This window comes from Carya illinoinensis, chromosome 5 (assembly GCF_018687715.1).
Source record: "Carya illinoinensis cultivar Pawnee chromosome 5, C.illinoinensisPawnee_v1, whole genome shotgun sequence".
Classification (NCBI taxonomy): Eukaryota; Viridiplantae; Streptophyta; class Magnoliopsida; order Fagales; family Juglandaceae; genus Carya; species Carya illinoinensis.
Window position 1 is genome coordinate 20,980,032 of NC_056756.1, and position 72,089 is coordinate 21,052,120.

Sequence of the window (72,089 nt, forward strand, 5' to 3'; positions counted from 1 at the left end):
ACCCACGGCCACAGTGATTTTTCACTGTAACGTTGCTTTTTCTCCTCCGTTTGCAACGCCGAGTGTTTTCTAAAATTATCGTATAGCGCTGTAAGTATTTTCCAAACCCTATTTTCAGATTTAAATATATATTGCTCAACCCACGGAGTCGGTGAGTAGAGCGATGCCCAGACTCGCGCCCCGCTCCCGTCGTCGCCGAGCGACAACTCAGGCGACGTCACTCAGTTTATTTCACTCTCGAGTGACCAGAGGAGCTCCACCGAGATAATACCCCATCCCGGCTTGGGGTCGTGATACACACGCACCCGAAAATCCACTTACGCCAATAAAACAGGCTTTTCTCAAATTAAATAAAATGCACGCACATGCACCATGTAAATGCGATTTCAATGCACAAAACGATCAACCAACCATAAATAAAATAAACAAGCAACTCCGTCCTCCATCCATCCGACCCCCGAACTCCTCGGACTCAGTCCGGAATCAGCCAACCAACAGATAAATAATTATTGAATGAGCAAAATATATTTAAATCTGAAAGTAGGGTTTGGAAAATACTTACAGCGCTATATGGTATTTTTAGAAAACACTTGGCGTTGCAAACGGCGGAAGGAAAGCAACCTAACAGTGCAAATTCATTGTGGTCGTGGGTTGTAAAATACCCACTTTTGAATGGGGACAAACCAAGGCTCGGGATTGATAGAGAATGGCCTTGAGATATTTATGAAGCTAAGGGAAATGAGTTTTGGCCGTGGGTGGTGGTGAAAATGGCGGTCGAAGGCCAAAAAGGGGCTGAACGGAGTTGAGCTCGTGGGAGCTGCTCCGGCAACAGATCGAGGCCGGAAATGGGTGGTTTAGGTCGGCAAGAGGTAGGGGAAGAAGCTGTGAAAAGATGGTGGCCGGAGGTGGTGCGACGGCGCCGGAAACGGTGAAAAACCGTATGGCTTGGAGGAGCTCATGGCGGCTAACAGTGGCTCGGATGGAGGTGAAACTTGGTGGGGATGTTCACCGGTGAGAGGGGAAGAAAACTGGGTGGGTGGTGTAGGCCACGCCACCGGCGAGTGACGGTTCTGGGCTGCGAAAGCAACCGGCGACAGGGGCAAAAACAGAGCAGGTGCAGCGACTTCCGGTGGCTCTCGAAAGCTAACGGCTGGTCCGATGGCTCTAAAAATTGGTAGGGATGATCTCTGGTGGAAGGGGAAGAGAATGGTAGTGGCGGTGCACTAAACGGTGGCCGGACGGCAGAGAAATGGGCGGTCAAAGTAGAGGCGACGGGAAGGAGAAAAGAGAGGAGCTGCGCACGGGGAGAGGGGGAAAACGGGAAGAAAAAGAAGAAAAAAAGAAGAAAAGAAAGAAAAGAAGAAAAGAAAAGGAAAAAGGGAAAAAGAAAAAGAAAAGAAAAGAAAAGAAATGAGGTCCAATCCTCACCTCTGGAGTCCAACAACTGATCCAACGAAAATAAGTCTAAAAGAAATAAAACTAAGAAAATATTTTAAACACAACGTAAAGCTAAAATATAATAATTAACTAGTAAAAACAAACTATTTAATTTTAAATCCAAAGACAACCTAAAATAAATTAAACAGCAATTTAAATTCAACAGCAATTAAAATCCAATAATTTAAAATAAAAGAAATATTATATTAATTAAATTAAAATATTCCTTCAGTGAAAATACACATAAAAACGGGGTGTCACAATTTCCAAACTTTCAAAAAAATAATCTTGTGAGAGGTTTACCAAAGGTAAATTCTCTTAAAGACAAAATGTGTGATGAATGTCAATTTGGTAAACAAACAAAAATTTATTTTAAAATCAAAAAACATATTTCCACTACTAGACCACTGCAACTAATACACATGGATCTTTTTGGACCAAATAGAGTTACAGATCTAAAAGAAAAATATTATACATTTGTTATTGTTAATGATTTCTCCAGATATACTTGAGTCATTTTCTTACTCATAAAGATGAGGTACATAATGCCTTTACTGATATGCAGAAGAATTCAAAATGAAAATGGCTATACTATCTCAAGTATCCGAAATGATAGGAAAAAAGAGTTTGTTAATAAAAATATTGAAACTTTTTTAGATAAGAATGGTTTTGTAGATAATTTTTCTACTCCTCGAACTCCTCAACAAAATGGGTAGTAGATAGGAAAAATAGATCTCTTTAAGAGATGGTAAGAACAATGCTCAATCAGAACAACTTGCCTAGTTATTTTTGGGTCGAAGCGGTAAGTACTGCATGTTATGTTATAAATAGAGTTATGCTAAGATCTAAATTAGATAAAATCTCCTATAAAATTTGGAATGAGAAAAAGCCCAACATTAGTTACTTTCATGTATTTAGATGCAAATGTTTTATTTTGAATAACATGGATAATTTAGACATGTTTGATGCAAAATCTGATGAAGGTATCTTTCTCAGGTATCCTACTAATAGTAAAACTTATAGATTATTCAATAAAAAAACATTGATTGTACAAGAATCTATGCATGTAGTATTTGATGAATCTAATTCTCTACTCTCTAAGAAATATATTGATGAATAAACATGAGGTATAAATAACACGAAAAGTCTCATTCTCAATAAAGAGAACACAATAGAGGAAGTACAACATTGAGACATCAGGAAAGATCATCAAAATTTAATACAAGATGTAACCAAACAGAGAAATTTTTTTAAAGATCATCCAGTGGAACAAATTCTGGGAGAACCTTCACGAGGTGTAAGCACTCGATCATCTTTTAGAAATATTTGCAATCATACTGCTTTTATATTTCAGATTGAACCCAAAAATATTAATGAAATACTTCTTGATGAATTTTGGATTCTAGCTATGCAAGAAGAGTTAAATCAATTTGAAAGAAATGATGTTTTGACACTTGTTCCTAGACCCAAAAATCATACTATTATTGGAACAAAATAAGTTTTTAGAAACAAAAAAAATTGAGTCATGAGTCATTACTAGAAATAAGGCTCGACTTGTAGCCCAAGTTTTCAATCAAGAATAAGGAATTGATTATGATGAGACATATACACCAATCACAATATTAGAAACTATTTGAATGCTACTTGCATATGCTTGTTATAAAAATTTCAAACTTTTTCAAATGGATGTTAAAAATACTTTCTTAAATGCTTTTATAAATGAAGAGGTATATGTTGAGCAACCTCCAGGTTTTGAAAATCAAATTTCGCCAAATCATGTTTTCAAACTCACAAAAGCATTATATGGACTTAAAAAAGCTCCTAGACCTTGGTACGAGAGACTCAGTGGTTTCTTGATTGAAAAAGGTTTTTCAAGAGAAAAAATCGACACAACTCTTTTCATTAAACACGAAAATGATGATATTCTTTTTATTCAAATTTAAAATATTTGATGATATAATATTTGTTGCTACTAATGAAAATATGTGCCAAGTTTTTGCTAAGATTATGCAGGAAGAATTTGAAATGAGCATTATGGGAGAACTTACATTCTTTCTCAGATTGCAAATCAAGTAAGGAAAAAGTAGAACATTCATCAATCAGTCAAAATATATTAAGGAATTACTCAAGAAGTTTGGGATGGAAGATGCTAAAGAAATTGGAACACCAATAAGCCCATCTACTAAACTTGATAACGATGAAACCGATAAACCAGTTGACTCAAAGGTATATCGAGGTATGATTGGTAGCTTATTATATTTGACAGCCAGTAGACTAGATATTATGTTCAGTATGTGCTTATGTGCACGCTTTCAATCATCTCCAAAAGAATCTCATTTGATTGTCGTTAAGCGCATTCTTAGATATCTTAGTGGTACAATTAACCTAGAGTTATGGTACTCTAAGCACACATCTTTCGATCTAATCAGTTACAGAGATGCAGATTATGTTGGTTGCAACATTGATTGAAAAAACACTAGTAAAGGATGTCATTTCTTAGGTCATGCACTAGTTTCCTGGTTTAGTAGAAAGCAAAATTTTATTATATTATCAACTGCTGAGACAGAATATATTGCTATAGGTAGTTGTTGTGTTCAAGTTCTTTACATGAAGCAACAACTTAAAAATTTTAAACTCATGTATAATCACATTTCAATCAAATGTGATAATACAAGTGCTATAAATCTTTCAAAAAACCCAATACAACATTCTAGAACTAAGCATATTGAAATAAGATATCATTTTCTTTGAAATCATGTACAAAAAGGCGATATAGTACTAGAGTTCACAAACACACATAATCAGTTAGCAGATATTTTCACAAAAACATTTCCAGAAGATAGATTATGTATGATTAGAAGAGAAATATGTATGATGCATGCTATGAATATCTCTTAAAAGATAGACCAGAGTCAATAAAAATAGAGAGAGAATTTTTATAAATACTTTTACATAAATTTGAGGTTCTTAGCCTCATGTTTGAGGTGCTCATTCTCTTAATACAATATCATGTCATCCCTATCTATGGGAACTAGCAAGCGAAATGAAGAATCTAATAGAGATTTCAACTGTTTATTCTTCTGCCAAAGAATTCCTTCCCTTATGTGAGACTTTTGAACGATTCGCCGCTGTACAACAATTTGTTCTTTAAGCTTTTCAACCCCATGGTTTCTGACTTGTAGCCACTGGAAAAAAGCAATAATAGAGGATGAGTAGCGAGCCCCGAGACTCACCAAGTCGTAGATAGCATTGGAGTCTGATTTATTAGTCAAATTATTATTTTCTTACTACAACATAGCATCAATGGCAGCTGCAAAAATGACAGGAGGTTGAGTTGTAGAATACCTCATGGATGGATCTAGAGAAATGTTAGAAAAATGAGCCATTGAGAAAAGGATGATACCGAAAGGGGGAGAAGTTTTAGACTAGAACATTGACATTATTTGAATTGCTAAACTTGTTATATATGCTTGGAATTATATTTATAATTTTGCTTGAAAAACTAACGCACATTCTCATGGGGAGATTAAGTATTAATACAGGTTTCAGATTCTATCAAATATTTGTCATCATTAAAAATGGGGAGATTGTTGAACCCAAAGTTTCAAGTTTCGTATAATTATATATCTACACATGGATTTTGATGATAACAAATGAATTCAAAGAATAAAGAAGTCTCAAGCTCAAGTTATCTACACAATGAAGTCAAGCACATCAAGGAATCAAGCATGAGCAAAAAAGGAACAATTTCACATTAAAACTCATAGAATAATGTTCTAAATCTTTTAAAAATTTGAAATTAGGAATAAGGTTCAAAATTAATATTTTATCATAAAGCATTAAAATACATTTTTCACATGTGCATGAATATTTTAAAACTTAAATTTGAAAATTTTGAAAGATGATTGATTGTCATCTTTCACATGCGCATGACATGATTAAAGGTTTGAATTTTGAAAAGATTGAAGATGATTGATTGTCATCTTTCAATGTGCATGATTTATTTGAATATTTTTAAAAGTGATTGATGCTCTTTTTAACTTATGCAATAGGTAGATGATTTTGTTTGCAAAACTTGAAAAGTAAATAGCACTCCTTTTGGCATACGCGAAACGTAAAAAGATTAGGTTTGAAATTTTAAAAAAATAAACGATTTTGTCTTTGACAAATGAAAATGAAGAAACTTTTATTTGAATTTTTTGAAAAATAAATGATGTTGTCTTTGATAATTGAAAAAGAAGAAGCTTTTATTTGAATTTTTTGAAAAAGTGAATGATATTGTCTTTGACATACGAATCTTTTTCAATTTGAATATGAAGTCTCATATGCCTATAAATAGATCATTTGAGAGTTTCAAATTTACAACACCAAGAGTATACAACATTCATTCAAAACTTTCATTCTCTCTTCTCTAAGCATTGAGCCTTAATCCTTGTTCATTTTGAGAGAGATATAGTATGCGCTGTATTGTTCTTATTTTACTCATTGAGGATTGTTCTTTGATAACCTACCCATTATCAGCTCTCGTATTAGTAAAATGGTGTGTAACCCTTGTTTGTGTAGAAAGTGTTCTACATAGAAAATAGTTGAATCACCACGTGTAAGGTGATTACAACTGTAGAGGGTGTTCTACACAGATCCTTTGTAGCGGTATTGTTTAAAATTGTAATAGGTTTCTATCTCCACCTGAAGGAGGTTGAATAGTGAATTTGGAGATCCTCAAGGGGTAGCTTGAAGCGAGGAAGTAGGCAGTGGGGCCAAACTTCGTTAACATACTGAGTTTACTTCTCTCTTACCTTTACTCTTTATATTTTTTGCTGCTTCATATTTTCTTTATATTTTATATTGTATATTTGATTTATAATTGTTAATTTTTAAATATAACTTAATTCACTTCCATCTTGTGTTAGTCATCTGGGCAACAATATGGGTACTTATAAGGCCTTACGCAAGTAGGTTTAGAATCTTGTTGTAAAATAATCTTGTGATCATGACTCTGAGGTGGAGGTAGACCACTTGGCTAATCAAATACTCCCTTAAATTTATCAATGATACCTTGCACAGCTACTGGAACAAGTTCTTGAGGGTCTATGTTAGCTCCCTCCAAAAACTGAAGCCACACCCCTTTAGCAGAATTTTTCTTTAAGTTTTGCACATATTCTGGCTCCCCTACTACACGGCTTGGTAATTATATTTCTCTTAATGTAACAACAACATTCTCAACATTAAAAGACATGATTAAATCTGAAAAGCTCCATACTACAGTGCCCAATTCTTTTAACCAGTCCATACCTAAAACTATATCACATCCTCCCAAAATCAATACATATAGATCAGATGTAGTGTGCAAACCTTGTAATAGGACTGGGACAGCCTTGCATAAACCAAGGAAAGGAAGGTTGGCTCCATTAGCTAATTGGATTGACAGTTGGCTTTCCCCCACTGGCAGTCGAGCTCTCCTTGTTACATTTGGATCAATAAAACTATGCGTACTTCTTCCTGTGTCAATAAGAATTATCACACTGGTTTTATTTATGACCCCTATTAATCTCATTATTTTAGGAGTCAATGCACCTACCATATCATGCAATGAAATCCCTAAAAGTTCTCCTTCTTCCACTTCTCCCTTCTTTTCCTTTGCTAGTTGTACTAGAGCTAATGTTCCATCTGTTTCTTCTTTCACTTCTTCCACTCCTATTGATATGAACCTATGGAATTGGAATCCCTTGATGTGACACCCCCAAATCCCCACGCACGGACACGGGGAAATCGAGACGTCTGGATGGTGACAACCCGGGTCACCACCCTATCGACGAGTGCCAAGTGTGTGCAAAAGCAACAAATGTGCACGAAGGAACACGCAGCGGATAACGAAAGTCATTTAACTAAGTACCAGAATTTTTCTTTGCATAAAACAAACTGTTTAAAACATACATAAATAAAATATTACAAAAACACAAATATAGTTTTAAACCAAACTATAAAGCATAACTTCGACTCAAAACTCCGGCGGAGCCGCATCCTTGGGCTCAGCCTCCTCCTCCTCCTCGAATCCTGCACCAAAATCTACGGAACCAAAAATGGTACCGTAGGTAAGTAAAATCCAAACACCACTAGATAAAAGCATATAGAACTCAATAATATGCATGAAGTGATGCCAATGTGCAAACCCATAAAAACATATTTTTCCACGCACGTCAAAAATCCCATTTGGCCCAAAAACATATCCTTTCCAAATATCACGCCAAAAGTCACATTTGGCCCATATCCATCTTAAACCATTATCCAGTTTATCCGTATGCACCATGACCTCCCCTAGGGGTCATCCACACACCCTGGCTCCAGTGCTACACCGCAGAGTACCACCACGCATGTGACACCTAACGAGCGATGCCCAGTTCCGCGCCCCACACGTTCGTAGCCAAGCATCCTCTAGCCCTCGCCAGCGAAGGGCCACGGAGTCGGTGCGTAGAGCGATGCCCGGTTCCGCGCCCGGCGCGTTCGTAGCCAAGCATCCCCTAGCCCCCGCTCCCGTCGTCGTCCAGCGACAACCCAGGGGACATCACTCAGTTTATTCCGCTCCCGAGTGACCAGAGGAGCTCCACCGAGATAATACCCCATCCCGGCTTTGGGTCGTGATACACACGCACCCGTAAGTCCACTTACGCCAATAAAACAGGCTTTTCTCAATTAAATAAAAATGCACGTGCATGCACCATGTAAATGCCATATCAATGCACAAAAATAATCAACCAACATATATCAATAAAACAAACAACTCCGTCCTCCATCCATCCGACCCCCGAACTCCTCGGACTCAATCCGGAATCAACCAACCAGCAGATAAATTATTGAAAGAGCAATATATATTTAAATATGAAAATAGGGTTTGGAAAAATACTTACAACGCTATATGGTATTTTTAGAAAGCTTGCGGCGTTGCAAACAGCGGAGAAAAAGCAACGTAACAGTGAAAATTCACTGTGGCCATGGGTTTTAAAATACCCACTTTTGAACGGGGACAAACCAGGGCTTGGGATTGATAGGGAATGGTCTAAGGATGATTATGAAGCTATTGGAAGTGGTGGTTGGCCATGGGTGGCGGCGAAAACGGTGGAGGGAGGCCGGATTTCTCAAAATGGAAAGCTAGCGGGTGGGTTAGGACGGCAAGGGACCGGTGATGAAGTGGTAGCCGGAGGTGGAGTGACGGCGGCGGATCGGGGCAAAAACCGTGGGAGCTTCAAGGGCGTTTTCCTGCCAAACGGCTGGCCGGATGGGGCTGGGATTTGGTGGGGAGGTGCGCCGGAGGGAGGGGCTTCGACCGGTGGGGGCAGTGTGCCACACAGCGGCCAGACGGCGGTGGGTCAAGGGGTTGAGTTGTTTAAGGCGTGGGAGAGGAGAGAGAGAGAGGGTCGACGGACGCACGGGGAAGAGGAAGGAAGAAGAAAAAGAAAAGAAAGAAAAAAAGAAAAGGAAAGAAGAAAAAAAAGAAAAGAGAAAAAGGAAAAAGGAAAAAACAGGGAAAAAGGAAGAAAAAGAGATGTAGGAAGAAATGAGGTCCAAACCTCACTCCGGACAACAAAACAAAACCGCCGAGAAAGAGATTAAAAAAAATCGTAAAACAAATAAATAAATAAAACACAACATCCAATAAATTAAAACCAATTTTAAAACGCAATAAATTAAAATAAATAAATTATTATATTAATTAAAATAAAAACAACCCTTCAGTGAAAATACACGCAAAAGCGGGTCATCACACTTGAACCCACAATCAATTTGAAAAACTTACCCAAGAAAGCCAAATCAAGTCAATGGATAGAGAATATAAACCCATTGAAAACTCGTTTCAAGAACCTAGATTATATTAAAATCTAAATCCATTAAACAACCCATCTAAAAAACCCAGATTAAAAAAGTGGAACGCCACAAAAATTATGATTTATCTTTGATAATTTCAAAATTTCAAGAAGAACAATAGGAGATAACTCAACTCACAATGAAAATTCAATATTGTCTGCTTTCTCAAATGAGGCTACAAGTGGTTTAAATAAATAATCCCCTAAAATCTTAAGTGAATAGTATCACGGGTACTGTAGCATGAACAGTGCCACTCTACAGTAACTTCTAAAACCCTTATTCAAATAATATAATAACTTTCCAAATAAGCCATTGGCCAAAATACAAGGCCTTCCTAAAAACCCTAGTTCATAAGAAATAAGACATGTGGGCAAAGCATCCTCAAGCCCACTTATTCTAAACTAATAATAAAAATCCTTTAAACAAATTGAAAGCATTAACAACAACTAGTTCTCCTTATTTCAAGCCCATTTTGAGTGTTGGGCTCTTGCTAGTTTCATCACAATTGGATTGCACCAATCATTGCATTGCTTTCTTGATCTTCTTAGCTCTTGATCTTGTAATTAATCCTTAAGACTTAGTACGCCTTGGGGCCCATCACCTTCCAACAAGAAAAGTTTGGGCCGATTACATCTATGACCTAGTTGGAATCTTTCATCACAATAGTAACAAAGCCCATTTTCCCTCCGTTCTTGCATTTGAGCAAGTGATATTCTTTTTATCAATAGGGTTGGTCTTCTGTTGGGATTTTGGAATCTGTTATTGGTATTTGGGAAGGTTGGATTGGGTTTGGTAGGTGGAGGTGGAAGTCTTAAGATAAGGGAAGGGGCTGGTAGTTTGGGAATATGGTTTGGTTGAGTGGGAAAGTTTGGGTACCTTGACCTTGGGCTCTTCTTATGATCTCCTCCTCTTACAATCTGGCTAACCCAAAGGCAGCCGACAATGTAGAAGGTTTGAACATAGTTACAATGATTCTAAGGTCATCTCTCAATCCACTTAAGAAAGTGCTTATACGAAACTCCTCAATTATCCCTTTTATCTTATTAGATAACTCTTCAAAATGGGTCTGATATTCTTCAACTGTACTAGTTTGTTTTAACTTAGTAAACTGTCCCACCGGATCCTCATAGGGTGAGGGTCCAAACCTGACCCTTAATGCAATAACAAACTCTTCCCAAGTAGAAATTGGACTTGAGTCCATGAGTGAAGAATACCATGAGAGGGCTTTACCCTCCATGTGAAAGAAGGCTATTTGAAGCCTTTGGTCTTCTCGGGTGTCATAATAGGCAAAAAATTGGTTTGCCTTTAGAATCCATTCTGCTGGATCAGCCCCATTAAACCTAGGGGATTACAACATAAGAGACCTAGCTTGAATACCCTTATTTCCCTCAAATAAAGGATTGTTACTAACTTTTGAGTTTAGATTAAAAGATCCTTCACCTGAGTTGTGCATCACAACTAGTTGCTCATATGCGGAAGCCAAATTGTTTAGCTACTATAAGATTACCTCTAACATCCCTTTTTGTCTCTTATGTTCATCTCGCAGGTGCACATTCTCCCCCTTTAATGCCAAGATGGCCTCCACCAGTTGGGCATGCCTAGTCCCTTCCGCCATGTAGAAGGAATGCGGCTCTAAGACCACTGTTAAGTGAAGCCCAGAACATGTAAATAAAAGAAAATAAACTCTCTAGTTATCTGAGGACCAGAACCTCCATAATCACTACTATTTGTACACAGACTCTATAACAGAAATACTAACAAAATGACCCATTATATAAACGTGGCCCAACATGCCACTAAACAGAATGGATGAACTGCTTGACTAAGTCTGGGATAATTGACCAGCCCATGATTCATGCAAGAATTACTAAAATGCCCTTAAACAATAACATAATGACCCTAATACTTATAATCGCATACGAAGACAAGAAACCCTAAAGGCTCTTCAGACCAGCCTGTCGAGCTTCTTTTTGTGTCGCACCTAACAAGAAGAGGCCGAGCCGTTTGTGCTACCATATCAACAATGTTGCGTTGTCTTCCTGCCACCATCGAAAGGCCCTTAGGGCCCTCGATGCCAGAATTGAATATTTTAGTATAAGCACATTTCGATGTACTGTTTCAGAATCGTCATTACATTGATAAATTATATATATGTGTATGTATATAATTATATATACATAACTATATTCCAAATCTTAAAAATATCACTACAACACTTAAAAATATAATATAAAATGAAAAGAGAGAGAGAGAGTACTCAAAGTGGTTTAAAAAATAATATAAAAATATTTTCTTACATTTTCCTAAAACTCAATAAAATATCTTAATTTAAACTATTTCATTAATATTCATATATATTCTAAAATAGTTTTAGTTTCCTAACAAGCTAATAGAAGATTTTATTCCTTTTGTATGTAATTCTTGTTTGTTTAGATGGAATAAGTTTCTAAATTTTATATTTTAATGGATTTGAGTCATGTCTTTGTATGACAATCTGTTGCCTTATAATGCATTTCCTATGTGGAGTTGTCAAATTTCTTTTCAAAGATTCCAAGTTTCGACTCCAATGGTCAAATGTCACTATTTTATAAAGAGGACTTCTAGAGGCACACAAGGATCCCACAAAGAGATTCTACAACTGCCAATATAGTTTTGTTTTTCCTCTCCATTCCAAGCGTCATCTCCCTACACCCCCGCAACATCCCCCTACATTATTGTGCCCTTTCATCAGTGCTTAAGGTATTTCTTCCTTCTTTTGATTTTTTTCTCCATTTTCCGTTGTCCTTGCTAAGTTTTCCTCAACGTTCTAACCATCATCTGAAGACATATAGATAGATATGAAACAACTAGATCTCAAAAAGTATCCAACTCAAATTCACGGGAGGATTAAAATGGTAATATTCTTCTAAACTCAGGTTACCTTCTCCAATCAATTTGACATTGTTTTTCATGTAAAATTGATTTTTTCTTTTCTTTTAATCTCAACACTAACTCCTCAATAAATCCGTGGGTACCAAGCAATGAAGCTAAGATGGATATATTGATTTACAGACAAAAAAAAAAAAAAAAAAAAATAGATCTTAACTTGATAAATCCGTGGGTACCAACTCACTCCATTGATATTGCTCATGTGGGTGAGTTTGAACGGGAAGTAGCGAGAGACAGAAAAATTTAAAATTTATGCTAATAATGGATCTAGAGAGCGTGGTCTCAAGGGTAGAGGGAGGGGGAGGGGCGCGGGGAAAGGGAATGGATAAAAATAAAAAAGAAGAAATTAACTCGGACTGATGTGGTAACATGCTACATCAGTTTGTGGGATCCTTTTGTATATCTAGTAATTTTATTTTCTAAAAGATAAATTCTAAACAAAAGTCTTATATCAAATGATTTTGTCACTTTTATTATTTTATTTTAATATATAAATATATATTTACATAAAATATATTATATAGTTGTAAGGGGATTTTCTCACGCCTATGGCCAAGAGTGCAAGCCCATATACAGGGAGCCCAAGCTAGTCAGATCACCCATCGACCCATTAAGGGCCCCTGACCACGATCGCATTGGAAGTTGCTAAAGACAGGAAAGCAAGGGACACGTCACTCCAGCCTTCCCTTGTGGTGCCTAGCCTCAAAGAGCCTGTGTAGGTAGGCAAGCAATAAAGAGGGGGAGTGAACCAGGTATATAAGGCAATCCCTATGTATGAAGAAGTCTCTCTAAACTCCTTATTCTCTCACACTAAATACTAAGATGATACTAACTTTAGCATCAGAGACTTCCTGGCCACCACCGCAGCCCCCGTCGCCTGGTGATTTCCTCATATTCGCAAGCCCAAGACTAAAGACTCGAGTTATTGAGAGCCCAACCCAAAGGTGTATGAAACATGATGTTAACAGTGGCGCTGTCTGTGGGATCCTCATAGACTTCACGTCCTTCGTATGCATGAGAGAACCTGTTCTCAAATGGCTTGGGGATACGAGGAAGCAACGTTAGTGAACATGGAAGCTAGATTAGCAGCAATGGAACAGCTAGTGGGAAAATTGATTGCAGAGGTGGATACCCTACAAAAAGAGAACGAGTTGCTCAAGGGAACCACCAATGAGCCAGGGAATGACGTGAAACCCAGCAATAGTGAGCATGTTGTGTCCATAAACATCAGAGGGGAAGGCGACATAGAGGAGACGAGGAAAAACATGTAGAACGAGTTGTGTAAGCTCAAGGGAAAATACGATAGGAGATGGCAAGAAATCGGTGGACTAACTACTCACCAGCATGAGCCTGCCCTATAGTAAGGAAGTGATGGCGATGCCCTTATCACCAAATTCTGGGTCCCCCTCACGGAAATGTATAACAGGACCAAGGAATCACTCGAGCACCTGGAAACCTTCAGAGCACACATGACCCTACATGGTTTCCTAAGGTAGGTGGCCTGTAGAGCCTTCCCACTGACTTTGAAAGGACCAGTGAGAGTGTGGTTTGGGTCGTTGGTGCCCAGGTCCATAAACAGTTTCGGGGAGCTAACCCTAATATTCCTTACGTAGTTAATGGAGAGCAAGAGAATAAGGCACCTTATGGCGTACCTCCTTACCATCAAACAAGGGGAGGATGAGAGCCTGAAGGCATACTTGTCTATGTTAAAAAAAAAAGAAGCATGATGACGGATGACCAGGACAAGAAGATAAGCCTGGTAGTGCTCCTAAGAGGAGTATGGCCCTGATCTCAGTTAATCGCAGAGCTAGCAAGAAGGACCCCTTCACACTACGAGAGTTCGTGGATCAGGCCGACAACCTCATCAACGCTGAGGACATGCTCCCCACTATGACCGAGCTGACGAGGAAAGAATTGGAGTGAGCAGACAAGAAAGGGAATGCTCAAGCCAAGGGCCAAGCACACAAGAAGGCGAAAAGAAGGCCACGTGACGAAAGGATGGAATAAGCCCCCACAAAGGGCTTGGGATTTTAGCTTGCCCGGCTAATGCTCACCATCCAAAAAGATGACCACTGACCCACCCAAGATGATGACCAGCCAACCTACCTTTATTGTACCTATCACCAATCCACCACCCACAATATAGGAAACTGACACTCCTTGAGAGGAGGAAAGGACTAGGAGGATCAGCCAGCATAGAGGTATACTCCCGGCTCACCGACCAGAGCAAGTGTGGAGGAGAAGGTCCCAGGAGAGAAACGCCTAAAGGGCAGTAGGCAAAGGAGAGTAGAAAGCCTTACGTAAAGGGAAGCTATGTAAAGACCTCCACATGGCCACCCCCAGTGACTGCGTTAGGAGGGACCCCCATTAGGGTAGATCAAGACCATCGCAAGGGGGTTCGCCAGTGAATGTGCCACCTTATCTAGGAGAAAGGCATATGCCCAAGAGGCTCAATACTAAGAAGTGTACTTGGCCGAAGTTGAGTACCGTCCAGCCAAGTACAGAAGAAGCTAGCCAGCCCCCATAACCTCCTTCGGAGAAAGTGACGAGGAATTAGTCCATTATCCACATGAAAATGCCCTTATGATGACCAAGTTAGTCACCAACTTCACTATGAGGAGGATCCTCATCGACAACAACAATAGCTTAACAAACATCCTCTTCTAGGAAGGAGTCACCCAGATGGGGATAGACACCACCTGACTCCAATCGGCTTCAATGCCACTCAAGGGCTTCTCTGGGGAGATAGTTCAACTAGTAGGGACCATCACACTGTCTGTCTTGGCAGGCAGTGCTTCCTATACGACCTCTGCCATGGTCGACTTCTTGGTGGTGAGGGCCCCATCGTTTTACAACACCATAATTTGCCGACCAACCCTCAATAGCCTGAAGGCGATCACCTCCACTAACCACCTGAAGATAAAGTTTCCAACCTCTCAGGGAGTAGCAGAGATAATGGGAGAACAAGTTCTAGCATAGGAGTGCTACTTGCAAGAGCTGAAGCCCAGAGCTGGCAAGGTACACATGACGCGCCCCCCTGTCCTTTGAGAAGATGAAGCCTCGTATGATGATGTTAGCAGAAGAAGTTAGGTATGCGCACCTCACATGAAGCCACAACCACTCTTCGTCGACAACTTTCCCTGACGTGTTGTAGGAGGAGTGGGGGGCACATATCATGTTGAGCAAGAAGAGCTAACCGCCTCACTTCCAGAAGCCTTTTAATTTGTAGTTTATGTTTCTATCTATTGTATAAACCTTATTAATGAAGGCACGAATTTTCAGGAATAGAATGTGTAAAATCGATATCTCCAGGTATTTCTCCATTAACGTATATCCTGTCAACGTAAATCTTCATCAACAGAGTCTCCAACGATAACTTATCTTCTCGTGGGGCACCAAGGAGATAGATCACGGCTGAGTGCTACTCTATCCTTCTCATGGAGGAGTGCAAGCTAGTCTTCAACTACCTAAAAACTTACCTTATTCATAAGCATTAATGGGCAGGAGCAGGTCCATTCTTAAACTGTCCTATACCTCCCCATGGGGCACTAAAGGGAAAGAAGAGCCTTAAAGCTGTCTTCTCCCTTTCGCAAGGGAGAGCGAGTTAGGCCTTTTAGCCACCCAACAACTTATCCTAACGTCCATTGTGACAAAGAGTGGAATCAGCACCAACCTATCCCTCATTTACCTTCCATTTGATGCCAACGGATGAGAGTGGGTACTCACAAACTGTCTGAACAACCTACCTCTCTGTGAGGGGTCAACAAGAGGGTCCAACCCTCTTCAATCAGCTGCTCAGTTGTTCGACATTTACCATTCACATGGGATACCAAATGGATAGGCGTAATGAATGCATAAGGCTGCTTGATCCCTCCAATGGTGAAGTATAGGCTGCCTGACAAACCTTTCTCGTGAGCATCAATAAGTGGGAATGGATCCAGTCCCAAACTGCCTGGTAACTTACATCCCTGTGGGGTTCTGAATGGTGAGATGAACCTTAAGGCCATCTTTTCCCTCCTGTAGGGGAGAGCTGGTATGGCACTTAGGTTGCCCGACAACTTACCACGACCTCTACCATGGCGAAGAGTGGGATCAACACTAGCCTGACCCTCACTTACCTTCCCTGCAATGCCAATGGATGGGGGCATGTCTAGTCACAAACTTCCCGAACAACCTACTTCCTCGTGAGGGTCAATAGGTAGGACCAGCCCCTTAGGCAGCTTGATCTCCCCATGGAGGAGAGCGGGTCCAGCCTCTCAGATGCCTGAATAGCTTACCTTGTCCCCATCACGGTAAAGTGTGGACCAGCTTCTCAACCCGCACTCCCTCGACATAGTGCGGGTTAACGAGGGAGTGCGGGTTAGTCCTTCGACTACCCGACATAAAGGAACACTATCTCCCACAACATAACACCTTCGATCTTCGCCACTCCTCAGTAAAAGAGCTTAGGTTTGCAAAATTGTAGAAGTTATTTACACGAACTAGGTTGATTCTTGTAGTTTGAACACATAACTCCTACCTACCTTCCCATTGAGGATCAACAAGCCAATCCAGCCTCAGGGTGGCTTGACTTACCTCATGGCGAAGTGCAGGCTCAGTCTCTCAATGGCCCGACATAACCCAAGGTGAGTTGAGCCTTAACTAGCTGCTCAGTCGACTAGGGAGACCGAAGAGGAAGGGATGGCTCAAGGCATTCTAGCCTCTCTCCCCGAAGAGTAGGGTTGTAGTAGAACCAGGTCAATTCGGTTCGGTCTGGTCTGGGGATACTGAAGAGGAAGGGATTTTTTTTCCCGATCCGGTTCAAAACCCAAAAATCAGGGTCAATTCGGGCGGTTATTTGCCCAAATTGAACCTAGACAGGTAGAAAAATTTTATACCCATCCGAATCTCATTTTTAAACTGGTTATCCATAACCATTTTCCTTTTTAAAAAACAAAGTTAATGATACAAAACGGCATCATTTTACTAATAGAAAACGATGTTGTTTTGTACCTCACAGGATTTCATTCGGGGTTCTTTAGTTTTCATCTCATTCTCTCTCTCACTCTCATTCTCGAGTCTCAATGGCCCCATTTTTCTCTGCTAAGAAAACCCTAGACAGTGTCTCTATGTGCCCAATATCATCTGGGTCCTTTCATTCCATTGCCGTCGTTTGCCCCATCTCTCTCTCGACTCCAAAACTATTGGTATGTTCCTCTCTCTCTCTCTCTCTCTCTCTCTCTCTCTCTCTCTCTCTCTCTCTCTCTCTCTCTCTCTCTCTCTCTCTCTCTCTCTCTCTCTCCAATTAAAGATTAACGTACATTGTTGTCTTTTTCCTAAGTTTTATTTTATTTTTTTATTTTTTAGTTACCAAGATCCATATTATTAATCTTTAAAAAGGTACGCGTGTTTTTTTGACAAAATAAATGATTTGGCCAAACTAATTTATATGTGGGATCATGCATGCATAAATAAATCTCAATTTGTATAGAGATTTTTGTGTTTGTGTTTAAAATGGGGGGCACTTTGGATTTGAGGAAGTGGGTTTCTTTATTTTGTCTAGATTTAAGGAAGTGGGATAAACCGCATGAATTTCGCATTCATAATTTTTTTTTTTTTTTGTTCATTTTTATTATTTTTTTTAAGAGTTGTGTTCAACTTTAACAAAGCCTTGCTAGGTAGACAATGTTGATAATATCATCACCCTGATTCTCTATCTCGTTAGCTCACTAACTGGCGAAAGATGCTTTAAGTCTATCTGGGCTTATTATGCATATAGAAGAGTATCCTTTATGTATGTTATTCAATCCATTGTTGAATATTAGATGTATTGTTGTTAACCAATGAAAGTGATGTGGTAAATTCTAAAAGTTTTTTATTTGCTATTTTAGACTACTTCTTACAGAGATCTACTTGTATTTTTTATATATATTTGTTTTGCTGTTGATTTGATTTTTATTATATTTCTTTTTCTATTGTTTTATGTTTAAAACAGATGGAATGTAGTTTTAGTTGTAGTGTTTATGATTCACCTCATATTTCATTAGACATGGAGGAAAATACTTATAATCATTTAGTACCTTCCTCTTTGAATACCCAAAACCCCACACGATCCCTCCCCCCGAAGGCAAAAAGAGCTAAGAAGGCTACCAACCAATCTATTGTATGGGATCATTTTACAAGGATTGAGCCTATTGATCCCATTAAACCTAAAGCCCAATGCAAATATTGCTTGACACTTTATAGAAATTATAAAAATGGCACTTCATCAATATCACACCACCTAAGATTTGCTTGTCAGGACTCACCCATTAGACAGAAAAAAATCTTGGGAAGGATAAATCACCATTACAGTCTGGAGTTAGGATGGATGGTGAAGGATCTTGTCCTCAAGGGTTAGGAAAATGTGATCCTAGAAAATTAAGGGTGATAATTGCCAATTTTTTTTATCCAGTGTGAATTTTCATTTAAGGTTATAGAGCATCAAACATTTGTTAAACTCTTGAATTATTTAGATCCTAGACACATCTTGCCATCCCGAACCATCTTTCAAAAAGAATGTATTAGTTTATACAATGAAGAAAAGCAAAAGTTGAAGGCTTTATTGAGTGGTCAAAGTGTTTGTTTGACCAACGATATATGGACATCGGTGCAAAACAAAAATTATATGTGTGTAATGTGTTTCTTGTCATTATTTTGATTGAAGATGGGTATTGAACGAAAAAATCATAATGTTTTGCTATATTTCTAATCATAGGGGTTCTTCCATTGCTTGGATGTTAGATTCCTGCATACTAGATTGGGAGATTGACCACCTTTGTACGATCACTGTAGATAATGCCTCCTCTAATGATGTTGTTATTGATCATGTGAGGAAGAGCATAAAAGATAAGGATTGATAGGTGAGTTTATACATGTGCGATGTGCTACACCTATTTTCAACCTCATTGTATGTGATGGTTTAAAAAATATACATAATGCAATAAATACTATTAGAGAGGCAATATGACTTGTTAGGTTTTCACTGACAAGATTTGATATGTTTAAAATATGTGCAAACAACTTGAACATTAAGTGTGAAAAAATGGTGTGTCAAAATGTTCCTACCAGATGGAACTCTACATATTTAATGTTGAGTGTTGCTAAAAAATACGAAAAAGTTTTTGTACTAATGGGAATGAGAGATGCATAGCTTTTGGCACCTCCGTATGAGGATTGGCATATGACTCAGGTTTTTATTAAGTTTCTAAATTTTTTTTATGATACCACCTTAAAAATATCTGGCTCATTGTACGTGACCTTGAATATACCATTTCAGCAACTTTGTACAATTTTGTACACTTTAAACAAAATGTGTCTAAGTGAGGATGATGTGTTGATGAGAATGACATCTAATATGAAGCTTAAGTTTGATCAATATTGGGGGAACATGGATAGAATAAACATGATTTTCTATATAGCTTTTGTCCTTGACCCTGGATATAAGATTACAGCCTTGGCATATTGGTTGAAAATGTGCAAATGGGATGAATGGGAAGATAGAATTGAGGCCAAAGTGAGATTGCTCTTGAATAATTTGATTAAGCAATACAACAAGTTTCATGGACTAGGTGGTGGAAGATCAAATGTGGCCCATAAAAGTTCCTCAAGTATTATTGGTGATGACCTAAATTGTGAAGACTTTGATACAACTCTAGAGCAATATCTTGAGGAGCAAAATAGTTTAGTATTTAGCCCGGAGGTGGATAGGTATTTGTCATATGTGATTGAACCAAAAACACCTGAGTTTGAGATTTTGACTTTGTGGAAGATGAACTTCTTTAGATATCTTATCTTTGCGGAAATCACACATGATATATTTGTCATCCCTATTCCCACCGTTGCATCTGAGTCCGCATTTGGCACCGGTGGACATGTATTGGACCTCTTTTGAAGTTCATTGGCACTGGAGATTGTCCAAGCATTAATCTGCACGTAAAATTGGTTGGGTTGTAATCTAATTAATTCTTGGGAGGTGAAGGAGCACGTTTGAAGGTGTTGACATTAAAGGTAAATATTTGTATTTTTTATTTTTTATTACTAATTTACCCATTTTAACTTAATTTCTACATTTTTTTCCTCCTTAAGATAACCCTCCTCCTTCAACTTAAGCATTCTTTGTTTGTGATAAGGACCGGGTTGTGGCTATTATGTTTTTTATATTGTGATCGTCAGGTATGATTTTATAAGAAGATTTTCCGTTATTATAATTTCTATGAACTTTTCTTACTTTTAATGTAATAATATTTACAGAAAAATATTATCCAATCCCTGTGCATTCCATTTTTCCCCGTTTCATCCACCCAAGCGTCAATCTCTATAACATCTCCCCTGTTACATCACAAATTTCCTGTGACCTGCGCATATGGTATATATTTCTTTTGACTTCGTTCATTTCCGTATTTATGGTATATAACTCTGTAATCCTCTAGTTTTGTTTGTTTGCATATTCTTTTGTTGAAAACATTTGGGAGGCTAGAGAAAGAGAAAACAAAAAGAAAATGAGAAAGATATAGTACCTAATTCAATTGGCCTGGGTGACTAATTGGCCGAAAGATCCCGTTATGCAGTTTTGAACAACATTAAATAGTTTTATGCATATGTGGTTTATATATATGTGGTTTGCTGAGTTGGTTTTATGCCTAAAATCCAGTTGGGTTCGCTGTATTTGTATTATATCCAGTTGGATCCTACTGTCAAGAAGTCAAGAAAAGTTCAAAGAATCTCTATCACTCTGAGCATTAGGCATTTGCATCGACAATTGAGAATAAAAAATTCAGCATGAATGTTTTGTCAAACAAAATAGCTAATATATATATATATATATATATATTGCAGTTATTTTTGCATTAGTATTAATTAAGAATTCTCAAGATTTGGTTAGAATGAATTTTATTTTTTGTATAGAATGGTAATCAAATTTTCTATGGGAGAAGGGGATGGATGAACACAGTATTATTCTTCTATTCTTTCCTCTCTTTTTTTTTTTTTTTTTTTTTTTTTAGGATGAACTGTAATATTAAAGCATCTGGACATGATTCTCTGGACATTCAATATTAAAGCATATTGAATGTAATTGCTTTATTAGCCCAATTGGAAGCAGTTGATCTGGACATCAGGTTTAAGAATCTCTGGCCTCATGAGCAATGAGCCATTACCTGTGTTTGTAACTCTGAGATCTAATATGCAGGATTCAAGTTTTTAACAAGTGAAGATTATGTACCATCAAGATTTCCAGGTTTTATTTCAATAACATTATCTTTTTCAGAAAATTTCCATTTACCGTAGGTTTTGAGATTTCTTTTTCTTCATTATGTCAGCAAGTTCTTGTGAACTTATATTTTTCTTCATTACTTATCTTTTGGTTCTAAACACAACTAAATTTTGTGAAGGAATTTGTGAAGTAGACTCTAAAGTCTATTGATATGATGATTTGTACATGCTTGTTGAAAATAGAAGGGAAGTGGTAAGTCTAGCCTCGAAATTTTGAATTGAAAACTATGAGGTGTTTAAAAATATAAGATCTGTCCATGTTTTTCATATCACTAAGCTTTATTGTTCTTATATATGTTAGCTTTAAGTAGCAAGTTCTTGACAATTACTTGACTTGACTTCATTGGTTGTGCATTATTAGGAGAATGAGATTATGGCAGTGGGCAGGAGAGGAGAGAAGCTAAAGAAAGAGTTGCTTTCAAAACAAGATCAGTACATATGTAATATGTGCTATTATGCATTGTATTAATCTAATCAGTTGTGATGTATTATTATTTATTTTGTTCTTTGTAAATTGATATTTTGCTTTGTGATGTAAACAACAATGTAATATGCAATATGCATGTATTGGGTGTGTGTGCTAATGTATTATTATTTATTTTGTATAAAATAATAGTAAATATAAAGGCCTAAAAAAAAGCCTTTTGAATTGTTAAATAGATTTTAAAAAAATAAAACCTTTTAAAAAGTGTTTAAAATATTTTTCATAAACATTTTGAATTACAAACCCTTTTTTTTTAGTTTTATATTTTTGTTATGAGATACATATTTAAAAGTTTTAAAAAGTCCTTTTCTTTTCTTTTCTTTTCTTTTAAAAAAAAAAGATTTAATTAAACTCGGATATGGATATCCGGTCACAACCTGGATATCCGAGCTCATACCCAAAAATCCGGGTTTACATCCGGTTACCGTCCGGATTCCTTCTAGATTTATCCAAGCGGATAACCGCCCAGTTTTTATAACCCGAATACAGATCTGGCTTTGGCTAGTTATCTGAATCCATATATGATTGATCACCCCTACCGCAGAGTGGAAACTCAATCTCCCCTTGGCGCGACTTAACCTATTGAGGTTGGGGTTATTTGACTACAAAAAGAAAAAGAGGGGGTCAAGCCTGTCGGCAAGTAACCCATGGTGCCGACAACAAAATATCTTGTTGCCCCCCCCCCCCCACCACGGGGGGAGCATGCAGGATATATATGCAAGGTACAAGCAGAAGAAAACGAATGAAAATAGCTTATAAAGAGGCTGGCAAGGACAAGTGAAGGCTATTAATAAAATTGAGAGTGGGTAACTCATGGGCATGGTGGGGGGGGGGGGGGGGGGGGGGGGGGAGAGGCAAGTACCGTGCCCCCATATAGACACTCTTAGATGGTTCTTTCACAACAGTCGGCATGGAATATCATCAAACAAAATCGTCTAGAATTTGTTTGGGCTAAATACATATATGGAACCCTTTGTTACCTCTGAAACCTAATTGTTTATATGGAAGTTGTGACAAGGTAGAGGGGTATCAGACTTGAAAATATAAAGTTAGGGCATTTCTTTAGTATCTTAGTGTGGCTATTGTTAAAAAGATACTGAAAGCAAATCACATCTATTTTACTCTTATCCTCTAGCTACTGAAGTTTGGGCTTATTTCTCTAACTATTTTGGAATCTCCTCCCTTTGATCTAATTCATGGAAACAAAAATATTCATGCTAGTGGTCTTTTTTTAGGGGATAAAATTAGGTTCATCATTGCTTCTTTTGTTCACTCTTATACTAACTGTTGCACAACTATGCAAGAGGATTAAAATGAAGAATGATGCAAAAATGGAGAACGGTTCTAAGGGTGTAACAGGTTCAGTTTTGTACAACTTTTTAGAACCAAACCAATATATACCGATTTGATAATTTATAAACAGATATTGGACCGATTCACTACCAAAATGTATGTTAGTAATAATATGATTGATGCCCAGATGACTAACACAAGAGGGGAGTGAAAACAAACAAAGCTTTGCATACATAATTTGATTGAGCTTGGTAGGTCTTTAGGGCTAATTTGTGTATTTATTCTACGATTCTACATACGTTGTTTTCAGAATTATGATTATGTCATAATCATAAATATGATATGATCTTCTGCTTTCTAATCCAAAATTCTAATATTTACAGAAATCCCCCCATTTTTTATTTTTTATTTTTTTAAATCAACTTTACTGTGATTCTTAGCTAACATGAGTGGCTGAAGTATGGAATTCTGTTGATATTACTCGTGATTTCTTATCATTTACCCAACTTCTAATTCGATGAATAAATAAGCTCAATTGGAACCTGCTGATCTATGCACTCATCGAATGCGAGCAATAGGCAAGGAATTGGGAACGAGCAAGACAATTTAGAATCTTGGATTAAGATATTGAACATAAAGGAGAGTAGTATAATATAGAGAATAGAGAACTGAGAAGGGAGAATTTCTCACAGCGAAATGAGTTTGTTATTGAAAGGAAAATCAGGTTCAAAAAGAGAAGGGGGGTTACCACAACTTTAGCTCCACTTACAATAGCAAAAACCAACATGTTGGTCCCACTACAGCTCAATCAAAAGCTTCTTTTCCTCTTTAGTTAATTCCCCCTTAATCCGCTTCTGAATTTATTTAAGATCACAATACCCTTTTGGTCCTCATGCTGCTAATGTTGTATATTTCAATTTCAGTCTCAAAATATTATCAAATTGAACCATTAATATTTTGAAGTATTCAATCTTACCCTTATTTAGTCTTGCTGTTGCACAAAAGATTAATTACTTGTATGGGGACACTGTTTTTTCCCCAACATTCTTGTTATTTATGTATAGACCATAGTAAATTATCACCACCAACTATAAGTAAAGGCACTTTCTTGTTATCTCATCTTTTCTGGTTTTGTGTGCTCTGCTAAAATACAAGGACGGATTTAAAAAAGAAAATAATTATCATTCATATGATGTCATTTTAAGGAAATTAAGCTCATGGATTTAGTTTATTTTTTATGAATCTGCGAAGTTATATATGTTAAAAAAATAATAAAATAATAATTAAAAAAAAACATTAGTTCATTCTTATCATTTTATTCTGTCTTTGAGCAGCTCTTTGAAAAACTCCAAAGTGAAACCTGTACCTAGCTGGGATTGTCATGAGCTACATATTGTGTTGAAAGGCAAGTCTCGAAGAGAGAGCTTCATAAATATTCACCATAAAGTCTTGCTTGGTGATTTACACAAATGAGACTCCCTCTATTTATATGGACTCTTGATACAAAGAATGGTTAGGATTGTGACACTTGTTACCAATCCAAGGGTAAAGAACTTTCTAGATCACTACTCTAGAATTGTCTATAAGGCCCTTCCCTAAGAGGTTCTACACCATTCTAGAATACTCCATACAATTCTACAACATTCTACAAGATTCAAGAGTAATCTACAAAGGACTAGGAGACTCTAGACGGTTATGGAATTCTCCAAAAAAATCTAGGTGGTGACATTCTCCCCCACCTAGCTTCGCAACGTCCTCGACACGGTGTCTTCATGGAACCTTCGGATGTGATCTTCAAACTACCACAATGACTCCTTTGGTTCCCAAGTTGTCTCACTTTCGGGCAATCCCTTCCACTTGATCAAGTATTCTTGGTGTGGCTTATGACTCTTTCGCTTGATGACACGTTCCGCCAAGATTTCTTTTACTTCTTTGTCAAAAGTGGTAGTTATGCCCAAGGGTGCGCACTTAGACTCTCCTCGTGTTGGCTCCTCTTCATCACCATGGTAAGGCTTCAAACAGCTGACATGGAAGACTGGATGAAGCTTGAACTTGGAGGGTAAGTCTAGCTTGTAGGAGACCTTGCTTATTTTCTTGATGATTGGGAATAGTCCCTCGTAACTTCATACAAGCCCCTTGTGTAGCTTCCTTGTAAACTTGTGTTGGCTTGACAAGATCTTTACTAACACCAAGTCGCCTATACGATATTCCACGTGTCTCCTTTTCTAATCAACCCACTTCTTCATTTCTTGCTTGCTTTGTCTAAGTAGGAGCGGGTCACATCCAATTGTTCGTTCCAAGATTTAGCAATCTTGTAGGCTGTTGGACAATTCCCCACATAACTTGTCTCCAATGACTGGGAAGTGAGTGGTTGTTGCCCCATTACAATCTCAAATGGGCTTTTGTTTGTGGATTCACTCCTTTGTAAATTATAGGAGAATTTAGCTACATCCAATAACTTAGCCCAATCGGATTGGTTGGCACTTACAAAGTGCCTCAAGTATAACTCCAACAAAGCATTCACCCTCTCAGTTTGCCCATCTAACTGAGGATGAAAGCTGGTAGAGAAATGTAGGGCAGATCCCATAAGTTTGAATAGTCTTGACCAGAACTTTCCTGTGAAGCGAGGGTCCCGATCACTAATGATGCTTTGTGGTAAGCCCTAATACTTCACCACATGCTTGAAGAATAATTTTACAGTTTCTTCAGCTGAGCAATCCTTAGGGGCCGCTATGAAGGTGGCATACTGGGAGAATCGGTCTACCACCACAATGATAGTACCACAACCCTCGGATTTAGGTAGAGCCACTATAAAATCTATGCTCACGCTTTCCCATGGATGAGAGGGAATGGGTAGTGGTTCTAATAATCCTGCAGGACTCTGATTCTCCACCTTATCTTGTTGACACACAAGACAAGTCTTCACATAGAGTTCCACCTCATCTCTCAATTGAGGCCAATAGTAGGAAGCTTCCAGCAAAGCTCGAGTACGTCGTTGGCCCGGATGTCCAGCCCACAAGGAATCATGGCACTTCTTGATAAGGTTCCTCCATAGGTTTCTCCATTTTGGAACATAGATTCGCCACCTTATGGTGTAGAGAAGACCGTCCTCTACCCAAAATCTCTTAGTTTTCCCTTCCTTAGCCATGTTTACCAAATTCTTGGCTAAGAGATCATGCTCCATGCCTTCACGGATTATATCAAGTAGCTCCCCTTGAGCTTGAGTGATAGCAGAAAGTTCGCCCTTCCTACTTAGTGCGTCAGCAACAAGATTGGCCTTCCCAGGTTTATACTCCAAGACAAAGTCAAATTCTGCCAAGAAGTCTTGCCACCTAGCTTGTTTCGGACTCAATTTCTTCTGACTTTGAAAGTAACTAGTGGCAATATTATCTGTCTTGACCACAAAACGGGAGCTAAGCAAATAGTGTCGCCAAACTCTAAGGCAGTGAATGATGGTCGTCATCTCCTTCTCTTGCACGGTGTATCGCCTTTCAGTCTCATTGAGTTTGCGACTCTCATATGCAATGGGATGTCCCTCTTGCATGAGAACTCCCCCTATGGCAAAATCTGATGCATCTGATTGTATCTCAAAAGGCTTGGTACAATCTGGTAGGGCCAAGACCGGTTCCTCCGTGACGGCTGTCTTCAGATCATCAAAGGCTTCCTGACAAGCCCAAGGAAGGATCGTAGCTCGGTAACCTTAGTGGGAGGATCCCACTTCTTAATGGCCTCAACTTTTCCCTCTTCCATGCTGAGTTTTCCACCTTGAATCTTATGGCCAAGGAAATGGACTTCGGTTAGTGCAAATGAGCACTTCTCCTTCTTGACATAGAGTTGGTTTTCCCTTAAGACACGGAAAACAACCCTTAAATGCTTCACATGTTCCTCAAGGGTAGAACTATAGATGACGATATCATCTAGATAGACCACCACAAATTGGTGAAGATTGGGGTGGAAGATCTTGTTCATGAGTGTGCAGAAGGTGGCTGGAGCATTTGTGAGGCCAAATGGCATCACTAGGAACTCGTATGCCCCATAGCGAGTTACACAAGTTGTCTTTGGTTCATCTCCTTCCGCAATCCTCACTTGATAATACCCCGATCTTAAATCAAGCTTAGAGAAGTACTTCGCATGGCCCAATTGATCAAACAAATCAGTAATCAAAGGAATGGGGTACTTGTTTTTTATGGTTACCTTATTTAGAGCCCGATAGTCGATGCACAGCCGCAAAGACCCATCATGTTTCTTTTGGAACAACACGGGTGCCCCATATGGTGCCTTAGAGGGTTGGATGAATCTGGCATCAAGTAGCTCCTTAAGTTGCCTCCTTAGTTCTTCAAGCTCTGGAGGTATGCGATAAGGTGCTTTGGCGGGTGGTTTGGCACCAAGTTCTAACTCGATCTGATGGTACACCTCTCTCCTAGGTGGTAGTTGCTTGGGCAACTCTGGAGGCCTGACATCCCATAGTCCCTAAGGACCTTTTGGATTTCCTTGGGTGGAGGGGAGGAAATCTTTGCTTGATCTTCCTCCATATAAGCCAAGTAAGACAGCTCGCCCTCCTTTCATCCTTTCTTGAATTGCATGGCAGATAGAAGCTGGGTGGTGTTTGGCTTGGACACGGTGGGTATCATGCATGGACCATCCTCTAAGATATACACTGAGTTGTAGTGGGGAAGAGACACTACATTGAACTATCTCAAGAATTCCATCCCCAACACGATGTTGAAGTCATCCATAGGAGCGATTGAGAAATCCACCGTACCTTTCCAAGTGCCAAGTTGTAGCTCCACCCCGTGAGCTACACTATCAAGGGGTTTGGCTTCGGAATTTACGATCTTCAACCATCCTTGACCCTTCTTGAGAGGAATCCCTAGCCGTGCGGCCTCTTCCTTCTTGATGAAGTTGTGAGAAGCTCCTGAGTCGACCATGGCATGACTCTTCTTCCCATTGATGAGTACTTCTACAAACATCAAAGATCCATCCTTAGTGGTTGGCTTCGTGCTTGCCTTGATTGAGTTGAGAAGTTGTAGACACCCCAGGTGTGACTTTTCTTGAACTTCCTTTTCTTCCAACATGGCGTTGAGGGCCTTCCTCTTAGGACAATCTCTAGCCCAATGTGGTCCGTCACAAAGGAAGTAAGCATCATTTGGCTTCTTATCTTTGGAGTGGTCTTTCTTGCCCTCCTTTGATGTTGAAGGCTTTTCTCCTCGGTCTTTGTACTGTGGGGGCTTGAACCCCTTCGCTCCCTCACCTTTACTGTGATTATCCTTTGAAGACTTGGGCTTTGAAGAGTTGTTACTCTTATGATACTCAAATTCTTCTAAGGTTTCTGCCACTGTCAGGGTGGTGGAGATGCCGTTGACCCCACGACGCTTGAGTTCTTGAGCTACCCAAGACTTGAGACCATCGATGAAGTTGAAGAGGAGATCTTCTTCACTCATGTTTGTGATTTGAAGCATGAGGGCAGAGAATTCCTCGACATAGTTGTAGATAGAAGAGGTGTGCTTCAACTCCTTCATTCTCTTCCGTGCATTGATAGCCACATTCTCAAGATAGAATTGCCTCTTGAGTTCACGCTTGAACTCTTCTCAAGAGTCAATGGTGCAAATATCCTTCTTTATCTCACTATGCTTACGACGCCACCAAGTACCAGCAAGATTAGTAAGGTAAAGAGAGGCAGTACGTACCTTGACATGCTCATCTTGCATGTTCAAAGCTTCAAAGTAGCGCTCCATGTGCCACATGTAGTTGTCTAGTTCTTTCGCATCCCGCTTGCCGTCGAACTCTTTTGATTTTGGGGTATTCGCCATCATTCCAGCTCCAATGGCGCCTCCGTTGGCCACTGCCCGCTTGCACATGGCCCAATCCGCATTGGTCTTCTCCAGACTGACGCGGTATTCCTCCATTTGCTCTTGGAGTTTTGTTAGCTCCCTCAAGACCCGGTCTTGGAATGCAACATTCTCAACATGTTGTGCCTTGATGGTGGGGTTGATGACACTGAGAATAGACTTTTTGAGCGATTCAGATTTTCCCTCCAATCCAAGCTCTTCCAAACTTTGCTACACGATGTCAAATCGATCCTTGACATCTGTTACCGCCACCTTCATCCTCGTCACAGTGTTGTCAAGGGTGCTCACCTCCTTGTGAGACTGATCCCATTCTTCAATCTTGGCCAATATCTTGGTCATGACCTTCTCTATGCCATCAAGACGAGACTCCATGATGAGATTGAATCCTTCGACCTCTTGCTCTTTCGTGGCTCCTGGTGTTCCATAGTGATCTCACTTGGATCCGCCATCCTAACCTGGCAGCTTTGATACCAACTGTCACAAACTTAGAATTTCTTCACTCGTCCCGTGCGGCCTTAGGAGGTTTTGTCCCCACAAAACTCCTAAGTAAGCCTTCCAAATGACTTAAGACAAAAGAGAACAAATCTAGAGTGAGAAAGTAGAGAGAGAAGATCTAGAGAACTTGTTTACTCTTATTGCTTGGTGATTTACGCAAATGAGACTCCCTCTATTTATAGGGACTCTTGGTACAAAGAATGGTTAGGATTGTGACACTTGTCACCAATCCAAGGGTAAAGAACTTTCTAGATCACTACTCTAGAATTATCTATAAGGCCCTTCCCTAATAGGTTCTACACCATTCTAGAATACTCCATACAATTTTACAACATTTTACAAGATTCAAGAGTAATCTACAAAGGACTAGGAGACTCTAGACAGTTATGGAATTCTCTAGAAAAATCTAGGTGGTGACATTTTAATCTTGCAAGTGAGTAGCTAGGTTGATGTCTTTTATTTTTTAATAAAATTTGTTTGACGTATTCATGGATCTAACTAATTGCATAATTGTAGCATCTTTTTAATATTGATAATTGAGTTAAAATATTGTATATTTTATACATTTAGAATCAATATATTTTATTTATTTTATTACATTATTATCAATTTTATATAAAAAAAAATATTAAGATAAATAAATCTAAGTTATAATTTAAATTGGTTAATAGCATGGTTTATACTTAATTTTTAAATTTATGATTTAATTGAGCAAATTTTCTTTACATGCACAATACTTTTTTTAATATAATTTATTTTTTTTATTTTATTTTATTTATCTTTATGTGTAGTGGTCAAAAGAAATAGAAGTTAGTGTTAATAAAAGTGACACGCCGCACGGACCTAAATGGGAAAATAGAGACTTGCTTTTTGGTCTTCACACACGGCACAGATAGGAAGGCTTCTTTTCGTACAATTTCACACACAGCACAAAACATGAATTGGAAAGAATGGCTTTTTGGGCTTTTGCATGCCGCAGCTTGAAAGAAGGATTTTATTGGTATTGGACTTTGACTTGGGATTACACGGCAACATTTTATTTTATTAGGCATTTTCATGCCGCAGGAGGAGATTGATTTGCTTCTGTTCATATTGAGCTAGCGCCACAGGCATATATACTCTAGGATTGATACATGCCGCACAAAACAGAAATTAAAAACAAGGGTTTTTCGTTTTCCAATTCATTCACGCCGCATAGCAATTGGACGGATACATTTTATTCTCTGGGCATTTTCAGCACAGTACTTTTATTTCTATGGGGCATTTTTCAACGCCGGACACACAATTTCTCTTGGGCATTCATGTAGTGCCGTTGAAGAGCTTCTTAAGAGGTCTAATTGCTGCTACAGTTCAATCTCCTCTACTTTTTTCAATCTCCAGCTCCATTCATTTAACTTGCTCTTTTCATTTCTTACTTTTTATTTAATTTCAATTTGAAATTTATGGTGTATTCTTGATATTTTTGGCTTAAAAGTTTGGGCATTTTATTTGCTATTTATTTTATTTTATGTTAGTTATTTTTCTTGTTTCTTTAAGCTTCCATTAAATATGCATTGCAATTACATTTTATATTGATTAAAAGTTAATTAGGATTTAAATAAATTCAGTTTTATTATTTAATTTTCAGATTAATTAAAATTGTTTAGCGTAGTTGAGTTCTTTAATTGTTAATTTCAATTTGTTAGTTTTTGACATTCCATTTCAACACTAAAAAAATCTAAAAATATAAATTTAGTTTATGACTAGTGCCCTTTTTATTTCTGTTGCACTCTTCCATTCATTATACATACCATCACTTTTGTTTGTAAAACGTTTCACCATTTTATACGAGTTTGAATTTAAACTGTAACACCTGGGTCCAGTACCCAACCTTTTTCTAAAAATATTTTTGGCTTTATATGAATGAAAACCCCACTTGAGATTTGCGAGTATTGTTGAATTAGATTGCAAGCCAAATTTTTATTTCGACGGATATCGAATAAATTTTTTTGGACTTGTCGAGTAGATTTAAATCTTTAAATATTTTAGATCAGGTGAAACATTTTATTGATTCAGGAAATTTTAGTGGTTATAATATTTTGAGAGGTTGAAACGATATTCTAATTTCTAAGGTCAATGATCAATGTAAGACTGGTGTTGGTGCTATGCTTCGTGACAATGAAGGGAATGTAATATTTGCAGCAAGTAAATCTAAACCTGCTATAGTTAATTCTTTGGAGATTGAATTCCTTACAATTTTAAGGGGTTTGCAATTATGTGTGTCCCTTGGAATTACAGCACTTAGAATGGAGTCTGATTTTTTGTTAGCAGTTCAAAAGTTGAATAAGGAAGGGTATTCCACTATATTATGGGGTGGATTGATTAAAGAAATTAAGAATATGCTTCAAAGTTATCCAACTTGGTCCCTTCATCATAAGGGAAGGAAAGCAAATGGAGTTGCTCATGCTTTGGTTCGTTTTGCATGGAATTTAGATGATATATGTATTTGGTGGAACTCAATTTCAGATTGTATCTCCCAAGCTATTTGAGTTGATTCAAATTTATAATATTTGTAATGTTTGAGTTTGATGAATAAAAAGTACACCTTCTTATCAAAAAAAAAAAAAATTCTAAGGAAAAAGCCCCGCCCAAAATTAAGCCGTAGAACCAAATATTAGAATCTACTCCATGCACGTCTCACGCCTGTGCACGTGTCTCACCTTTCCATCTCTAGGGTTGCCTTCTCCGTCCACTACCCATACACGTCTCTCCTAGGGAAGAAACTTCAAGCTTTGAAACTCCACGTACGGAAACTCTACTCCATTGCTCAGCAACTGCCCCGAACGGAATACTCAAGTGCCGAGTTTTACTCCATATGACGGAAGCCCAACCTGAATTCTTCAATTGCACTAAGCCCACTGTCCAACTCCACGCACGACATCACACCCAACCCCAGAAAAACCAACCAACACGTGCACACCAAACCTCTGTTTTTGCCAATTAAAACAGAGCATCTGTTGTGCTTTCAGACCTTTCACGTCGGAAGCCTAGCGTCGTCTTCATCACCTTCACGTCGTCTCCAACTGCACAGAAAGTACCGCCGAGCACTGCTCATCAATCGGTTGTTCTTCCTCTCACTCCACCCACGCACGAAAAGGCCGCCTGGAACTTCAGCCGCTGGTTAGTCTCGTTTGGGTAAGTTTTTGCAAACCGCACGCAAGTCTTTGCTTCACACTATGAGCTTGTTTTCAAATAACAAATGTTTCTGCTGAAGCTTACCGTGAAGTTGGTTAAGCTTATATTATTTGAGATGAACTTACATTTTCTTTTTTACCCTTTGAGTTACGTACGGTGTTATTGTCTCTTTCAACTTTTTATATGTATTAGTGGATTTTATATATATATATATATATATATATATATATGTTTACAGAAATCTTTAAATAATTTAAAGTGTTATTAGGTAAAGATTTCTTTCAAAAGTAACGTTAATGATGTAATTTTATTTTTTAAAACACCTTAGATATGATCTGGTTTATTAAAGAAAAGTTGTTGTTTAATTTAAAATATTTTGGTAATTAAATTATCTAGTATTAAATTTTTTAGTTCGATTATGCTAGGAAATAAGTTAGAATTTAATGTTTTAGTCAGAGTTATTAAGTGGGCACTGATGAATTTAGAAAGTATGGTATTTTAGAGTTAAGAAAAATTTTAGGTTTTTGAGGTATTAAAATAGGTATTTCAGGTATAATTATGAAGTAACTTTTTAATTGAAGGTTTATTCAAGTTACATGAATTTTATAGGTGACGATTGACTATTCATTTAGCACTGTTGTAAGGAATTTCTGAAATACTAAGAAGTTCAGGTAAGTGGGATTCTTATACTAGACTTTGCATAAAAAGAAAATAAAGCGAGGTTGACTTTTAAAATATGCATATTTTGTTTTCGAAAAGAATTGTGAAAAACAACCTCAATTATTTGTTTTGGTATTATTCGTGAACTCTATATGAAGGAGAAAGTATTTTGTTATGACTAGTGTAAATATGAGCTTATTTTCGCATATTGTTTATGAACTTTGTAAAAAGAGTGAAAATGAGATTGTTAAAGTTTTGTTGTGGTTAAGATGAAGATACCTTGATTTTATTTTGTTAAATATATAAAATGATCTGAAGCTACTCAGTATTTTATTCTGATACGATGTGTAAGCTGAAAAACCTTTGGCATGACTTTCTGATTATGAATTTGATTCTGCTTCCACTCTATTCAGATATGGCCCTACTTCAGGTTATAATAGTAGGTACGGCCCAACCACGGGTTATAATAGTAGGTACAGCCCAACCACTACTTATAATAGTGGATACGGCCCAACCACGGGTAATTATAGTGGATACGGCCCAACCACGGGTTAGAATAGTGGGTATGGCCCTACCACAGTTTATAGTAGTGGTCTCTGTTTGAGTGCACACCTTGGTGATAGAGTGATTAAGTTCTGTCTGGTCATCCGCAGATGCACAACCCTACCACGAGGGTTATACATGGACTCGGTTCTGATATGATGTTCTATTTTGATGTTCTGATATGATGATGATCATCATCATCATTTATGCTATGCCAAAGGATTATTTTTAATAAGATTGTTTCTGAAAGTTTCGCTCTGATATTTTGATACGTGTTTTGTATTCTGAAAGCAAGTGCTCTAATTTTAGTATTCTGGGGGTAAATGTTTTGTTCTGTATTATAAACTCTATAAAAGCTTATGTTTGCACATTAGTATATGTTCTTTGCTTATTGAGTTGTTGATAACTCACTCCTTATCTCCATAATATTTTTCAGATAATTTTGATGTTTCAGCTAGGAGCCAAGAGTAGGAACTGTTAACAATATTCGATGATCGTTGAAGAATAAGTGCTAGAGGGTACAAGTAGTTATTGGGGAGTTTTATTTGATAGATTTATCATTTATGTCATTTTGATGTTTGAGTTATGGATATTTATGGTGTTGGAGGAGACTTTAATTTATTTTATTGAGTTTTTACTTCGGTATCTTGATGGAAGAACAAGTACACTTGGTTTGAATAAATAAATTTTTTATTTTGGAGTCCTTGGATTATATATGGTTGTGTTATTGGAGATGTTTTCAAGTTATAAGAGTTAACTCTCCGACCCCTTCGGGACTAGGGCGTTACATAAACAACTTTTCCCGATAAGACAATTTAGGAATTTTATTCCTAATTATTACATGACATCTTCCTGGACTTGGGATAGTATTTGTGCTATTCATTTTTTAGTGAGTCAGTTGATGTCTTTTATTTTTTTAATAAAGTTTGTTTAACGTGCTCATGAATCTAACTGATTGCATAATTGCAGCATGTTTTTTATGTAAATATGCCTTACCCTTCACCAAGTAATCTGGTAGACTTTATCCTATTTGATTATTCATTTCAGGTATATTTATTTGAAATTTTAAATTCCAGAAATTAACAACATGTTAATTTATTTAGTGTCATTCCATTTTGTTTAACAACGTGCTTGTTTGAGCAGATGCCATCTTATATGCCCTACCCTCCGCCGTGTAATCCGGAAGACCGACATCAACTATGCCAACTGCTGCAAAATTTTTACAAAATCTTGGAAGTACATCAAGGATGACTAATGAAAGCTTTCATGACGCCGATGGTATTACAGTTTTGTTTCCTTGATTATAATGACTGTAATATTGTGTTGATGATAATCCATCCATATGTTTCCATTTTTAGAAATGGTCTTTGACATAAATGAAGATTTAGAGGGTACCACTGTTGTCCAGGATGATGACGTATGAGTTGAAACAGTAAGATCCGATATGGAATTTGACGGTGTAAAAGAGCTTACACCCTACTATAAGTAATATACCAAGCAACAGGGTTTTGGTATACGGACCTAGAGGACTAGGAGAGATGATGATGGGAGGCATGTGTACGTGACCGTTGGCTGTGCCAGTGGCGAAAAGTACCAACCTAAAAATAGTAATATCTCGAAACTATAGCCAACAACTAGAACAGATTGTAAGGTAAGAGTAAATGCAACGTTGAGTAAGAATGACAAGTGGGTTTTCACCACTGTTGAAAATGTGCACAACCACTTAATTGTGAGCCACAAGAAGATAAGACTCTTGCAGCCTCACAAGCATCTAAATGAATACAGTCAAAGGATCATCGACCTGAATGATCGAGCCGGTATACGAATGAACAAGAATTTTTATTCTTTTCTCATTGATGCGGGGGATTTTGAGAATCTCCAATTTCAAGAGAAAGATTGTCAGAATTTCATTGACAAAGCTAGACATTTAATGTTGGGTAAAGGAGGTGCCAAAGCACTTAATCAGTATTTCAAAAGAATGAGAGATTAGAATGATGGTTCTTTTTCTAACATAGATGTGGATGATGAGGGAAGGTGGTGGAATGTGTTTTGGGATGATGCTCGGAGTCAAGCAGCCTGTGAGTATTTCAAAGACGTTGTAACCTTCAATACAATGTACCTAACAAATAGATATTGGATGTCTTTTGCTCCTTTCTTTGGTGTTAATGATCATGGGCAATCCATATTAATAGGGGCAAGATTGCTTTCAAGCGAGGACACATACTTTTGTGTGATTGTTTCGAATGTGGTTGTATTGTTTGAATGATCGAGCATCCAAAGCCATCATAACCAACCAAGATCGGGCAATGAATAGTGTTATTATCATTGTATTTCCCAAAACTCATCATAGATATTGTTTATGACATATAATACTCAATCTTTCAGAGAAGTTAGGATCTCACGCCAAATTTCAGTTAGGATATTGTAGATTTTGATGACCACCTTGATGACATCAGCAAGTAAGCACTAACGGCCATGTCTTTCTTCTCTCTTCTTCCTCCAATTTCAATAGTTATGCAGTTACTAATTTAGACTGTTCTGTATGAGATATTGTTACTAATTGAGAATGTTCTGTGTGATAAACTTTTTATTGCAGGGACTGGTTGAATATGGAACTCTTCAAGTAATCTTGTCCGTGGTTCTAGTTTATCTTCCACCATTTTGTTGTGCAGTTGGCTTATGTGTGTATGTTTAACTGAGTTTCTTATGCTGGATTTGGGATGACATGGTTGAACTGATCCACTGGTTTTGGGGATGAGGCTAAATTGATCATAAATTTAAATCAATGAGGGGACAATGCGTGTTTGATTTTGAGAGAGATATTCTTTTGATCATATAAGGAACAAAATAACATGTAGTTGCATAGATGTGAATTTTATTAGATAGAGGAGTTCTTGATTGGCTTGTTTTCATGTCAATCTATGTTTCTCTCCCTCTCCTAAGACCCATGAATTGTACTGAAAAGTTACTAAAATGATTTTAAACTAATTTTTTGTTTTCTAATCTATGCAAACATGTGATTATTATACTCCACTTAACTATTGTTATCCCAAAATATTTGCTAGAATTTACATTTTTTTTCCTATGCATTAAATTATAGATTATGATCATTTTTTATGAAAAACATATTATTTTTCTAAAATAACTATTTCACCCAACTAGATAAACGTACTTTGCATATTGCTCCTATCCTCTATATATATAAATATATATATTTATATATATCTAAACCAAATTATATTTATTTGCAATATGCTTATTTATTAGTTCAATTTGTTCGCTTTTTGGTTATATTATGACGATGGCTGGGGGGAACCCAATATTCCAACTCTTCAAAAATGGATGACAGGTGGGGAATAATACATCAACAACTACTAGATCGTATAAAAACATAAAGGAAAATAAATGTGCACATAACAAAAAAGATAACTGTTGCCCATATGACTAATATAAGATAGGAGTGAATTGGGTTATATTTAAAAAATTAACAATTATAAATGAAATATACAATATAAAATAAATAAAATACGAAGTAGCAATAAGTATAAAAAGTAAGGGTAAGAGAGAAGCAAACTCAGTATGTTAACGAGGTTCGGCCTCACTGCTTACGTCCTCGCCTCATTCTACCCATTGAGGATCTCCAAATTCACTATTCAACCTCCTTCAGGTGGAGATAGAAAACTATTACACCTTTGAACAACATCGCTACAAAAAATCTGTGTAGAACATCCTCTATACTTGCAATCACCTTACACTTGGTGATTCAACTATTCCCTGTGTAGAACACTTTCTACACGCACAAGAGTTATACACACCCTTTTACTGATACAAGAGCTGATAGTGGGTAGGTTATCAGAGAACACTCTTCAATGAGTGAAATAAGAACAATGCAGCGCAAACTATATCTCTCTCAAAATGAACAAGTAAGGCCCAATGCTTAGAGAAAAGAGAATGAAAGTTTTGAATGAATGTTGTATAATCTTAGTGTTGTAAATGTGGAGTTCTTAAATTATCTATTTATAGTCATATGAGACTTTATATTCAAATTTAAAAAGATTCACATGTCAAAAACAACATCATTCACTTTTCAAAAGTTTCAAACCTAATCTTTTTACTTTTCGCATATGAAAAAAGGAGTACATTTTACTTTTCAAATTTTTCAAACAAATTCATTTATCTTTTGTATAAGTCAAAAAGAGCATCAATCACTTTTAAAAATATTTAAATAAAGCATGCACATGTAAAAGATGATAATTAATCATCTTTAATATTTTCGAACAAAATCATCTACTTTCTACATAAGTCAAAAAGAGCATCAATCACTTTCGAAAATATTCAAATAAAGCATCCATATGTAAAATATGACAATCAATCATTTTTAATATTTTCAAAATTCAAACCTTTAATCATGTCATGCACATGTGAAAGATGACAATCAAACATCTTTCAAAATTTTCAAATTTAATTTTCAAAATATTCATGCACATGTGAAAAATATATTTTAATGTTTTATGATAAAATATTAATTTTGAGTCTTAATCATAATTTTAAATTTTTAAGAAATTTATAACATTACTATATGAGATTTAATGTGAAGTTATTCTCTTCTTGCTCATGCTTGGTTCCTTGATGTGCTTGACTCTATTATGTAGACAACTTGAGCTTGAGACTCTTTTATTCTTTGAATTCATTGGTTATCATCAAAATCAATGTGTATATATATAATTACACGAAACTTGAAACCTTAGGTTCAACAATCTCCCCCTTTTTAATGATGACAAATACTTGGCAGAACTAGAAGCCTATATTAATACTTAAGCACTCCTTGAAAATGTGTATTAGTTTTTCAAGTAAAAGTATAAATACAATTTCAAGCATATATAACAAGTTTAGCAATTTAGAGAATGTCAATGTTCTAGTCTAAAATTTCTCCCCCTTTTGGCATCATTAAAAAAGATCCGCAGCAAATAAATGGATTGAAGAAAAATGGTGTGTTAGTAAAAAACTATAGATAGTTGAAAAATTAGAGCTGCTCGTAACCCGACAAGTGTGGCTGGGGATTTTAAAAATCACCTGATGTTGTTAAAACAATGATCATTTTCATCCATTGGATACCAAAAAGAAATCGCATTACTCCTTGACTTGGATGATCGCTTGTCTTGTTCTTTATGCTATCTCTATAAAATCAGTTTTAAAATTCATCCAATCCGCATCAAATTTTCTTCTCATCTCTATAACTCATATGCATTCTTTTAACATTCTCGCTTTAAGCTTTCAATTCTTTTCTCAATGGCTCATTTTTCTAACATTCCTCTAGATTCATCCATGAGGTATTCTACACCTCAATCTCCTGTCATTTCTACAGCTACCATTGGTGCCATGTTGCAGCAAAAGAATAATAATTTTGCAAATAAGTCAGACTTCAATGCTATCTACGATTTGGTGAGTCTCAGGACTCGCTACTCCTCTATAGTTGCTTTTTCCTAGCGGCTACAAGCTAGAAACCATGAGGTTGAAAAGTTAAAGAATAAATTGTTGTAGTTTAGTGAATTGTTCAAGAGTCTTACACAAGAGAATGAATCCTTCGATAGAATAATAAACAGTTGAAATCTCTATTAGATTCTTCATTCTGCTTACCAGTTCCCATGGATAGGGATGACATGATATTGTATGAAGAGAATGAACGTCTCAAATATGAGGTTAAGAAATTTAAGTTTATGTAAAAGTATTTATAAAAAGTCTCTCTATTTTTATTGATTCTGATCTATATTTTAAGAGATATTCATAGCATGCATCATACATATTTCTCTTCTAATCATACATAATCTATCTTCTGGTAAAAGTTTCATAAAATATCTGCTAACTGATCGTGTGTGTTTGTGAACTCTAGTACTATATCATCTTTCTTCACATGATTTTAATGAAAATGATATCTTATTTCAATATACTTAATTCTAAAATGTTGTATTGGGTTTTTTGAAAGATTTATAGCACTTATATTATCACATTTGATTGGAATATGATTATACATAAGTTTAAAATCTTCAAGTTGTTGCTTCATGTAAAGAACCTGAGCACAACAAGTACCCGCAGTAACATATTCAGCCTTAGCAGTAGATAATGCAACAGAATTTTACTTTTTACTAAATTAAGAAACTAGTGTATGACCTAAGAAATGACATACTCCACTAGTACTTTTCGATCAATTTTGCAACCAGCATAATCTGCATCTGTGTAGCTGATTAGATTGAAAGATGTGTGCTTAGGGTACCATAACTCTAGGTCAATTGTACCACTAAGATATCTAAGAATATGCTTAACTGCAATTAAATGAGATTCTTTTGAAAATGATTAAAAACGTGCACATAAGCACACACTAAACATAATATATGGTCTACTGGCTGTCAAATATAATAAGTTACCAATCATACCTCGATATATCTTCGAGTCAACTAGCTTACCGGTTTCATCTTTATCAAGGTTAGTGGATAAGCTCATCGGTGTTCCAATTTCCTTAGCATCTTCAATCCCAAACTTTTTGAATAATTCTTTAATATATTTTAAATGATTGATGAATGTTCCACTCTTTGCTTGCTTAATTTGCAATCCAAAAAAAGAATGTTAGTTCTCACATCATGCTCATTTCAAATTCTTCCTACATTGTCTTAGCAAAAACTTGACACATATTTTCATTAGTAGCATCGAATATTATATCATCAACATAAATCTAAATAAAAAGAATATCATCATTTTTATGTTTAATTAAAAGAGTTGTGTCGATTTTTCTTCTTGAAAAACCTTTTTCAATTAAGAAACCACTGAGTCTCTCGTACCAAACTCTACTAAAGCTTGTTTGAATCCATATAATGCTTTTGTGAGTTTGAAAACATGATTTGGAGAAATATAATTTTCTAAAGCTGGAGGTTGCTCAACATATACCTCTTTATTTATAAAACCATTTAAGAAAGCACTTTTTACATCCATTTGATAAAGTTTGAAATATTTATAACAAATATATGCAAGTAGCATTCGAATAGCTTCTAATCTTGTGATTAGTGTATATGTCTCATCATAATCGATTCCTTCTTCTTGATTGAAACCTTGGACTATGAGTCGAGTCTAATTTCTAGTAATGACTCCAGACTCATCTTTCTTATTTCTAAAAACCCATTTTGTTCTAATAATAGTATGATTTTTGGGTTTAGGAACAAGTGTCCAAACATCATTCTTTCAAATTAATTCAGCTCTTCTTGCATAACTAGAATTCAATATTCATTAAGAAGTGTTTCATCGAGAAGTGCTTCATCAATATTTTTAGGCTCAATCTAGGATAGAAAAACAGTATGATTGCAAATATTTCTAAGAGATGAACGAATACTTACACCTCGTAAAGGTTCTCCTAGAATTCGTTCCACTGGATGATCTTTTACAAATTTTTACTATTTGGAATTCCTCTATTGTGTTCTCTTTGTTGAGATTGAGACTTTCCGTATTATTTGTACCTCCTATTTTTTCATCAACAGATTTCTTGGAGAGTAGAGAATTAAATTCCTCAAATATTACATGCATAGATTCTTGTACAGTCAAAGTTTTTTTTATTAAATACTCTATAAGCTTTACTATTAGTAGAATACCCGAGAAAGATATTTTCATCATATTTTACATCCAATTTGTCTAAATTATTCCTGTTATTCAAACTAAAATATTTGCATCCAAATATATGAAAGTAACCAATGTTTAGCTTTTTCTCATTCCAAAGCTCATAGGGGATTTTATCTAGTTTAGACCTTAGTATAACTCTATTTATAACATAGCATGCAGTACTTACCACTTCGGCCTAAAAGTAACTAGGCAAGTTGTTCTCATTGAGTATTATTCTTTCTATCTTTTAAAGAGATCTATTTTTCCTCTCTACCACCTCATTTTGTTGAAGAGTTCGAGGAGTAGAAAAAATATGCATGAAACTATTTTTATCACAAAAAGTTTCAATATTTTTATTAACAAATTCTTTTCCCCTATCACTTCGGATACTTGAAATAGTATTGTCATTTTCATTTTGAATTATTTTACATAACTTAGTAAAAGCATTATGTGCATCATCTTTCTGAGCAAGAAAGATGACCCAAGTATATCTAGAGAAATCATCAACAATAAAAAATGCATAATATTTTCCTCCTAGACTTGTGACTCTATTTAGTCCAAAAAGATCTATGTGTATTAGTTGCAGTGGTCTAATAGTGGAAATATATTTTTTGGTTTTAAAAGAAGTTTTTGTTTGTTTACCAAATTGGCATGCATCACAAATATTGTCTTTAAGAAAATTTGTCTTTGGCAAACATCTCACAAGATCATTTTTTGAAAGTTGGAAATAAGTTCTATGTTGGCATGACCTAGTCTTCTATGCCATAACCAACTAGTTTCATTTTGAACTGAAAAACAAATAACATCTTGTAAAGTAATTTCTTCAAAATTGATTGTATAAACATTGTTGCTTCTAAAAGCAATAAAACAAACATTATAATCATGATTATTCAAAATAATGCACTTATCCATTTTGAAAGTAATTGTAAATCCTTTATCATATAATTGACTTATGCTTTAAACTTTCAACAAGTAAAATATCTTCAATTATAAGAGAAGATTTATTACCAATTTTAACTATTCTCATGAAATTCTCTTTCGAGTTGTCTTCAAATGTCACGTATCCTTCTTCTTTAGATCTAAGATTAAAGAACTTAGTTTTGTTTCCCGTCATGTGTCTTAAACATTCACTATCTAAAAACTATTTATTTTTGCTTATGGAGGATTTCATGCATACCTATAAAAACAATTAAAATGATTTTTTTTGGTACTCAAGTTATTTGAGTCTTTCATCTATTAGTATTAGAAGAAATAAGACTTTTAGGTACCCATATGGACCTAATAGTCATTATATGCTTTCTTTTAATAGGACAAACATGATAATTACGACTATTTCTATTTCAAAAATTGTAAATAGCATGTGGCATATATGAAGATCTTGAATGATTATAATAGTATCAATTATTTTTATGAAAAGATTTTTGAATACTGGATTTTGATGTAGAAGGATTATCAAAGAAGTTTTTATAAGGTTTGTATTTTTGTTTTGGCATATATCCCAAGCCTACCTTGTCAAAAATACATTTTTGACTACCAAGAAATTTTTCAAAATTTCTTTTTCTATTTGTAAAGTTTTCAACAATATTTTTTAAATCGGCTTTCTTCTTCCTCAACTTAAGATTTTCATATTTCAAAACGATGTTTTTTTTTCCTTAAAACATCAATTTTATTTGTTAAAGAAAAATTTTTCTTTTTCAAAGTAGTATGCTTGATACCCAATTTTTCAAGTTCTTGATATACCTCTTCTAAAACATTTTACAATTCTACATATGAAAGATCTTTAATATTATCAAGATTTGTTACCTCAATGTCATCTTTAGCCATAAGATAAAGATTTGTTGATTCTTCATTGCTTGCTTCACTATCCGAGCTACTTGAATCATCATCAAATGTAGTTTTCATTACTTTCTTGCCCTTGTTTCTATCTTTTTTTAGCAGGGGACAATCTGACTTAATATGACTAGGTTTATTACATTTATAACAAATTAAAGTGTCATTTTTACCTGAATCTTTATTGGAAAACTTTTTAAAGGATTTCCTCAGAGGAGCTTTATTTTTCTTTAAGAACCTCTTAATTCTTCTTGTTATCATCGCAACTTTTTCATCTTTATCGTCATTTTCTTCATTTTTATCACTTTCACTTTCATGAGAAACAGCTTTAAGTGCTAATCTCTTCTTTGACTTTCTTTCTTCTTCTCCTCTTTTCAATGTGTACTCATGGGTGGTAAGTGACCCAATGTGTTCATTTACTTCGAGCTTTCTGAGGTCTTTAACTTCAAGAATCGCTGTCACTTTTAATTCCCAGCATTTTAGTAGAGAGTTGAAAATTTTTCTTACTATTTCCACTTTGAAATAAATTTTGTTAAGAGTTGTCAAGTTATTTATGATGTTAATAAAATGAGTGTACATACTAGAAATAGATTCATCATCATGCATCTTAAATATTTCATATTCATGAATAAGAATATAAATTTTTGATTACTTGACTTGCGAAGTTCTTTCATAAGTAACTTCCAAGTTATCCCAAATTTCATTTGCCGTAGCGCAAGTCATTATTCTATTAAACTCATTTTCATTGAGATCATTATATAATAAATTCATAACAGTTAAATTTAATGTATAAAGTCTATCGTCTTCATGATCAAACTTTTCTTCTTCCTTTTTGACCTTTACTCCATCAACTACTTTTGTTGGAATATAAGGTCCATTCATAATACATTTTCAGATTTCTCAATCTTGAGCATGAAGGAATATTCTTATTCTAATTTTTCAGAATGAGTAATTATCTCTACAAAAGAGTAGAGGCTAACTGCTAGATTGATCTTCATCAAATGAAACTGCAATGTTAGCCATAAGATCTTAATTCAAAAGATAGTTAATTTTATAATAGAGCTCTTACTCTGATACCAATTGTTGCCCAGATGACTAACACAAGAGTAGAGGTGAATTGGATTACATTTAAAAAATTAACAATTATAAATCAAATACACAATATAAAATAAATAAAATACGAAGCAACAATAAGTATAAAGAGTAAGGGTAATAGAGAACCAAACTCAGTGTTTAACGAGGTTCGGTCCCACTGCCTACGTTCTCGGCTCAAGCTACCCCCTTGAGTATCCCCAAATTCACTATTCAAGTTCCTTCAGGTGGAGATGGAAACCTATTACACTTTTGAATAATACCGCTACAAAGGATCCATGTAGAACAGCCTCTACACTTACAATCACCTTACACTTGGTGATTCAACTATTCCCTATGTAGAACACTTTCTACACGCACAAGAGTTATATACACCCTTTTACTGATATAAGAGCTGATAGTGAGTAGGTTATATCTCTCAAAATGAACAAGGGTTAAGGCTCAATACATAGAGAAGAGAAAATGAAAGTTTTGAATGAATGTTGTATGCTCTTGGTGACTCGGTTTCGAATGTGCTTCCAAGTGTAGAAGTGTCAAGTTGTATCAAGGATAAGTCCAGGATTGTATTCCACAGGGACAATGGGTTATCAAAGCGTATAAAAGATTTGTGAGTAACAAGTGAATCGAGTATGAGAGATGAAAATAAAGTTAAAATGCAATGCAAAAAGATAATCGAAATTGAAATTAAAGTTTCTAAAATAAAAACAAATTAATGAACACTTGGGTTGGGTTTGGGACTTTCTTTATTTTGGATTCTAGATAATTTTCTCGATTAACAACCCAATCAAGGCATTGATAATCGGAAGATAAAAAAGTTAAGCTCAAGTTTTGCAATATTTTCCTAAGGAATTTTCTATTCTACTAGCCGAACACACATTAACAAACAAACGAGAGAAGCCTTGATAATTTTCAAGCTTTTGATGTGCCTTACGTCAACAACAAAACAAGAGTAAGAGCTTCAATCTATTTTCAATTTAATTCCAACTAGTAACTTAGTGAAATCAACATTATCAACAAAATATTGCATCGATTTAAAATCCAAAACAAATCACGCCCCATTCCGCAACCCAAGCTTAAAAATTAGCTACACATGATATTTCTAACAATAAAAATTAATCTAAGTGAAGCCATATCAAAAACTAAGAAAATACCAACTAATAAACCCTAGAATGAAAAATAAATAGTCTATAAAATATCAGCTCAAAAAAATAAAACAAACGAGACTAAATAAATAAATAACTAAGAAAACTAAAATGAAGCTGCCACCTCTATCTAAAAGCAAAGCAAGAATGGAATAAAATCAACACCAATGACTCAAACGAAAAGCAAGAAAAACTAATGGATGAAAGACAAATAGCATGCCAAAAGGCTACCGAAAATTCCCACTGTCTGGAACGAAAATGGAATAACACTAAAGCTACTGTCCGAAGGTCTCTCTGAAAAAACAGAGTGCAGTGAGTCAAAGAAACACCAGCCGCCCAGCGTCTACCAGCTGCTTCTGTCTTAAACGAAGAAGAACGAAAAATAAAAAAATAAGCTGCTCCATTCTACAACTAACGAAAGAGAAAGAAAATAAACTCTTAAGTCTAATCTCCTACTGCTGCTAGAATCTACACGAAAACAAGAATGAAAACTCCTGCCGCTAGCTTATGAAAAGTAAAAAATATAAAACCAAAACAGGCCGCTCAGTCAAACGGAAAGAAAGAAAATTGAAACTCTCCACTCCCTGCTGCGTCCCTCGTGCTGCTATCTCCGTCCCCTGCTGCGTCCAAACAAGACCAGCCGCCCCAAGTGTAAAAACGAAAAAGCAAGCCCAAGCCAATAGCTGTCCGTCTCCCACCGAAAGACCTCCAGCCCTGTCCCCTCTAAAACGAAAAAGAAATAATAAAATACGCCTCTCTCAAAGAAAAAACTACCCTAGCACTAAAGGACAAACGAAAAAAAAAAAAAGAAAATAAAGTGAAAGATGCCCCTCCATCTGCGTTGATTTCCTCTGCAGCCTTCGGCGTGAATTTCTTCCTAAGTGATTGGCTGCCCTCTCCATTTCCTCTGCTGTCCGAATGTTTGGACTGCTGCATGTGTGCATTCACGCTTGAATGATATCTTTATTGTGTATTGTCCAAACTATCCCTGTTATGAGAGGAATAAAAATGAAATATTTATTTTCATGTGAAATAATTTCATTATAAATCTTTTTAAGCACCAAAATATTAGAATTTATCAATTGACTCAAATAATGTGATCTATTGCATAATTAAGTACTTAAATCAGTTTTTATTAAACAATTTGTTCGCTTAAGTAACTTAATCATGCAATTTTAGCGCTTCATCACACCCCCCAACTAGCTTTTTGCTAGACTCTAGCACACAAAGCGAATGAATTCATGCAAAGGTGAGATTACCAACTACAATTTCAGTAAATCCAAAAATCACATGCTATTAAATAGACTTGTTGAGTTTAAGAACACTGGAAATAGATTAATCTGAATTTTGTATCAACTGAGAGATTTATACACAATTTAGTTAATCAACCAAGGGAATTACATGTAACAAAGCTTGCTTTCTTTCAAGTGCATGGAAATGGGGTTAGAATTCCAAGATCGACTACCAAGAGACATTAACAGTTTCAATCACAACAACCAATCTGAGAAAACCACATGGTTTTACTCTAATTCAAAACCATTATAGTGGCGGCTTTCACGCTATTACACTTTGAAAGGCGCTTACTTTTTTTTTTGTAAGGACCCCGGTAATAGGTAGCCTTTTCCACTACACAAACGTAATTTTTGTTTTTTTTATGTTTTTCGATTTCCTAGTGGGGGAATCGGACCTATGAATGTGCGCCTATCCACACTTTCACAAGTCAGCCCTTACCACTAGTCTACCTAAAGGATTTTTATTTTTTTATTTATTTTATTTTATTTTTTTATTTTTTTTTTTGATCCCTGGCTTGTCCCTTTTCTCATTTAATTCATTTCAATTCTCTTCCTAAGCCATTAGGATATGGTTCATTAGAGTCTCAAACGATTGAAGTGTAAATCAACCAACAATGACTCAATGTAGTCTTTCTAGGCCTTCCGGGTATGTGTTGTGTGTGTTTTAGCAAAACTTTTAACATCTTTCCCTTGGGATTAAATCTCTCATTCTTGAATTTTACATGCTGGAAAGCGATCCAAAAAAAAATAAAATAAAATAAAATAAAAATCGGATCCGTCCGTGACCTGACAAGTGTAGCTGGAAATTTGAAAAAAAATCGCCTGATGTTGTTGACAAAGGAGATTGGAGGCTCCGAGTTTCTAAGAAATGTCATTTTCACCGAAAAAAATCACATTACTTTTTGACTTGGATGACAACTCGTCTGGTTCTTTATGCTATCTCTATAAAATCAGTCCTGAACTTCATCCAATCCGCATCAAGTTTTCTTCTCATCTCTATAACTCATCTGCATTCTGTCAACATTCTCGTTTTAAGCCTTCTATTCCTTTGTCAATGGCTCATTCTTCTAACATTTCTTTAGATCCATCCATGAGGCATTCTGCATCTCAACCTCCTGTCCTTTCTGCAGCTACCATTGGTGCCATGTTGCAACAAGAGAATACTAGTATGGCTAATAAGTCAGACTCCGATGCTATCTATGACTTGGTGAGTCTTGGGACTCGCTACTCATCCTCCATTGTTGCTTTTTCCCAGCGGGTACAAGCCAAAAACCATGAGGTTGAAAGGCTTAAAGAACAAATTGTTGTACTTCAACGAATTGTTCAAGAGTCTCACATAAGGGAAGGAATCATTCGGCAGGAGAATAAACGGTTGAAATCTTTATTAGATTCTTCATTCCGCTTGCCAGTTCCCATGAATAGGGATGACATGATATTGTATGAAGAAAATGAGCGTCTCAAGCAGGAGGCTAAGAACCTCAAGTTTATGTAAAAAAAAAATTCTTTCTTGCTTGTTTTGCATTTTGCATTTCGTTTGTTTTGTTTTTCTTTCTTTTGCTTTTTGTGTTTTTAATGTTGACAGAAATCTACTCCTTGTATACGCTCGAATATCTCAGGTGAATTTTTCCTCTCTGTTTAATCATTTTCGTCTCAATATATGTTCTACAGTGTTTATCTTGATCCAATTCATGTCTGTATAACATACATCATCAAACATTAAACTGCTGAACATTGAGGACAATGTCACATTTAGTTGGGGGGAGGGTTTTCTGTTAAAAATGTGTTAAAAAAAATAAAAAATATTAGTACCTAAAAAATAAAATAAAAATAAAAATAAAAATAAGAAAAAAAAAAGAAAATGATTTGTTGAGGTCATGGAACATGTGGAATGTAGTGTAAATATGAGTATATGTCAAAAGAGGGACTTATCCATTTTATTTAGTTGTTAAACCAAGGGAAAGATGTTAAAAGTTTTGCTAAAACACACACAACACATACCCGGAAGGCCTAGAAAGACTACATTGAGTCATTGTTGGTTGATTTATACTTCAATTGTTTGAGACTCTAATGAACCATATCCTAATGGCTTAGGAAGAGAACTGAAATGAATTAAATGAGAAAAGGGACAAGCCAGGGATCAAAAAAAATAAAATAAAATAAAATAAAATAAAATAAATAAAAAAATAAAAATCCTTTAGGTAGACTAGTGGTAAGGGCTGACTTGTGAAAGTGTGGATAGGCGCACATTCATAGGTCCGATTCCCCCACTAGGAAATCGAAAAACATAAAAAAAAACAAAAATTACGTTTGTGTAGTGGAAAAGGCTGCCTATTACCGGGGTCCTTACAAAAAAAAAGTAAGCGCCTTTCAAAGTGTAATAGCGTGAAAGTCGCCACTACAATGGTTTTGAATTAGAGTAAGACCATGTGGTTTTCTCAGATTGGTTGTTGTGATTGAAACTGTTAATGTCTCTTGGTAGTCGATCTTGGAATTCTAACCCCATTTCCATGCACTTGAAAGAAAGTAAGCTTTGTTACATGTAATTCCCTTGGTTGATTAACTAAATAAAATGAATAAGTCACTCTTTTGACATATACTCATATTTGCACTACATTCCACATGTTCCATGACCTCAACAAATCATTTTCTTTTTTTTTTCTTTTTTTATTTTTATTTTTATTTTATTTTTTAGGTACTAATATTTTTTATTTTATTTTTATTTTTTTAACACATTTTTAACAGAAAACCCTCCCCCCAACTAAATGTGACATTGTCCTCAATGTTCAGCAGTTGAATGTTTGATGATGTATGTTATACAGACATGAATTGGATCAAGATAAACACTGTAGAACATATATTGAGACGAAAATGATTAAACAGAGAGGAAAAATTCACCTGAGATATTCGAGCGTACACAAGGAGTAGATTTCTGTCAACATTAAAAACACAAAAAACAAAAGAAAGAAAAACAAAACAAACGAAATGCAAAATGCAAAACAAGCAAGAAAGAAATTTTTATTTTTTTTTTACATAAACTTGAGGTTCTTAGCCTCCTGCTTGAGACGCTCATTTTCTTCATACAATATCATGTCATCCCTATTCATGGGAACTGGCAAGCGGAATGAAGAATCTAATAGAGATTTCAACTGTTTATTCTCCTGTCGAATGATTCCTTCCCTTATGTGAGACTCTTGAACAATTCGTTGAAGTACAACAATTTGTTCTTTAAGCCTTTCAACCTCATGGTTTTTGGCTTGTACCCGCTGGGAAAAAGCAACAATGGAGGATGAGTAGCGAGTCCCAAGACTCACCAAGTCATAGATAGCATCGGAGTCTGACTTATTAGCCATACTAGTATTCTCTTGTTGCAACATGACACCAATGGTAGCTGCAGAAAGGACAGGAGGTTGAGATGCAGAATGCCTCATGGATGGATCTAGAGAAATGTTAGAAGAATGAGCCATTGACAAAGGAATAGAAGGTTTAAAACCAGAATGTTGACAGAATGCAGATGAGTTATAGAGATGAGAAGAAAACTTGATGCGGATTGGATGAAGTTCAGTACTGATTTTATAGAGATAGCATAAAGAACCAGACGAGCTGTCATCCAAGTCAAAAAGTAATGTGATTTTTTTTCAGTGAAAATGACATTTCTTAGAAACTCGGAGCCTCCAATCTCGTTTGTCAACAACATCAGGCGATTTTTTTTCAAATCTCCAGCTACACTTGTCAGGTCACGGACGGATCCGATTTTTTTTTATTTTTTATTTTTTTGGATCACTTTCCAGCATGTAAAATTCAAGAATGAGAGATTTAATCTGCTTTCAACTCATTACTAACACTCCCCCCAAAGTGGACCAACATAAGTGTAAGGTATGCAAACAGAAAATTAAATTCTCTTCCACCCCCCAACTAGATTGTAGCATTGTTCTCAATGGTGCAAGAGAAGCGAAAGAATTTACACAAAGAGAGTAGTTAAGGGGCAAAACAACTAACAGAAGAACCGAAATTTTGAAGAAAAATTGGAGGAAAGAGGAAAAGGACGTACCTGGATAGCTTTGAAAGGAATGCAACCAAAAAAATAAAAATAAAAACTAAAGAACAAAAGAAAACAATGAAAAGAAATGGATAGATCAAGAACCATCAATTAGGATCAAGCAAATGCAAAGTAGGTTCTTCAGGTGCAACCTCAATAGCACCATCAGGGAAAACTTTTTTTAACCAAATAAGGCCCACTCCACCGAAACCTTAACTTACCAGGATCAAAAATCTTACTTTGGATGTGTTTGTTGGCTAAACATCTTCGAAACATTTGGTCAGAGCAATATTTAAACAAGTGAAGGTCATCATAAAAAAAATTATTCAACCTCAGATTTGAATTTTCGAGTGTCCTGAGTGCTCCAATGAAATGGTTTCTGTTATCTGAAGATGGTTTTATAGATGCTGCCCAAGGTGGCGACTTTTCAAACATTGGTTGCCAAAGCACCTCATGACCAATCCCTGCAAAAGAAATATTAGAAGTATCATCAAGTATATTCACATCACTTAGAATACTTTCTAATGACAATTGTAAATCAGTGGAAGAATGATTCAAGTGAAAATCCTCATCAATGATATTTTCCAGCAAATTAACTTCCTGGACTTCTTCCAAATCCTGAGGTTGCCTGCAAGTATTAAAGATATTAAGCTCCAATGTCATGTTTCCAAAACTCAATTTCAAAATTCCACTTCTACAATTAATTAATGCATTAGATGTAGCAAGAAATGGTCTACCAAGAATTACAGGAGCTTGGAAAGTAGATGGATTTGACAAGTTCATATCAAGCACCACAAAATCTACAGGATAGTAAAATTTATCAACTTGAACCAAAACATCCTCAACTATACCCCTAGGCATTTTTATTGATCTATCAGCAAGTTGCAGAATGATAGGTGTGGATTTCAGTTCACCTAAACCAAGCTGTTCATACACAGTGTAAGGCAATAAATTGACACTTGAACCAAGATCCAACAAAGCGTGACCAATTTTTGAATTTCCTATTACACAAGCAATTGTAGGTGCTCCAGGGTCCTTGTATTTAGGTGGTGTATTACTCTGAATGATAGCACTAACCTGCTCAGTAAGGAAAGCTTTCTTATGCACATTTAATTTTCTTTTCACAGTGCATAGATCCTTTAAAAATTTTGCATAGGCAGGAATTTGCTGAAGAGCATCTAACAAAGGGATGTTAATCCTAACTTGCCTAAAAACCTCAAGAATTTCAGCAAGATGCTTATCTTTATGCAACGGAACTAATCGTTGAGGAAAAGGAGCAGGTATAGGACAATGAATTTTCTCATGCTCATCAGACACATGCTCTCCATCTTTATTAGAAGGGTTAAAAGCCTTACCAGAATTGTATGGCTCATGTGCTGGAATGTTTACCACCTTACCGCTTCTTAAAGTAGTCACCGCTTTGACCGACTTTAAGTTAGGATCCTCACTTATTGCTTGCACTTGATGAGGCTACCCTTTTGGATTTGGTTGTGACTGTGCAGGAAATTTACCCTTCTCTTGGGTACTTAAAGATGTAGTCAGCCTTGTGAGGGAACTCTTTATGTCATTTATTGCCAATGAATTCTGGTTGTTGAGTGTTGCTTGACCTTGCATGAATTGTTGAAGTGTCATACTCAGTTGCTGAATCGTATCTTCAAGTCCCTTCTTTTGCATTGGAGGTGCTTGAATTGCGAGTTGAGAGGGCCCCGAAGCCAAAGTTGTTGGAGCTACATGCTGGTCACCCGTCCAACTGAGATTTGGGTGGCTCTTCCATCCTGGATTATAAGAATTAGAGTAAGGACCAAAATATGTTTTATGTATCATGTTTATAGCATTAGATTGGTCCAACAATACTTCTTTGAAAGCAGGGATCGCGGGACATTCATTAGTTGAATGCTTATGATCCTCACATATGCCACACTTCTAAAAAAATTTAGGGACAACATGCACTTCATTTACTTTCTTCAATTCCATGGCTTCTATTTTTCTAGACAGCAAAGTTAATTTAGCACGCAAATCATCATCTTCATTTAAAGTATATTTTCCATGACTAGACTCAACTTGCCTAGACCTATCATGCATATCAGTTGTGTCCCAAGATTGGGCATTTTCAGTAAGATAATCAAAATATTCAAATGCCTCCTCAGGCTCTTTGTCAAAAAATTCTCCATTACACATGGTTTGTACAAATTGGCGCATTTTAGGTGTCAAACTTTCATAAAAAAAACTAATCACACGCCAATGTTCATAACCATGGTGTGGACATGAATCTAATAGATCTTTGAACCTTTCCCAACATTGATAAAAAGTTTCAGAATCCTTTTGAGAAAAATTCATGATCTGTCTTTTCAAAGCATTTGTCTTATGTATTGGGAAGAATTTTTTCAAAAATCCTGCTTGCATCTCTTACCATGTACCTATGGTTCTAGGTTTCAATGAATTCAACCATGTTTTAGCTTTATCTTTTAAAGAAAATGGGAACAACTTAAGCCTTATAACCTCCTCAGTGCAAGTCCGGTCCATGAATATAGAACAAACCTCTTCAAACTCTTTGATATGCAAATAAGGGTTCTCAGAATCCATGCCATGAAAATGTGGAATTAATGGAATAATTCCAGGTTTGAAATTAAAATTGTTTGCATTCAAAGGTTGAATTATGCATGAGGGTGTGCCAGTTCTGACAGGTTGCAAATAATCTCTAAGTGTCCTATTTTGATTCCCCATTTCCCTATCATGATGCTCATTTTCAGCCATGACGCTATCAGTGTTTGATGATGATTCAACAGAAGATGATGCAGAGCTAAAAGATGTCAATGATTCTATCCTAAACAGTCGAGATGTATGGTCTCTAGTCCAACCAGTCATACAAACATGAGCAGAAAATCAAAGACTATGAATAATAAACAGAGAGAAGAGAAAAAGATTAGATGTCACCCAGGCTGTGAAGAGATTCACAGCTCCACAAACGTCCTCTCAGCAGTAGAGGAATGCTCTAATAAACACCAGTTGTCCCCGGCAACGGCGCCAAAAACTTGACTCGGTTTCGAATGTGCTTCCAAGTGTAGAAGTGTCAAGTTGTATCAAGGATAAGTCCAGGATTGTATTCCACAGGGACAATGGGTTATCAAAGCGTATAAAAGATTTGTGAGTAACAAGTGAATCGAGTATGAGAGATGAAAATAAAGTTAAAATGCAATGCAAAAAGATAATCGAAATTGAAATTAAAGTTTCTAAAATAAAAACAAATTAACGAACACTTGGGTTGGGTTTGGGACTTTCTTTATTTTGGATTCTAGATAATTTTCTCGATTAACAACCCAATCAAGGCATTGATAATCGGAAGATAAAAAGGTTAAGCTCAAATTTTGCAATATTTTCCTAAGGGATTTTCTATTCTACTAGCCGAACACACATTAACAAACAAACGAGAGAAGCCTTGATAATTTTCAAGCTTTTGATGTGCCTTACGTCAACAACAAAACAAGAGTAAGAGCTTCAATCTATTTTCAATTTAATTCCAACTAGTAACTTAGTGAAATCAACATTATCAACAAAATATTGCATCGATCTAAAATCCAAAACAAATCACGCCCCATTCCGCAACCCAAGCTTAAAAATTAGCTACACATGATATTTCTAACAATAAAAATTAATCTAAGTGAAGCCATATCAAAAACTAAGAAAATACCAACTAATAAACCCTAGAATGAAAAATAAATAGTCTATAAAATATCAGCTCAAAAAAATAAAACAAACGAGACTAAATAAATAAATAACTAAGAAAACTAAAATGAAGCTGCCACCTCTATCTAAAAGCAAAGCAAGAATGGAATAAAATCAACACCAATGACTCAAACGAAAAGCAAGAAAAACTAATGGATGAAAGACAAATAGCATGCCAAAAGGCTACCGAAAATTCCCACTGTCTGGAACGAAAATGGAATAAAACTAAAGCTACTGTCCGAAGGTCTCTCTGAAAAAACAGAGTGCAGTGAGTCAAAGAAACACCAGCCGCCCAGCGTCTACCAGCTGCTTCTGTCTTAAACGAAGAAGAACGAAAAATAAAAAAATAAGCTGCTCCATTCTGCAACTAACGAAAGAGAAAGAAAATAAACTCTTAAGTCTAATCTCCTACTGCTGCTAGAATCTACACGAAAACAAGAATGAAAACTCCTGCCGCTAGCTTATGAAAAGTAAAAAATATAAAACCAAAACAGGCCGCTCAGTCAAACGGAAAGAAAGAAAATTGAAACTCTCCACTCCCTGCTGCGTCCCTCGTGCTGCTATCTCCGTCCCCTGCTGCGTCCAAACAAGACCAGCCGCCCCAAGTGTAAAAACGAAAAAGCAAGCCCAAGCCAATAGCTGTCCATCTCCCACCGAAAGACCTCCAGCCCTGTCCCCTCTAAAACGAAAAAGAAATAATAAAATACGCCTCTCTCAAAGAAAAAACTACCCTAGCACTAAAGGACAAACGAAAAAAAAAAAAAGAAAATAAAGTGAAAGATGCCCCTCCATCTGCGTTGATTTCCTCTGCAGCCTTCGGCGTGAATTTCTTCCTGCGTGATTGGCTGCCCTCTCCATTTCCTCTGCGGTCCGAATGTTTGGTCTGCTGCATGTGTGCACTCACACTTGAATGATATCTTTATTATGTATTATCCAAACTATCCCTGTTATGAGAGGAATAAAAATAAAATATTTATTTTCATGTGAAATAATTTTATTATAAATCTTTTTAAGCACCAAAATATTAGAATTTATCAATTGACTCAAGTAATGTGATCTATTGCATAATTAAGTACTTAAATCATTTTTTATTAAACAATTTGTTCGCTTAAGTAACTTAATCATGCAATTTTAGTGCTTCATCACTTGGTATTATAAATATGAAGTTCTCAAATGATCTATTTATAGGCATATGAGACTTCATATTCAAATTTAAAAAGCTTCACATGTCAAAGACAACATTATTTACTTTTCAAAAAATTCAAATAAAAGTTTATTCTTTTTCATTTATCAAAGACATCATTCAATTTTCAAAAATTTCAAATTTAATCTTTTTACTTTTCGCATATGACAAAAAGAATATACTTTACTTTTCAAAATTTGCAAAAAAAATCATCTACATGTTACATAAGTAAAAAAAGTATCAATCATTTTTAAAAATATTCAAATAAAGTATGCACATGTGAAAGATGACAATTAATCATCTTTAATATTTTCAAAATTTTTAAACAAAATCATCTACTTTTTGCATAAGTCAAAAAGAGCATCAATCACTTTTAAAAATATTCAAATAAAACATTCACATATGAAAGATGACAATCAATCTTTAATATTTTCAAAATTCAAACCTTTAATCATATCATACACATGTGAAAGATGACAATCAATCATCTTTTAAAATTTTCAAAATATTCATACACATGTAGAAAATGTATTTTAATGCTTTATGATAAAATATTAATTTTGAGTTTTAATCCTAATTTTAAATTTTTAAGATATTTACAATATTACTCTATGAGTTTTAATGTGAACTTATTCTCTTCTTACTTATGCTTGGTTCCTTGATATGCTTGACTCCATTATGTAGACAAATTGAGATTGAAACTTGTGATGCCCCCAAGTTTCACGTACAGACACGTGGAAATCGAGGCGTTGGGATAATGACAACACGGGTTACGCATCCCATCACTAAGTACTAAGTGATGGGATGCGTGACCTATCACTTAGTACTTACTCTAGATTTGTACATGCAACATATGTACAACAAAATAACGCAGCAGTTCATAAAATTCATTCAACTAAGTACCAAAATTTTAAATACAGATTTAAAATCAATCTCGATTAAACACAAGCATATCAAAAATATTACAATTAACCAGTGTAAATATAATACGAATCAAAAGTAAGGATTGAAAGCAAGAAATAAATCTCAACCCACGTGTGATCCTCGATCACTCTTTCGACGGAGCCGCCTCATCGGGCTCAGCCTCCTCATCCTCTGCATCAAAATCTACAATACAAAAAACAGTACTGCAAGTAAGTACTAATCCAAATGCCCACAAAATAAAAATATACTAAAATCTCAACAATATGTATGAACAGGATGCCATATGCATGAGATCCAAAAATAACATTTTTCAAAAATAATTCTTTTTTCCAACGCAAACCAAAAATCTCATTTTTTGCCCAAACATTTCAATGTCATTATCCCAGATAATAATCCATAATATTTCCATTAAAACATTTCCTCGCCATTCTCCTAGATAATGGCCCAAAACAAGAAATCTACCATTTTCTCATAAAATGGTCTATGAAAATCTACTTATAAAAATCTTGCAATTTTCCTAGAAAATGGCCTATATCCAAAAACCAGTTCCAATTTTAATGCATACACCATGATCTTCCCTAGAGATCATTCGCACACTCTGGCTCCTATACCACACCGCAGGTAACAACCAGACATTTGACATCTAAACGAGCGATACTCAGCCACGCGCCCAGCGCGTACCATGACCAGGCATCCTCTAGTCCCCACCAGCCGAGGGACCATAGAGTCGGCCAATAGTGTTACCGTATCGTCCGAGCTAGCAACAACTCAGGAGATGTCACTCAGTATTTTTCACTCCCGAGTAGCCAAAGGAGTTCCACTGAGATAATGCCCATCTCGGCGTGGAGTCGTGATACACACCCACCCAAAAAATTCATTTACGCATGAAAACCTAGTTTTCAATATTCAACACATATACATGCATGCACCATGCAATGCAAATGATAAGACACAAAAATAACCAACAATCCAACTCATCTAAAAATAAATAACTCCATCCTCAAATCCATCCGACCCCCGACTCCTCGGACTCAGTCCAGCATAACCAACCAATCACAATTTATTGTAAAAGCATTAATATATTTAAATCTTAAAGGGAGTTTGGAAAATACTTACAGCGCTATGTAATATTTTTTGAAACATCAACAGACTGCAAAAGATGGAGGAAAAGCAACATAACAGTATAAAAACACTGTAGTTATTGTAAAATACTCACTTTTGAATGAGGATGAACCAAGGCTTGGAATTGATAGGGAAGAACTCAGAAGTGTTTATGAAGCTAGTGGAATGAAGGTTGGCCATGGATGGCAACGAAAACGGCGGTCGAAAGCCAAAAAGCCCAAAATGGAAAGTGGGTTGAATGAGCTTCACCAGTGACAGATCGGAGATGAGGATGGGGTAGGTTGTGTGACACCCCGTTTTTATGTGTATTTTCACTGAAAAAATATTTTTATTTAATTAATATAATATTTCTTTTATTTTAAATTATCAAATTTTAATTGAATTTTAATTGTTGTTGAATTTAAATTGCTGTTTGATTTATTTTAGCTTGTCTTTGGATTTAAAATTAAATAGTTTGTTTTTACTAGTTAATTATTATATTTTAGCTTTACGTTGTGTTTAAAATATTTTCTTAGTTTTATTGCTTTTAAACTTATTTTCGTTGGATCAGTTGTTGGACTCCAGAGGTGAGGATTGGACCTCATTTCTTTTCTTTTCTTTTTCTTTTTCCCTTTTTCCTTTTCTTTTCTTTCTTTTCTTCTTTTTTTTCTTCTTCTTTTTCTTCCCGTTTTCCCCCTCTCCCCGTGCGCAGCTCCTTTCTTTTCTCCTTCCCGTCGCCTCCACTTTGACTGCCCAGTTCTCCGCCGTCCGACCACCGTTTAGTGCACCGCCACCACCATTCTCTTCCCCTTCCACCAAACATCATCCCCACCAATTTTCAGAGCCATTGGACCAGCCTTTAGCCTTCGAGAGCCGCCGGAAGTCGCTGCACCTGCTCTATTTTTGCCCCTGTCGCCGGTTGCTTTCGCAGCCCAGAACCGCCGCTTGCTGGCGGCGTGGCCTACACCACCCACCCAGTTTTCTTCCCCTCTCACCGGTGAACATCCCCACCAAGTTTCACCTCCATCCGAGCCACCGTTAGCCGCCACGAGCTCCTCCAAGTCATACGGTTTTTCACCGTTTCTGGCGCCATCGCACCACCTCCGGCCACCATCTTTTCATAGCTTCTTCCCCTACCTCTTGCCGACCTAAACCACCCATTTCCGGCCTCGATCCATTGCCGAAACAGCTCCCACGAGCTCAACTCCGTTCAGCCCCTTTTTGGCATTCGACCGCCATTTCCACCACCACCCACGGCCAAAACTCATTTCCCTTAGCTTCATAAATATCTCAAGGCCATTCCCTATCAATCCCGAGCCTTGGTTTCTTCCTGTTTAAAAGTGGGTATTTTACAACCCACGGCTACAGTGAATTTGCACTGTTACGTTGCTTTCCTTCCGCCGTTTGCAACGCCGAGTGTTTTTTAAAAATACCATAAAGCGCTGTAAGTATTTTCCAAACTCTACTTTTAGATTTAAATATAATTTGCTCATTCAATAAATATCTATCTGTTGATTGGCTGATTCCGGACTGAGTCCGAGGAGTTCGGGGGTCGGATGGGTTGTGGACGGAGTGCTTGGTTTTGTTGATTTATGGATGGTTGATTATTTTGTGCATTAATATTGCATTTAAATGGTGCATGCACATGCATTTTTATTTAATTGAGAAAAGTCTGTTTTATTGGCGTAAGTGGATTTTCGGGTGCGTGTGTATCACGACCCCAAGCCGGGATGGGGTATTATTTCGGTGGAGCTCCTCTGGTCACTCGGGAGCAGAATAAACTGAGTGACGTCCCCTGAGTTGTCGCTGGGCGACGACGGGATGGGGGCTAGGGGATGATTGGCTACGAACGCGCCGGGCGCAGAACCGGGCATCGCTCTACGCACGTACTCCGTGGCCCTTTGCTGGCGAGGGCTAGAGGATGCTTGGCTACGAACGCGCGGGGCGCGGAACTGGACATCGCTCGTTAGGTGTCACATGCGTGGTCGTAACCTGCAGTGTGGCACTGGAGCCAGGGTGTGCGGATGACCCCTAGGGGAGGTCATGGTGCATACGGATTAATTGGATAATGGTTTGAGATGGATATGGGCCAAATGTGACTTTTGGCGTGATATTTGGAAAGGATATGTTTTTGGGCCAAATGGGATTTTTGGCGTGCGTGGTAAAAATATGATTTTATGGGTTTTGCGTATTGGCATCACTTCATGCATATTGTTTGAGTTTTATATATTTTTATCTAGTGGTGTTTGGATTTTACTTACCTGCGGCACCATTTTTGGTTCCGTAGATTTTGGTGCAGAGATCGAGGATGAATAGGAGGAGGCTGAGCCCGAGGACGCGGCTCCGCCGGGGTGCTGAAGTTTATGCTTTGTATTTAGTTTAAAATTATGTTTGTGTCCTATAATATTTATTTATGTATGTTTTGAATAGTTTTGTATTAAACAAGAAAAATGCTGGTACTTAGTTATTGACTTGTTTTTCGCTGCGTATTTCTCATGCACATTCGTCGCTTTTTCACACACTTGGCACACGTCGATAGGATGATGACCCGTGATGTCATCATCCAGACGTCTCGATTTTCCCGTGATTGTGCGTGGGGATTTGGGGGCGTCATAGGTGGTATCAAAGCGGTTCGGCTCTGGGTAAAACCATATGTCCCATAGGTAGAGTACCAGAAATTTTTAAAAGCTGGTGTTAAAATTATTTTAATTTATTTAAGTTGAATTGTTTTTCTTGAACTTGATTCGATTTTATTTGATTTAAATTTATTTTATTTAATTCCATTTGATTTGGTTTGGTTTGATTTGATGTTATTTGAATTGAAAGTATGTTGTTTTATTTGTTTTAGTTATTCCAATATATGTTATTTTATTTATTTTGTTTTAAATTGTTTTGTTTTGTGTTGTCCGGAGTTAAAAAGTGGGGTTGAGGATTATGCTATGGCAGGAGGACGATACTATCGAAAATGTCGTTGGTAGGAATAAATACTTAGTGTAGTAGGGTTGAATTTTATAGAGGTGGGTTACTTTTATAATATTGTGGTTAGAAGGGAACGACATGGGTTAGGCGATCTCTTGGGAGTAGGAATGTAAGTTGCAACTAAGGAGGGGAGTTAGATTTAAGTCACTTAAGATGGTTGAGGTCTTAGGTTTTGTAGAATTTATGTAATGAGGCTATAGAATAGGAGAGTGTAGGTTCAACGAACTTTAAGGATTGGTTTAAGATAATTTTATCTAAGGTTTGAGGCCTTATAGATTTTAGGAAATAAGATTTTGGTAATTAAGGTTTTAGGTTCGACAAGCTTTGGGGGAAATAATTAAATTTCAAGTTTGAAATTTCGCTGATTCGGATGAACAATTTGGTGGCAATTGGGGTTTTAAAATTTACAAGTTTTAAGGTGAATGTTTTAAATTAAAGCCATCAATCTCGAGGATTTTAGAAAATGATTTATTATCCGTTAATGTATTAGATTTTAAAAGCTTTGGGAGCCGATTGTTCTATTATGGGGTGTAAGCTCATTGATCTTAGAAATTCTAGAAATTATTCTTATTTGATTTAAGGTTTTAGAATTACAGAGTTGAAGGACCAATTTATAATAAGAGTTGAGTTCTTAATTTTACAGACTTGGGGTGCTAGCTTGATCCACTCTGGAGAGTGATTAGTTTGCAACCATTAAAATGGGGTTGATCAGAGTTTAGTTAATAATATGAAATTTTTCTAGGGTACATTTCTTTGAGAATGGAAGGTAATGATTTAGCTCATATACTTCTTTGAGGATTGTAGATATTGACTTAGTTCAGAAAATGACTATTGTTAACTTGAGGTTGTAGTAATCGATTTTAGGAAATGATTTTTGTCGGTTCGGAAGAAATAGATCCATTGAGGTTTTGGAAGCAATAGTTTAATTGTTGGTATTGAATTCGATTGAAGTTGAGACCTTATGTTCTAGAGACTTTTGGGAACGGATTATTAGCAGGTTTAAGGTCATTTTCAGTACAAAGCTTTAAGCGATAACTATTTGTTGATATTAAGGGTATAAGTTAAGCAGATATAGGAATGATTCATGTTGATTTGCGGATATAAATCCAGATGATGGAAATAGTAGTAATGGATTACTTGTACGTTGGAATGACTATTGGTTTCTGCTAAGGACGTATGAGATTGACACGTGATAGTGGTGAATCGATTGGAGCGTTCAGTCGAAGCGTGTTACTCAATGGAATGTGGGTTGGCAATAATTGTTATAGCTCGAGGTTATAGTGACAAGTTTTAGGATTGATTCATACCGAGTTGAGGATAATAGATGATGCAGGTTTTGGGAAATGAAATTTTGTTTATTTTGAGGATAAGGTACGAATGTTGGAAATGGAAGTGATGGATCACTTATACGTTAGAATGATTATTGATCTTAGCTAAGGGTACATGAGATCCATTTATAGTGGTGGTGAGGGTGTATGGATTTCGGAGAGTACAAATCCTAGTCTCTTTTTGGCTTGAGAGAAGTGGCTTTGGTGAGTACTGAAGTGGATTAGATGTGATAGTATTAAATTCAATAGATTTTAACTTCGAGTTCTTAGTGAGTTGATCGGAGTGTACAGTTGAAGTGGGTTACCAATTGGAGTGATGGTTGGCATTTATTGTTGAGACAATCTTCAAGAATTAATTGTGACTTGAGGTCACACAGGAATTTAAATTTTGAGACTATACTTTCCTTTGGAGTTTGAGTGTCCAGTTGGGAGAATTATATACATTTTATTTAACTTGAAGAGAGATTGTTGAGTCGCCATGTGTAGTGGATAATAAAATCTTGAAAGTGGAAGTTTGAGAATCAACGGTGATTAGCCTAAACAGGTACGTAAGGTAATAAGCAGTAGAAGTCAGGAGGGTAGTGCCATAGTTTTGATGGATTGGAGGTTTGAATAGCATGACCTATCTTGAGATTTAATTTTGTATGCAATTGAAGGAAATAGTCGTGCTAATATTAGGGTTATGAGAATAGAAGTAGGTAAGTGAGTTTATAAGAAGGGTTTATTAAGGTTATTGTGAATTTAATCGTGGTTTGTAGTGAATTTAGTTATCTCTAAATTAGACGATATTCAGAATTTAGGTGATGATCTTGAAAGTGTAAGTTGTTAGGTAGGAGTTATAGGTGCTTTATTAGTTGGTCGGGACGGATTCGAGCCCTATGTTCTTTATCTTAGATGAGACTGACGTATTTTGAGATAATGATACTTGTTTTTAATTTGGAAGGTTGCAACTGATTGATATCGTCTTCTTTGTTGATGATCATGGGTGTCATTGCGGAATTTTGATTTAGTTAAGGTAGCTAGAGATAATTGAGGAAATAGGAGTGATAGTTCATGATTAGGTGTGCTGATTTTGAGTAATTAGTGATGACTTAAAATTTCGAGAAGGTGCTTGTAATTGGAGAGTAATATTTTGTTTGGGCGAATTATGTTTATTGATGGTTTATTTTGGAAGTGGCTACTAGGTTACCAAGATATAGTATACAATGAAAGTTTCGATGATATAGCATGAAGGTTGATTGAGGTTAATACAATTCATTCTAAGAAGTAATAATTTTTAGAATTTTCTTGGGTGTGGTTTTGAAGTTCTTGACGATATGGTGATTCCGGTTTACGTGGCTGCTTTAGGAGCTCTAGACGTGATGCGTCGCTGGGAGACTAGTACGAATATGATGGAATTGCTTTACGAGTATAATTGGAGAGATCTTTAATCATACTTGTGTGGAAATGGCTGATGGTATGATTTTCTCAAGTATACTCTGAGTTGCGTAGTGTATCCTACTTGGCGCTGATATTGATCTCACAAATTTCGAGGACGAAATTTATTTGAAGGGGGGAGGATGTGACATCCCGTTTTTATGTGTATTTTCACTGAAGGAATCTTTTAATTTAATTAATATAATATTTCTTTTATTTTAAATTATCAGATTTTAATTGAATTTTAATTGTTGTTGAATTTAAATTGCTGTTTAATTTATTTTAGCTTGTCTTTAGATTTAAAATTAAATAGTTTGTTTTTACTAGTTAATTATTATATTTTAGCTTTACATTGTGTTTAAAATATTTTCTTAGTTTTATTGCTTTTAAACTTATTTTCGTTGGATCAGTTGTTGGACTCCAGAGGTGAGGATTGGACCTCATTTCTTTTCTTTTCTTTTTCTTTTTCCCTTTTTCCTTTTCTTTTCTTCTTTTCTTTCTTTTCTTCTTTTTTTTTCTTCTTCTTTTTCTTCCCGTTTTCCCCCTCTCCCCGTGCGCAGCTCCTCTCTTTTCTCCTTCCCGTCGCCTCCACTTTGACCGCCCAGTTCTCCGCCGTCCGGCCACAGTTTAGTGCACCGCCACCACCATTCTCTTCCCCTTCCACCAGAGATCATCTCCACCAATTTTCAGAGCCATCAGACCAGCCGTTAGCCTTCGAGAGCCGCCGGAAGTCGCTGCACTTGCTCTATTTTTGCCCCTGTCGCCGGTTGCTTTCGCAGCCCAGAACCGCCGCTCGCCGGCTGCATGGCCTACACCACCCACCCAGTTTTCTTCCCCTCTCACTGGTGAACATCCCTACCAAGTTTCACTTCCATCCGAGCCACCGTTAGCCGCCACGAGCTCCTCCAAGTCATACGATTTTTCACCGTTTTCGGCGCCATCGCACCACCTCCTGCCACCATCTTTTCACAGCTTCTTCCCCTACCTCTTGCCGACCTAAACCACCCATTTCCGGCCTCGATCCGTTGCTGGAACAGCTCCCACGAACTCAACTCCGTTCAGCCCCTTTTTGGCCTTCGATCGCCATTTCCACCACCACCCACGGCCAAAACTCATTTCCCTTAGCTTCATAAATATCTCAAGGCCATTCCCTATCAATCCCGAGCCTTGGTTTGTCCCCGTTCAAAAGTGGGTATTTTACAACCCACGGCTACAGTGAATTTGCACTGTTACGTTGCTTTCCTTCTGCCGTTTGCAACGCCGAGTGTTTTCTAAAAATACTATATAGTGCTGTAAGTATTTTTCAAACTTTACTTTTAGATTTAAATATATTTTGCTCATTTAATAAATATTTATCTGTTGGTTGGCTGATTCCGAACTGAGTTCGAGGAGTTCGGGGGTCGGATGGGTTGTGGACGGAGTGCTTGGTTTTGTTGATTTATGGATGGTTGATTATTTTGTGCATTAATATTGCATTTACATGGTGCATGCACATGTATTTTTATTTAATTGAAAAAAGCCTGTTTTATTGGCGTAAGTGGATTTTCGGGTGCGTGTGTATCACGACCCCAAGCCGGGATGGGGTATTATCTCGGTGGAGCTCCTCTGGTCACTCAGGAGCGGAATAAACTCAGTAACATCCCCTGAGTTGTCGCTGGGCGACGATGGGAGCGGGGGCTAGGGGATGCTTGGCTACGAACGCGCCGGGCGCGGAACCGGGCATCGCTCTATGCACCAACTCTGTGGCCCTTCGCTGGCGAGAGCTAGAGGATGCTTGGCTACGAACGCGCGGGGCGCGGAACTGGGCATCGCTCGTTAGGTGTCACATGCGTGGTCGTAACCTGCGGTGTGGCACTGGAGCCAGGGTGTGCGGATGATCCCTAGGGGAGGTCATGGTGCATACGGATTAATTGGATAATGGTTTGAGATGGATATGGGCCAAATGTGACTTTTGGCGTGATATTTGGAAAGGATATGTTTTTGGGCCAAATGGAATTTTTGGCATGCGTGGTAAAAATATGATTTTATGGGTTTTGCGCATTGGCATCACTTCATGCATATTGTTTGAGTTCTATATGTTTTTATCTGGTTGTGTTTGGATTTTACTTACCTGCGGCACCATTTTTGGTTCCGTAGATTTTGGTGCAGAGATAGAGGAGGAGGCTGAGCCCAAGGACGCGGCTCCGCCGGGGTGCTGAAGTTTATGCTTTGTATTTAGTTTAAAATTATGTTTGTGTCCTGTAATATTTATTTATGTATATTTTGAATAGTTTTGTATTAAACAAGAAAAATTCTGGTACTTAGTTATTGACTTGCTTTTCGCTGCGTATTTCTCGTGCACATTCGTCGCTTTTTCACACACTTGGCACACGTCGATAGGATGATGACCCGTGATGTCATCATCCGGACGTCTCGATTTTCCCGTGATCGTGCGTGGGGATTTGGGGGCGTCACAGGTTGGGTAGCTGCAAAGTTGGTGATGAAGTGGTGAAGAGCTGGTGGCCAAAGGCGGCGCGATGGCAGTGCAGGGAGGCTAAAACCGTGCAGCTTGATGGGTTTCATGGGGGCAAATGGTGGCGAGTTAGGGGCTGAGATTGGTGGAGGATGTTGGCTAGTGGGAGGGGGAAGTTGTGGTGGGGGTGGGGGTGCCGGACAGTGGAGCAGAAAAAATCATGGCCATTTCGGCCCTACATGGCTAGGAGAGAGAGAGTGGGGAGTGGTGGCCAGTGCAGGGGAGGTCGTTGGAGAGTGGGGAAGACGGTGGGCTGGGGCGTGACGCCAAATGGTGGTGCACAGCTGCATCAATGGTAGTGAGAGAGAGACGCACAGGAGGGAAGAGAGGGGAGGGGCACGCACGGGCTGGAGGCAGGGGAAAAAAGAAGAAAAAGAAGGAAAGAAGAAATAGAAAGGAAAGAGAAAAAAGAAAAAGGGAAAAGAAAAATGAATGGAAGGAAAGTGAGGCCCAGTCTTTTCAACTCGGAATCTCAAACTGATCCAACGAACATAAATTTTAAAATAATGAATTAAATGAAATAATTTAAACGCAATGACTTTATAAAATAAAATATTAGAATTCAACAATAAACTATTTTAAAAAAAAGAGTACAATAAAATAAATAAAATCTAAATAAAAACACTACAACTCAATATTAATAAAATAAAATAGTTAAACCCCAACAATAAAATAATTCAAGTTAGAGAGTAATTTAAATGCGAAGTAATTATTAATATCAAGAAGACACATTATTTAAATCTCAAAACTTAAAAATCATAAAACAATACAACGAAAAACACATTTAATTTAAAATAAGAGAACCACTTATTATAATAATTTAGATAATCATTTAGTAAAAATACACGTAAATATGAGGTATCACAAGACTCCTTTATTCTTTGAATTTATTTGTTATCATCAAAATCAATATGTAGATATATAATTACATGAAACTTGAAACTTTGGGTTCAACAATAACAAAACTTTTCATTACAAAGGTTAAGTTAATATCCATTTTGTACATCATAACTAAAACATAGTTGGAATACTCCTTTTTTATATCATAAGGAAAACATAGTTGGAGTACTCCTTTTGTACATCAAAAGCAATATACTCAATACAACATGCTATTTACATATAATTTATCCAAACCAAGCCAAAATAATTACAAAAATGACAACTCAATACAAACACAATAATTTCTATTTTTCCCTATGAAGAGTTGTCTCTTGCTCTCGTACTTTATCTTCCTTTTTACGAACTCCATTCTCATGCACCAATACGTCATCTCACATCTTCCAAACTTTACTCTCTCTTGTACAAATGTTCTCCTCTAGCAAGTGAAGAATATCCACCCAAACAAAAAATTCACATTTCCTCATGTCTCCCTGCACACAATAAGAACATTTGATTAAAATGATAAAATATACCGTGCAAAATGAAACTCAATATGCTAATTAATATGATAAATTGCTTTACTGTGTTATAGTTTGGGCAGGCAAAAAATTTTCTTCCTGAATTTTTCGTAATGTGCAACATCTTTAGTGTTGCTTTCGAACCACACCAACAACTTAGTGTTTCCAACACAAAATCATCAATTACAGAGAATGATGATTGTGTAGATGCCATTCGTGATTTTGAAAACACTGCACACAAGTTTAGATTAGTAAAGAGGCCGATTTCATAATAAGGTTAACAAAAGAAGAGAAGAAAGTATAAGAGAGATAAAATCAAATGGGTATCCAATAGTTCAATCAGAAGACATATTTTCTATAATGCAATGCCACCAATATCATTTGTCAAATTGCTAAGATCAAGACTTACTCAATGCTTTCCTCAGTGGTATCCATGGAAGACCAATATTCTAAAAATGTACACCATAAAGTTTCTGAGTGAAAATGTACTTGATCTAAAATTTCAAGTATGACCAAGCCTATGGCTATTAATTGCTTGAATTAACTAAGGAGTAATCATGATACAAACTGCAAATGTGTAATCAATCTAAAAAATTTGGAAGACGAAAAATATATAGCACCCTTATATAGTCAATAATTCAAATCTGAACCTGCATGATAAGGGTGCTATATATTTTTCATCTTCCAAATTTTTTAGATTGGTTACACATTTGCAGTTTATATCATGATTACTCCTTAGTTAATTCAAACAGTTAATAGCCATAGGCTTGGTCATACTTGAAATTTTAGATCAAGTACATTTTCACTCAGAAACTTTATGGTGTACATTTTTAGAATATTGGTCTTCCATGGATACCACTGAGGATTGGACAACAATACATGGCATTCATGTATGTTCACACCAATCTTGGTTGCTTGTATTTCAATTAAATGGGACCCCGGGGGTTGGGGAGCATTATGTCTTAAGAATTAAGAGTAGTTTGGAATATCAATAGCTATAAAATCTCCCAAATATGTTCTACCTACTATTTTACTTGGTCATTAATGGAAAGATCATTAAACAGAACACCACAATCTCTGCATGATTTGGTGATTTCAGCTCAAGCAGTAGATATGGTTGCCCATTCATCTCAATTTCTTGAAATAAAAAGTCAAAGATTTATGATATTTTATATATCTATTAAAAATGTTAAATTTCACAATGAACAGTATGAATGCCGCATCTAGATTTTCTTTTAGGTAGCATACTAGTCAAGTCTTTTTTCTTTTAAATTTATATCTATTAGGTTTCCAAATGCAGTTGAGCAATAGATATTCTCTATCTTATATACAAAGAGAAAAAAGAGATGGAGTAAACAGAGAAAAAAAACACAGAAATGTATGCTAAACCCTAGAATCATAGATTACCCTTCCGTAGATCTGCAAGCTTCACGTCGATGGATGAGGGCTTCGCGTCGGTGGTTTGAACGGACCAAGGGCTTGGGGGACTGAGGGATGCCGCGATGATTTATGATCTCCTTGGGAAGGTGACCAGTGCAAAACTGCAAGTGCACAGTATCGTAGTTTTATAGTAAAGTAATAAGAAGAGTATCGTCCTCAGGGATTAGTACCTTACGTTTGCCAAATACCAAAATTATACTAAACTTGATTTTATGTAGAGGAATCACTAAGATTTTTGTAGTTGCAATTTAAACTAGATCAACTCAAAGAAAAATATGCAAAGGAAATAACACTGACGTTCGAAGATCAAATTAATGGGAAGAAAACTTCTAGGAAATCGATTTCACCTACTTCTTCACTATGCTTTTCTCATCCAGCTAATTTAATTTAAATCTCTTTTGTCTATTAGCAAATCTCTAATTCATCCAAAAGCCTCTTTCGATAGTCAATTGGAATTGACTCTTGGTTATCAATACACACAAGAATATGCAAATTCAATAATCAAGAATGCAATAAGACCAATGATTTAATTACTACATAGGTTCATACAAGTCTTTCGATCTCTATACTTACCTATGCTGAAATATCCAAGATCTACCTTATGATTCCCTCTTTCGATAGCAAATCACAAGATTACTTATCATCTAATCAATGACCAGTTAATTAGAAGCAATAAATTCAGAATAAATCAGATAAACAAAGAGAGAATTGCATTAAATTAGCATAGACAATCAAGCATAGTTCAGAAATAGGTTACATCGTTTTCCTAGAATGAAGAAAATTTAGCTCATGCTAGAAATGGAATTCAACATAAACGAATTCACCATAATTGTTCTGAGAAGATGGGAAGAAAATAAACACTGAAAAATCCTCCTTGCAGCCGCAACTCGTCGTCAAAAGCTCAAGGGAACGATTCAACGCTTTTCTCCCATTCGTGCTTGTGTATGATTCCAACGTATGTGCAATAATTAGAATTCCCTCTCCAAAAACAGATGATTTGAATCCCTCTAGCTATGTTTTTCTCTCCCAAGAAGTGTTCTCCAGTCAAAACTCGCGGCCCTAGAGTGAAAAATTGCTTTTATATGGTGTGACGACGGAAAACCTAAAATCTGTCAAAATACGATGTTCGCTCGAGCGGGGTGTCGAGCGCACATCGAGCGTTCGACTCTGTCTGATTTCGCTCGAGCATCTTGTCGAGCGCACGTTGAGCGTTCGACTCTGCCTGATTTCGCTTGAGCGGCCAATGTCTCCGCTCGAGCGATCTTTGTTTTTTAGCAATCTGCTCGAGCTCCCTGTCGAGCAGCAGTCGAGCGTTTGAATCTGCCTGAATTCGCTCGAGCGGCCAAAAGCCTCCACTAGAGCGAACTTGTAAAATCTGCAAAATAAAATTTTGCAAGTCATCAAATACCCCCAAACTTACAACTTTGTTTGTCCTAAAAAAAAAAAAAAAAAAAAAAAGCAAATGATAGTTTAGGCAATATTGACTCAACCCAAAAGAGAAGTATCATCACTCACCAAACTTTTATGAATTTAGATTTCATCTCTAGTATCTTACTCTTTTAACATCAAAGATGGCAGGAAAATCAATCAAAATTTTTGTAATTTGTCAAGCAAGAGTTAGGCGTTTACTTCAACCTAAAGCTAAGACCTTGAGTGTGTGTGTGATATAGTCAATTTAACCTCAAACCACCTGCAAACTCAGATAAAAGTAGAACAACCAAAATTAGAAGAATTCTCTTAAAACGTAACCCCATAAGTCCAATTTTCAGAAATCCTCTCCACTAATGTAGTCAACACCAAAATTAGAGATCAAAAGGTCTTTAATAAGGTTGTAATGATAGGCCACAGGGTGAGGGTTAAGAAAGAACTGGATATGGGAAATTAAATCAAACTGGGAAAATACTTAGTGAAAAGAACATTAAAAGAGAAACCCACATGATTCAATTCATAGCTCTTTCTTGGCAATATGCTCATACTTGTGGCATTATTATTGCTGTAATCACTGATGTAATACCAACAATTCCCTTAACAAAATCTGAGGTAATTCACACTCCGCTTAGCGACTTCTTTTTCTTTTTCTTTCTCTTTTCTTCTTCTTCTTCTTCTTCTTTTCTCTTTTTTTTTTTTTTTTTTTTTTTTTTTTTTTTTTTTTTAGTCACTTCCTTTCTTCTTCTTTTTCTTCTTCTTCTTTGATCAATCAAAGCAAAGATAATACGGTTCATCATGAAACCAATTTTTCTCTTTTAAATGTAACTCTCCACCAAAGTATTTTCTCAAACTATTAAATGTAGATTCATTGTTTTTCAGGCTTAGAGCTGGCATGGTTTATGTAGTTCAAAAAATAAATAGAAGCTTATGAAGGCTCAAGGGGGTTGACTAGGGAAACACACCATGTAATGATGGCATGACATCTAGGACGGCTGGGAAAGCTTTTTGGTTATGCCAAAGAAATGCCTAGATCATTTCTCTAATATTTGGTCTCAACTAGGATTTCGCCTCAAGGACCCATCAACGGATTCTAGAGCAAAGCAAAATCGAACCTCCCTCTTTCAATTAATTCAACTTCTTCTCTTCATAAGCAAAATGGAATAAGAGAAAAACGACTATGTGCTCAATTGTGTTTAAGGTCAAAGATTTAAACCAAAGTACCAACAAAACTTCACTTGACATAAAAGAAATTCTTGAAAATTTTTCTCAAAACCATCTTCAATCACAAATTTCAGAGTCATGGAGAATTCAATCTTACTCCAATGCATGCTTGGTAAGAGAATCAAACAACCCATCAACAACCCAAGACTTAGAAAACAAGAGAATCAAATGATTATAGGAGTTTACACCCCCAAACTTAAACTAAGCAATGTCCTCATTGTAATGCAAAAGTAAAAAGGATTGAAGAAATAAAGGAACTTCCCTGGTTTCATGGTGAATCTTCCGTAGATTAGAATTTTTCAGCTCTTTATTCTTGCTAAATAAACCTGCATCAAAAACCAATTTATTAAAACTTAAATAAATAAAGATAATAAAATAAATGAAAGAAAG

The 72,089-nt window shown here is 36.5% G+C and overlaps 2 protein-coding genes and 1 long non-coding RNA gene across 7 annotated transcripts; 1 reads left to right on the forward strand and 2 right to left on the reverse strand.

The window, feature by feature from the left end:
* Positions 1-25,535: 25,535 nt before the first annotated feature.
* LOC122310191 lies at positions 25,536-29,514 on the reverse strand. The gene is made up of 7 exons (XM_043124069.1): positions 29,431-29,514; positions 29,070-29,352; positions 28,056-28,877; positions 27,341-27,738; positions 26,448-26,957; positions 25,963-26,186; positions 25,536-25,851 (listed from the first exon to the last, which is right to left on the reverse strand). Exons 1-7 carry the CDS (start codon positions 29,512-29,514, stop codon positions 25,536-25,538), a joined length of 2,637 nt encoding a protein of 878 aa, XP_042980003.1.
* Positions 29,515-32,195: 2,681 nt separating this feature from the next.
* Positions 32,196-37,017, forward strand: LOC122309354. Of its 5 annotated transcripts, none has more exons than XR_006242414.1 (5): positions 32,196-32,811; positions 33,421-35,061; positions 35,158-35,292; positions 35,373-36,473; positions 36,611-37,017. It is a non-coding gene; the product is annotated as an uncharacterized LOC122309354 (long non-coding RNA). The 5 variants fall into 5 exon arrangements; XR_006242413.1 differs by having other exon boundaries at positions 36,400-36,473; XR_006242415.1 differs by having other exon boundaries at positions 33,421-34,532; positions 34,984-35,061; positions 35,158-36,473.
* Positions 37,018-45,900: 8,883 nt separating this feature from the next.
* On the reverse strand, positions 45,901-53,801 carry LOC122310192. Its single transcript, XM_043124070.1, has 4 exons — positions 53,465-53,801; positions 52,623-52,822; positions 51,379-52,517; positions 45,901-46,707 (listed from the first exon to the last, which is right to left on the reverse strand). Exons 1-4 carry the CDS (start codon positions 53,799-53,801, stop codon positions 46,683-46,685), a joined length of 1,701 nt encoding a protein of 566 aa, XP_042980004.1. The 3' UTR covers positions 45,901-46,682.
* Positions 53,802-72,089: the final 18,288 nt, after the last annotated feature.

Excerpts from the sequence above, each read along its gene's own strand:
- LOC122310191 (XM_043124069.1), bottom strand. The coding sequence starts at position 29,514 with ATGGAGTCTCGTCTTGATGGCATAGAGAAGGTCATGACCAAGATATTG. Across the intron at positions 26,187-26,447 it reads ATCTCTTAGCCAAGAATTTG|GTGGAGAATCAGAGTCCTGC; the intron begins GTAAACATGGCT and ends CAACAAGATAAG. Across the intron at positions 25,852-25,962 it reads TTCTTCAAGCATGTGGTGAA|CTTTCATCCTCAGTTAGATG; the intron begins GTATTAGGGCTT and ends TTTCTCTACCAG.
- LOC122310192 (XM_043124070.1), bottom strand. The coding sequence starts at position 53,801 with ATGGCTGAAAATGAGCATCATGATAGGGAAATGGGGAATCAAAATAGG. Across the intron at positions 52,518-52,622 it reads TCAACAACCAGAATTCATTG|CCTCATCAAGTGCAAGCAAT; the intron begins GCAATAAATGAC and ends CCAAAAGGGTAG. Across the intron at positions 46,708-51,378 it reads CTCGAAAATTCAAATCTGAG|GGATAGTTTGGACAATACAC; the intron begins GTTGAATAATTT and ends CTCTCATAACAG.